Source organism: Salvia miltiorrhiza, chromosome 6, assembly GCF_028751815.1.
Source record: "Salvia miltiorrhiza cultivar Shanhuang (shh) chromosome 6, IMPLAD_Smil_shh, whole genome shotgun sequence".
Lineage (NCBI taxonomy): Eukaryota > Viridiplantae > Streptophyta > Magnoliopsida > Lamiales > Lamiaceae > Salvia > Salvia miltiorrhiza.
Window position 1 is genome coordinate 30,274,478 of NC_080392.1, and position 72,089 is coordinate 30,346,566.

At 43.4% G+C, this 72,089-nt stretch overlaps 1 long non-coding RNA gene across 2 annotated transcripts; it reads right to left on the minus strand.

The window, feature by feature from the left end:
* Window positions 1–26,554: 26,554 nt before the first annotated feature.
* Window positions 26,555–28,912, minus strand: LOC130989048 (uncharacterized). Of its 2 annotated transcripts, XR_009090424.1 has the most exons (7): window positions 28,590–28,912; window positions 28,215–28,303; window positions 27,757–27,930; window positions 27,470–27,603; window positions 27,223–27,349; window positions 26,884–27,093; window positions 26,555–26,787 (listed from the first exon to the last, which is right to left on the minus strand). It is a non-coding gene; the product is annotated as an uncharacterized LOC130989048 (long non-coding RNA). The 2 variants fall into 2 exon arrangements; XR_009090423.1 differs by lacking the exon at window positions 28,215–28,303.
* Window positions 28,913–72,089: the final 43,177 nt, after the last annotated feature.

Here is a 72,089-nt window from a genome sequence, read left to right on the forward strand (position 1 = left end):
CATCTGGCACCTATCGGGATGGACAGCCACAGCAGGGCCCTAATAATAAATTGTGTGAGTACCATAATGCTTATGGGCATTACACCAAGCACTGCGGGCACCTCAAGCACCAACTGAAGTTTTTGGTGCGTCAGGGTAACTTAGACCAATTTATAGCCAAAAGAAACGAGGACCAAGGTCAAAGGCCAGAGCAGGGAAATGAGCGGAGGCAGGATCCGGGGAATAACAGAGATCGTAGGCCAGAGGAAAATCAAATAACCGTAGAGGACCGGCAGAGGGTCGAGTACCTCCCTTCCCGTACCGAAGAGAAGTACACATGATCTTTGGAGAAAATGAGATACCAACATCCAACAGGGCCAAGAAACAAGTCGTACGAGCAGTGAAATCAGGGTATTATCCCAAGAAAGTGATGGGAATTACGGACGTAGCAGAGGAGCCAGCCATCACCTTCGGATCAGAAGATCTGAGAACGCTTATGTACCCACACGACGACGCGCTGGTGATAACAGCCGATGTAGCTGGGTGCATTGTCCATCGTGTCTTCGTAGATTCGGGTAGTGCAATGAATATTCTATATCTGGAGTGTCTCCAGAAAATGGGGGTCGAAGCCAGCATCAAACCAACGAACGCCCCGTTATTCGGGTTTGGGGAATAAATGGTTATGCCAATAGGGTTTGTGGAGTTGTTGTTAAGTCTTGGCAACGTGGATGCTAGCAAGACTAGGGTAATACGATTCTTGGTAGTGGATATGCCAAAACCATCCTACAACGTGATACTCGGACGCCCTGCTTTGACAACGTTCATAGCAGTTATTTCCATGTTCCACCTGAAGATGAAGTTCCCCATCGGAGGGGGAAGAGTGGGAGAAGTCTGGGGCGACCAGAAAATGTCAAAGGAATGCCACGTACGGATGCTTACACATTCTTCGGGGCAGAAGAGGGAAAGAATAACAGAGGGATTAGACATCCGGAAAAAAGGGAAAGTGGGCGAAATCACTGCCCCGGCAGAGGAACGCCAGCAACTGGCGGGATTGTTGAAAGATCGGGATAGTACAGAGAAATCCGCTCTGGTGTCTACAAGCGATGTGTGCAACATGATAGAGTTATTTCCAGGACGAGAGGGCTTCCAGACTAAGATCGGGTCTTCCATGAACAAGCAAACCAAAGAGGAGCTAATCAGCTGCCTCCAGAGAAATGCGGATGTGTTTGCCTTCAGCACAGCCGAGTTAAAGGGAATAGACAGAAAGTTGGCAGAACACTGCCTCAATGTGGATCCTAAGGTCAAACCAGTGAAGCAAAGAACAAGGTATTTCGGCGCCGAGAAAGATGCCACGATCAGGGAACAAGTCCAGGGGCTGCTGGACGCGGGCCATATCGAAGAAGTACAATATCTAGAGTGGATATCGAATGCCGTGATGATGGCAAAGAAAACAAATACCTGGCGTATGTGCGTGGACTACAGGGACTTAAATGCCGCTTGCCCCAAAGACCACTATCCTCTGCCAAGGATTGATCAGCTCGTGGATTCTACGTCGGGTTGTGCGCTACTATCTATGATGGACGCGTACCAGGGTTACCATCAGGTGAAGATGAACAAATGAGACATTGCTAAAACGGCTTTCGCCGTCTGCTGCGGGGTTTAGGCTGGAGGAGCATGCCGTTTGGGTTGAAAAATGCGGGGGCTACATACCAGCGAATGATGGAGAAGATTTTCAAGGAACAACTTTCAAAGAATATATCAGTCTATGTGGACGACATGCTTGTGCGCAGCATCAGAGAGAAGGACCATGTCTCTGACTTGGAAGAGGTTTTCACGGTCATCAGAAATCACCGGCTTATGCTTAATCCAGCGAAATGCACCTTTGGGGTCACCACGGGAAAATTCTTGGGATACAAAGTCACTCCTGCGGGAATCGAGGTCAATGCAGATAAAGTCCAAGCCATCATGAATATGACACCACCCCGGGGAATCAAGGAAGTACAGACATTAAACGAACTAATCATTGCTCTGAGCAGGTTCATCTCCCGATCAGCGGAACGAAGTTTGCCATTTTTCAAAATTTTGAGGAAGGGGACTAAATTTCAGTGGACAGTAGAATGCCGAACAACTTTTGAGGACCTCAAGGCCTACTTGGCGGAGCTCCCTACCCTAACCAAGCCGGTGCCAGGGGAAGTGTTATACTTATATATAGCCGTAGGAGAAGAATCAGTGAGTTCTGTGCTCATCAGAGAAGAGGGGAATCACCAGAGACCAATCTACTTCGTCAGCAGGATCATTCAGGGTCCCGAATTGAATTACTCAGAGATTGAAAAGGCTGCTCTGGCAGTCATGGTCACGGCCCGAAAGTTGAGACCCTATTTTCTATCACATCGGGTAGTGGTGCGAACTGCTTTATCTTTCAAGTAGGTGCTGGGGCGACCAGATTTATCAGGAAGAATGGTGAAGTGGGCTGTGGAACTGGGGGAATACGATGTCGAATATGAGCCAAGGATGGCTATCAAGGCACAAGCCCTTGTAGACTTTATCCAAGAAACTACTCGCCGCCCTGTGCAAGAGTTTTGGATTGCCTTTGTGGATGGGTCAGTTACAAAAGAGGGATGTGGAATTGGGGTGTACATCGTTTCCCCAGGTTCAGGCATATATCAGTTCGCCATTAAGTTCACATGCAGAATGTCCAACAACGAGGTCGAATATGAGGCCGTGGTCAGAGCAGCACACATTTTGTCCGAGCTACGGGCTGAATGTGTTATCATCAGAACCGACTCTCAGTTGGTGGCTCAACAACTCTCTGGGAGCTATCATATCAAAGAGCACAGGATGAAAGCGTACCATTGTAAGATCAACGAAATGAAGCAAAAGTTCATGGAATTCAAAATCGAGCAGATTTCCCAGGAAGAGAATACAAAAGCAGACTTACTGGCGAAAATGGCCAGCGCAGTGGAGCAGACCTGGAATGATGAGATTACGCTACTCTGCGATACCAGAGAAATGGGAACTTCACAGGTCTTTTCAGTGGAAATTCGGGATGACTGGCGGGCCCCAATTATACATTTTCTAAAGACAGGGGAACGACTGAGCAAAGAATCTAATCAGAGGGCTCGATATGAGAATTATTGCTTGATCAATGATCAACTCTACAAGCGATCTTTTAACCACCCCTTATTAAAATGCTTATCTCCCGAAGAAGCTAATTTTGCTTTAAAAGAAATTCATGCAGGTTGCTGTGGTGGGCACACGGGATTCAAGGATCTTGTACGAAAAATTATTCGGGCAGGGTTCTACTAGCCAAACATCAACAAAGATGCCAGGCAGTTCGTCCGTAAATGCGAAGCTTGCCAGAGGCATGCGGGAAGGATCAATGTCCCAGGAGAAACCATAGGAGTCATGTACGCCGCATGCCCATTTGACAAATGGGGCATAGACATCGTTGGGAAATTGCCCATGGCACCAGGGGGCAAATGTTTTCTCATCGTAGCAGTGGATTACTTCTCCAAGTGGGTGAAAGCTGAGGCTGTGGCAAAGATTGACGAAGTGACAATGGAGCGGTTCATCTGGCGAAACATATGTTGCCGATATGGAGTCCCCAGAATCATCGTATCAGATAATGGAACTCAATTCGCAGGGCAGAGGATTGCTGATTTCTGTGATCGAATGGACATAACGCAACGTTTTGTGTCAGTGGCTCATCCACAAGCAAACGGGCAAGTGGAGTTGGCGAACAGATCAATCTGCGAGGGAATCAAGAAACGGCTGAACCAGAGCAGAGAGAAGTGGGTCGAGGAGCTGGACATTGTACTTTGGGCCTACCGAACTAGCCCAAAGACAGCAACCGGAGAGGAGCCTTTTACCCTGGTATATGGGTCCAATGCAGTGATACCAGCAGAAACCAGATTGGAGTCTTATCGAATCACAACTTACAATACAGAGCAAAATTCGGAACTCCGTAGAGCAGAGCTTGACCTAGTGGAAGCACAGAGGGACGAAGCCCAAATCAGAGCAGCAAAGTACAAAAGCATCATCAAAGCGGGGTACGACAAAAGGGTCAGAGCACAGAAGCTATCCAAGGGTGACCTAGTCCTCAAGAGAGCTGATGCATTGAAGCCAGTAGGAAAGTTCGAACCTAATTGGGAAGGGCCCTTCATCATCACCGAGGTCCTAGGAGGCGGAGCGTACACCTTGTCGGATTCAGACGGCAGAGCTCTCCCCAGACCGTGGAATATCAATACTCTGAAAAAGTTCTATGTGTAATATTGCTCAACAATATAACAAATTGTAGACCGAATACTCTTTTTCCCCACAGGGGTTTTAACGAGGTTCGGGGCCATGATATCAATAAAATCGGATACGTGGTTCTAGAGAATTCCCTGGTGTTGAGTCATTTACTTTAATTTATTGCTTTTCAAGTCAAAGGAAAAACAAACATCAAGGGAAGGGCCGAGGGGAGAGCAGAGGAATCACTTGAATCGTAAGCCGCGAAAATTGGTTGCGCCCCCAAGGTCTTCCATGCTCCGTGCAAAGGGTTACTGTTCAATCGTAAGCCGCGAAAGTTGGTCGCACCCCTCGGGTCTTCCATGCTCCGCGCAGAGGGTTACTGTACAATCGTAAGCCGCGAAAGTTGATCGCATCCCCCGGGTCTTCCATGCTCCGCGTAGAGGGTTACTGTTCAATCGTAAACCACGAAAGTTGGTCGCACCCCCAGGGTCTTCCATGCTCCGCGCAGAGGGTTACTGTTCAATCGTAAGCCGCAAAAATTGGTCGCACCCCCCGGGTCTTCCAAGCTCCGTGCAGAGGGCAACTGTTCAATCGTAAGCCGCGAAAGTTGGTCGCACCCCCCGGGTCTTCCATGCTCCGCGCAGAGGACTACAAGTTAATCGTAAGCCGCGAAAGCTGGTCGCACCCCCCGGGTCTTCCATGCTCCGCACAGAGGGCTACTGTTTAATCGTAAGCCGCGAAAGTTGGTCGCACCCCCCGGGTCTTCCATGCTTCGCGCAGAGGGTTACTGTTGAATCGTAAGCCGCGAAAGTTGGTCGCACCTCCCGGGTCTTCCATGCTCCGCGCAGAGGGTTACTGTTGAATCGTAAGCCGTGAAAGTTGGTCGCACCCCCCGGGTCTTCCATGCTCCGCGCAAAGGGCTACTGTTGAATCGTGATCCGCGAAAGTTGGTTGCACCCCCCGGTCTTCCATGCTCCGCGCAGAGGGTTATTGTTAAATCGTAAACCGCGAAAGTTGGATGCATAGCCCGGATCATCCATGCTCCACGCAGAGTGTTCCAGCCTCAAAGGGAAGCAGCAATGGGACGGCTCAAAGGGAAGCAGCAAGGGGATGGCTCAAAGGGAAGCGGCAAAGGAATGGCTAGAAGGGGAAGTCAGAGAAATCCCCGGAAGGAGGAGTCAGAGAAATCCCAAAAGGAGGGGTCAGAGAGACCCTCGGAAAGAGGAGTCAGAGAAATCACTCAGAGAAACCACTCAGAGAAATCACTCAGTGAAACCACCCAGAGGAATCATTCTGAGGAACAACCAGCGGGAATTGCAAACACTTCAGCAAAAAATAAAAAAGCCTACTCTACGCGGAAGGAATAATTGCCACATCCTGAAGTTCCAAAGTACAAGTTCACACCAACACCAACAATAACAATAAAACAACACGAAAGATAAATAGATGCAGAGCCAGATTAGAAATCAAAAGAAGAAAGAAGTCACGAAACAAATTCATTAACTACTCAAAAGCAAGGAAGCTGTACATTACGATCAGAATAACATAAAGTGTTTACAAATTCAAGATTACAAAAATTTTGAAAGAAGAAGGGAGGATAAAGCGGAAGCAGTCAGGAGGGAGGAGTAGGGACAGAGGAGTCTGGAGGAGCAGGGACAGAGGAGGCCGCAGCTACAGGGGCAGAGGGATCAACGGCGGCAGGAACAACCACACCAGAGGCCTCGCCAGAGGGACCCCCTTCCTCGAACACCGTCAACGTGCCAGAGTCCTTCACCACGGGGAGACGAGCCTCCACGTCTAACAACTTTAATGCCTCTTGAGCATATATTGTCTCGTCCTTGTATAAGGCATAAAGTTGATCCACCGCTGTGGAGAAAGAGGCGGGATCCTCAAAGGCGGAGGTCTTAAAGCCAGAAGGCAGAGGAGGCTCCAGGCTGAACTGCGAGAACCCCAGGGAGCTGTCACCAGCCTGACCCCTCAGCTGGTTCACGAATTTCACCAGGGAAGCGCAGAAGGGAGGCCGATACACAGGAGCAGTGGGCGCCGGCTCAGAGCAGACCCCAAAGGCAAATTGGGGAAGGGCCTTCTCCAAAACCGGGTACCACCACCCCGACTTCTCAGGGGATTCAGCAGTGATGCCTAGCAGGCTGTTGAGATCTTCGTCCTTGATGTTGTTCATCAAGGCTTCCATATCCAGAGCAGTGGCCTGCTCCGTTGACGCTCCTACCATCTCCACCGTCTTCATCGCTGTCTGTTTTATCACATGGGTGAAGATTTGGGCGAACCCCTCCAGATAATCGGGAGTCCTCTGGAAGGCTGCCACGGTACCCTCCAGCATCATGCCCAGGAACTGCTAGCCCTGGGGAGAAAGAAAAAATTCAAGACGCTGGTCCCGGGCCCCCATCACGTAGCCTCGGTTCTGGGCCCCTTCACAGGCTCTTTTCCAGTTGCGCCTGGACTCCCGGTGCTCCTCCTCATACCTCATCCGGAAGCGGACAAGGTTGTCATAACCCTCTTTCTTGGTCCTCTCCAGCTCGGAAGCCAGAGAGCCTTCTCCACCTCCATTTGGGCAATGTGGGCCTACAGTGCAGCCATATCTGCCTCGGTCTTGCTATATCGCTCCATCATACCCGCGACCTCCTCGTCGCGAGTCGCCATCCGTTCCCTCTCTTGTTCCAGGTCCTTCTCCAGTGCATTGTAGTCATCAATACACTAGATGGCCTCTCCCACCCGGGACTCCAGCTGTAGAGAAATAAAGAAAAGAATGTCAAAGCAGAGAAATCGAGAGGTTAGTAACAAAATCATTAAAACAAGGTAAAAATGCAGGATACCTGAAGAGCCAACTGGCCGAGTTGGTTAGCCAGCGTCGTCCGTTTCAACTTTTTTGTTGCTTCCCTATCCTTAGGATGGATATGGGAAAGCAAGGTATGGATGAAGTCTCGTCCCTTCAAGGACGAGATTGGCTTGAAGCCGGGAGCCTCCGACTCCCCTGCGGGCAGGGCCAGAGCCTTGCCTCCTTCGGCATCCACGGAGATTGCCTCCGCTTCACCTGCTGACCCAGCCTCCGGGTCCACGAACTTCTTGGCCTTTTGCAAGCTCTCCTTGCGTCTCTTCTCTGCAAGGACCTGAACGGCGGCCTTTCTTTTCTTTTGGACTTGATGGGAAGCGGGAGTTGATATGTCTTGGACTTGTTGGGAAGCGGGAGCATCATCGGAAAGGTCCACCACAGGAATGGCGGACCCTCTGCTAGCTCCGCCAGAGCCAGAGCCACCAAGCCCCTGGCTTTCAGGGCTGAACAGGGACAAAACCTCCATGTCTTTCCCCTTGCCCCGAAGGAAGCGCTGGAGGGGGGTGACAGTTTCAGCAGCCTCAGACACTGTTCGGGAGGTGTCCACTGCAGAGCCCGCAGGCTGTTCCACTGGGTCGGTTCTGGAGCCATTATCTCCAGAACCTTGCCCCCCGCTACCAGCGGGATGGTCGGCCAGTAGGGTGGTCCGGCACTTTGCTCTCCACGACATTCCTGTAAATAAACAAAGTCTTGTCATCGGAGTCAGGGTAATGACAGCTTACATATCTATTAACGCATAATTTTACCTATAGACGTTCGTGGATACAGGGGAAATAGATCGCTGGCTGCCAAAGCCGAATTATTTTCAACAAGTTCTTTGCAGGGAAATGGCTTTCGGCGGTGGAGGGCGTTAAGGTTGGCTAAAACCCCCAGATCATAGTCAGAAGGGACTCCCTGGGAGGCGGGTTGATATGAAGTGCGGGAAGGATGCCATTCTAACTCATCGGCACCATACTGGCGCCAGGAGCCAGTGGTGGTTACCACATAATAATAAAAGGGCAGAAAACCCTTATCATGAGAATTTAAGGGCTTGAGGAAGGTGGCTGGGTACTTCTTACGGGAAGCAAAACTGTACAGAGGGCTGCCCTGCCATCTAAGGGATTGGGTCTGGACAAATAATTTCTTGGTGTCTTCGACACCATGGGCTTTGCACAAAATGTGAAAGCAGTATAACCTCCGAATGGCGGAGGGAGCTATTTGATAAAAGGGAATGTGGAAGTGGTTTGCAACTTCCACCAAGAGCGAAGGAGGGGGAAGCCTTAGGCCAGCGTCTATCTGGGCTCGCCAAATGGCTACTTTATTCATATGCATCTTAGGGAAGGGCTCTGAAGCCTTAGAGTAGGGCTCAAATTTTAGGCCCTCAGGACGTCTGCATTTATCAAACATCTTCTGCATAGCCGCAACGCCCAATCGGGATTCAGGAATGGTCTTGGGCGTTTTGGGAGTAGGGGGAGAGATTCAGAGGAAGCCGGGGAACCCTGAGGATCAGGAGGACTGGATAAAATCGGAGGATCTTCAGGATGAGGGAGAGAAGAAGGTGGAGTAGCCTGGGGAGAGGGAGAAGGAGAGGGAGAGAAGACAGATTGGGCACCGGAAGTAGAGGCCATAGTCGAGAAAAACTTAAAAAAAAATTATAGGGCTCGCACGCTCAATCAGAGCACCAACAAACTTACACAAAACTAGTCTACACCAAACAAGAACACCAGGAAAGGGATACGCAATTTACCTAAGTCAAGTAAGGTCACGGAGCACACGTCGGAGTAGAAGATGGGGATCGCCGGAAATCGGGAGAGCAGTTGAAAAGGTTTGGAGAGAAGAGCAAAGAAGATGAATAGTGGAAAAATAAAATTTAAACCGCCTAAGTATAATGTACGCGGGCAACTACCAACTAGCGGGATGAACGACACGTGGCACTGGGGAAATAATCGACGATCAACGATTTTTACGGAGAAACGAAAAGACGCAAAAGTTAAAAAGTAACCTCGGGATACGGGATAGTGCACTGTAAAGGGGCGGGCATTTAATGCGGATGACGTCAGTCACGCGGATGAACACTCCGACTAGATTACTCTGCAACAGAGTAAACTAGTCAGACCAGAGGGGGGAGTAGCTGATGAGGAGTAACATGTGCAGAGCAGAGGACTGACCTTTGTTGGATTTGTATACTGAAAGCAAGAACGTTTTATGCTTGTATACAATGATTCCTGTTTTCACTATTTAATCTCCTATCTGATTGGGTTCATGATTGCATATGTATGTTCTTTATCTCTATATAAGTAGATTATATGGTGTGTTGTAGATCACAGAAGACCATATAATTGGATTAACCTTAAGAGATATAATATGATCACAACCGAAATAACTCTAGGACAAGTTATTGGTTTAGGTTGCGGTATAGTTGGAAGTAGTTTGTCTTGACTACTTATCTATACTGGTACGTAATACGTATTGATAGGACCACAATGAGATATATTCTTCTATCTGACTTAAGTGAAGAATTAGAGATCTCGGTGACTTATAAGATCTTAATACCAATAAGATGTCAGATATATATGTTGATTCGCCTATCACTTTGACTTACTATGAGCGAGAGTTATATAGTAACTTGAGTACTCTGTATCTTGGGTGATAGCGGTTAATATATGATATCTGATTATCTGTATTGGTACTCGTATTCGTATAGGATAATGACATCCCTTAAGGAGCTCAATAATGTTTATTGCGCTAAACCCTGCAGGTTGATTAAGTCCAGGCGCAATAATAAGGTTTGAGTGGTACTGCTTAAGGATTACAAAGAGATTAATTAATTTACGCAGTCAGAGCTCTAATTAATTAATGGATGTCGGATATTTTAAATACGAGGATTTAATAAGTCTAAATACAAGCCCCGACTCATCACCGGTAATAAAGGTGTAAGTCAATATTGGTTTATTAGTGGAATGAACTGATATTTATAAATTAATTATGGTCTGGGCTGACCATAGATAAATTAATTTATTTGAGGCCCATCTTTATTCCTTATATCTGGTCCCTGGACTGGCCCAAAGTCTCCCAGTCCAGATAGAGCCAGCAAATGCCCCACACCCTAAAACTGGCGCCTCCCCCTATTCTGTATTATAAAATACAGCTGTCAGCTCTCAGGAAATACACACTGATAATTATTAGGGTTTGAGAACTGAGAGGAGGCGCAGGAAACGTGGGAGCTTTCTGCCTTGGGATTTCTCACAGTTCGTTGTCCATCCAACGGTGAGACTTGAGCGGGATACAGTCGAGAAGATCAGAACTGGAGTTACTCGACACGATCATCAACCACCTGTGCATCCGATTTACAAGTAAGTAATTCCTAACACCTATGTGATCACTAATTTCTTAGCAACAAAAACTGCAACTAACACAGGCAATTGTAGCAAATAATAAGCAATCGAGTATCGTATCCTCAGGGACTGACACAACGAAATAACTCTAGCTATCTCCTAAACAGACTATAACAGTAGACATGCAACAAAAAGTAGGAAGGTTTGATTAGCACTAAATTCAGATAACAACAAATAAAATAAGGTAAAAACTCAAATAATAAAAGACCCTGACCCTAAGGATGTACTTTTACTAATTAACTACATGCATTTAATCTATTGATTCAATTACCAATTTAATCCAACCCTGATGAGAGATCACAGAACTATTCACAAGCTTCTCTAACGAACACCTATGAAAGTAGATTAATTTACCCCCCTTCACATTCAAGACTCCAAGGAATAAATTAACTCCCAAGCGTACACAAAGAATAGCTCCCTATAGTTTCACCTATCCCATTCAAGTGTCAAAGCTACTTCTATAACATGCATTCCTGAATCGGCTGAACAATTATCGCATTCAATACTCAAACTGAACAGCTAGACATTTAAATTATTGGCCAAATAATTCACAAGAAATTAAGCACCAGAAATCATGAATCACAAGTTGGAGGGCAAATTGATATCAATAAATCATACACACATAATTAATCAGCTATGTACAAACCCTAGGTTCAGATTAAAGAACTAGCCAAACATACTAAAATAAATCATAAACATAATTAAAAAGAACACAATTGAAAGAACTGAATTAAATAAAACTCTGAATAAAACAATTGTAGCGGCTTGAATCTTCAATCTTGTGGAAATCCAATCCAAGCTGTAAAAACTGGAAAGCAATAATAATCTAAAGCTATGAAACTGAGAAAATAAAGTTTAGGACTGAAAAAGGAACCCTAGATAGGTTAAAAGAAGACCTATTTAAAGTATCAGGGTAAATTACAGTGTTTGGAACCCAGAAGAACTCTAAAAATCGGAAAATCTCGCAAACTCGCCAAATTCGGCGGTCGCCGAGTTGACCGCCGTTTTTGTGCTAAAAAATGACCAAATTCGGCGCCCGCCGAATTTAACACTCGCAGTGCAAATCTGAAACAGAAATTTCGGCGACCAACTCGGCGGTCGCCGTTTAGGTCGCCGAATTTCTTCTTCTAAATGCCCGTTTTCGGCGACCAACTTGACTGCTGCGCGCAATGTTTTTGTTTCGGCCATAACTTTCTCGTCCGAACTCCGATTTATGATCCGTTTGCGCTCAAGAACTCCTATCGAGACGATCTGCAACATCTATTTCAGAACATTGTTCCAAATTCGAAGTCATTAAACCTGAAATTTCCTTCAAAGTTGGAGTAAGAATCATGTTTCACAAGATAAAGCAAATTAAGCACAAAACAACTATCAAACACTCAATTTCCTATAAAATTAATATCAAAAGAACATTGAAAACCATGGAAACATGAGTGTTATCACTATGTGCAGCTGTTAAATTCATAGGAGCATGTTAGGATTAATCGTTGTATGATAAATTAATAATAACCAAGAAACGATCATCGGGCAAAGTGGAACGTTAATTCAATTTAATATTCCTTCAACCTTTACCCGAAAAACGGATGTCGTCAGAGAAACGGTTTTCACCAGAGAAATGGCCTCCGTCAGAGAAGTCATACCCACCAGAGGAATGGCTCTTGCCAGAGAAGTGGCCTTCGCCAGAGAGATCACCAAAAGAGCGGAGGAATCGCCCGCCTAGGGGCAAATTTACTGTTATGCCCTCGACCACGCGGGAAGCATGCCTTGTAGGTGAAATTACTATTTTACCCCTAACATGAATCTATAAATAGCCAGGCGCACGCACTTTGTAATATACGCTATCTTCATCTACAATATTACTGCAATCTTACTTTCGTGCTCTCAACAACTTAGCATTTCTCTCTCGCTTTTCCAATCAATACTAGGTATAATTCATAATATAGCAATAATACACCGATTAATTTCATATTTGGTCATTTACAATTCACCGCAGAAGAAATGAAGCAAGATGAGCTCGACAACCTCGCCAAAAGCATCATCTCCGGCACAGTTCCAGACAAGCACGTCATCAAGATCATCAAGTGCAGAACTGCAAAGGAGATGTGGGACATTCTTGAATGAATGTGCATAAGATCAGAGGAGATAAAGGAGAATAAGTTATCAATAGCTTGTCAAAATTTGACTCCTTCCTCATGCTAAAAAATGAATTAGTCGACGAGATGGAACTCAGATTGAATCAGATCCTGAACGAAGTTCAATCCATCTCAAAGGACAAATACACTCAACGAGAGATCAACCTATAGATTCTATGAACACTTCCACGAGGAGATTGGCAGATCTACGCAGTTGCTCATTAGAACAAGCTAGGATTCAACCAGCTCCCAACGAACAAGCTTTTCTCTGATCTCGTGGCAAATGAGTTCGACATTCAGACAAATCTTGAAACAAAGAAAGCTGGAGGATCAGACCAAGATGCTCCATCAGCCTCAAAAGAGCGGCGCTGAAAGTTTCAGCAAAAGAAAATAAGAAGCAGTAAAAGGAACCAGCGGAACTCAAACCAGAAGATTTCTTCAGTCAATATGCTCTATTGACTGAAAGATTCAACAAGATGGAATCCAAATTCTGCAAGTATAGGAAGTTCCACAAGCAGCACTACAAAAGAAAAGAAAGAGAAAGCAAGTCTAGATATTCCACTGACAGAAGCGGAGAAAGAAAATCAGCCGCTATTGATCTAAAAGATGTGGAATGTTATGGATGCAAGAAGAAATGGGCACTATCGATCTGAATGCCCTGAAGTGTCGTAGTCTGAGCGCAAAGAGATGAAAGCCAGGAGAGAACATAAATTTGCGAAGAAGAAAGCGATGGTTGCTGACGATGCAGGATCTTCTGAATATGCATCAGAATCATCTGCCTTCAACTCCACTAGCTCAGATGATGAGAGCCAAGCCCTCATGGCCAACGACACCGAAAGCGTGGCCGACAACAGCTACAACAACGAAATGAATGGGCCAGAGGTAAACTCTTACTCAAAAACTCCTTATACTGATAACTCCTTGGTGTTTACAGGAGACCACTCAGAATTTAGAGATAGCTCAGTCAATGAAACTGAAGAGTACGATCAGCTCATGACTGATAACTGTCAGTTAAGGAAAATGTTCGAAGATCTTCTCATGCAGAATCAAAAAATGGAAAAGGAGATCAATGAAAAACAAATCAAGAATCAGACGATCATCTACTTTCCAGATGAAACTTGTCTTGATGGACTGATCATGGAGAACAGTCGACTGGAAAAAAAGCTCAAAATTTCTACATCAGAATGTGACAGAGCATCTCATGAAATCAAGAGGTTCAATCACAAAATGGAGGAAACAGTCAAAGACTGTATGATGAAGTCTCCCATGATGACTAACTTTCCTTTAAAAGCTCTTGTGGAAAGCATCGGAGGAAAGGTGGCTCCTGCCGATAAAGGAAAGAATATAATGATCAAGGAAGCAACTGACACTTATGAAGACAACACTTCAGAAGAGTCTAGGGATCATGATATGAAAGAAATTCAGAAGCGAAAATTGATGGAAAGAAGAAATGTTCCTCCTCCTCAAAGCTACAGACGAGCTAAGGAAGCCCCTAACCAGTTCATCCTTCTAAGAAGATTGGAAAGCAGATTTCAGTCAAAATATGGGGAAGGAACGTCAGGACTGAAATAGAGTCTTCCTCACCAGTCTAGGGGGAAGAACAACAGAAGCAATCAGAAACTGAAACCAGTTCAGTTCCGAAGAGAACAACAACCATGGAGACAAAGCTATGATAAGTCCAGACAAGCCAAAGGTCATCCACAACAGTGTGCAACTGGACATCATAAGACTCATGCTCCACAACATCAGTCAAGTCTCCATCAGCCAAGGATGACTCACGTATCTCAAAGGAGATACTCAATGGAGCATAAGAGACCTCAATACTGCACCAGACAAAGCTTCTACAAACGCGAGGCTCCTAAAAGGAAAGCTCCACAGAAGAAAGCTCATGTGCCAACTGAAGCACCAACCACTTCAGTCAAACAACCAGCCAAGCGCAAAAGATCAGCACCAAGACCAGTTTTGAAGCAGATATGGGTTCCAAAAGGAACACGAACTAACAATGATGGACCCAAACATTGATTGGGTACCTAAATTAACTCTTCCTTGCAGGGCAAAATCAGGAAACACAAAAAGATTGAAGAAGTTAAAGCCTCGATCAGAACATGGTATCTGGATAGCGGCTGCTCAAAGCACATGACGGGCTACAAAGAATATCTCACTCAATATGTTGAGAAAGCTGGATCAAAAGTTGCATTCGGAGACAACTCAATCGGCGAAACAAAAGGCTATGGTGTACTCGACATGGGTAACGCCAGTATCAGTAACGTTGACTAAAACATAATTTGTTATCTGTGAGTCAATTTTGTGACAGCGGATTCGTAGTGAAGATCAAGAAAGATGAATTCACTGTAAGAAATAGTCAGAAGAAGGTGGTTCTGAGATGGATCAAACAAGGAAGTCTCTACGTCGTATCTTGGGAAGATAGCCCTCCTGAAACCTGTCTTATCAGCAAAAGCAGCTCAGAGCTCAACTGGCTATGGCACAGAAGACTCAACCACCTCAACTTCAAAACGATCAACAAACTTGCTAAGCATCAACTGGTAGAGGGCTTACCCTCTATTGTGTTCCAGAAGAAGCAAGAATGTGAAGCATGTCAAAGAGGAAAGCAAACTATGACGTCATTCAAGTAAAAAACAGGACACTTCTCTGGAAGAATTCTCCAACTACTTCACATGGATCTGTTTAGCCCAATCTCTCCCAGAAGTTACAACGGTAGAAAATATACCTTAGTTGTCGTTGATGACTTTTCTCGATATACTTGGGTCATATTTCTCTACAACAAGAGAGAGACACTGCTGGAATTGCCAAAGCTGCTGAAAAGACTGAGCGTTGAAAATGAAGTCAACATCATCAGTATCATATCAGATCGAGGGAATGAATTCCTCAATGCCGTCATTCGTGACTACTGCGAAGAACGAGGAATCACTTATCAAACTTCTGCAGCAAGAACTCCTCAGCAAAATGGAGTAGCAGAAAGAGGAAACAGGTCTTTGAAGGAAGCAGCAAGGACAATACTAGCCGAATCAAAACTCTCTTTTAAGTTTTGGGCCGAAGCAGTCAACAACGCTTGCTACACACAAAATCGCTCATTCCTCACTCAAAGACACGGGAAAAATCCATACGAGCTATGGAAGAACAGAAAGCCTTCAATCTCATACTTTCATGCTTTCGATTCTCGGTGTTTCATTCACAACAATGATAAAATGAAGTTAAACACATTTGATAGCAAGGCTGATCCAAAAAATTTTCTTGGATACTCTGGAACTGAACGATCCAGCAAAGCCTATCGAGTGTTTAACTCTCAAACTCTTTGTGTAGAAGAAACACCACATGTTATTTTTGACGAGTCTACTGATGATCTCAGGATACAGGAAACTGAAAGAAGTGCTGAGAATACTGAAGATTCCAGAACTGAAATGAGAAACACCGAACCTTCTACAGTTTTGGTGTGGGGAGCAGGAAAAGAAGAGAATACTAAAAAGCTTCAGTATCAGACGATCAGTCAAAGGTTTGCAGATCCGACTGGAGCTACTACAGATAGCATCAGTCAAGGGGGAACTCAGACAGTCGAATAACAAGTTGAACCTGCTGATGCAACACCAGTTCAACACTCCCCTGCTCGAGAAACTTCTGAAGGACTCAGAACCATTCTGACTGAAGAACATCCACCCTCGCCAGAAGATATCAAGAAGTATCGTAGATGGTTTGAACTCCACTCAAAGGAGAACATTATCGGAGAACCATCAGACGATGTGAAGACTCGAAGATCAATGTGCAACCTCGTCTACGACATAAACCAAAACTGCATCAATGAAGATAAGAACTTTAGCTGTTTCTTATCATCTACAGAGCCCAAGGACATTGAAAAAGCTCTGAAGTCCACTCAATGGGTCATTGCAATGCAAGAAGAACTCAATGAATTCAACCGGAATTCAGTTTGGGAACTTGTGGATCGACCAGATGATGCAAAAGTGATTGGTTTAAAATGGATTTTCAAAAACAAGAAAGACGAAGAAGGTCACTTGGTGAGAAACAAAGCAAGGCTAGTAGCCAAAGGGTACAGTCAAGAAGAAGGAATCGACTACGATGAAACCTTTGCACCCGTTGCAAGACTGGAAGCAGTCAGACTCTTCTTAGCCTTTGCCGCTCACAAAAGATTCAAAGTTCAACAAATGGATGTGAAGTGCGCATTTCTCAATGGAGTGCTCACCGATGAAGTCTATGTGGAACAACCTCCGGGTTTTGAGGTTGCTGGACCAGAAAAGGTATACAAGCTGAAGAAAGTGCTCTATGGATTGAAACAAGCTCCAAGAGCATGGTATGATACTCTTTCTGAGTATCTAGTTGAACAAGGATTCAAGAAGGGATCTGTTGACAGAACCCTGTTCACTCTGAAAGAAGGAGAAGATCTCCTACTTGTTCAAATATATGTCGATGACATAATCTTCGGATCCAAATCCGAACGCATGTGCAAGAAGTTTGCTGATATTATGACTAAGAAGTTTTAGATATCCAGCGAAGAAATACTGATTAATCAATCGAAGTACGCCAAGAAACTGATCGCCAAGTTTGGTATTCAGCACATGAAATCAGTCAAGATTCCAATGAACACAAATTGGAAGGTAGATCCAAGATCGAAAGGAAAATCTGTATCTTCAACCAAGTACAGAGAAATCATTGGGTTATTACTGTATTTGACTACTAGCAGACCAAATATCGCGTATGCAGTCGGGGTTTTTGCAAGATATCAGTTAGATCCAAATGAAGCTCATATGGATGTAGCAAAATGAATTTTGCGATTTCTCAAAGGCACACCCAACTTAAGATTATGGTATCCAACTGATGACGACTTCAAGCTCTCTGGATACTCAGACTCAGATTTTGAAGGATGCAAAATTGATCGCAAATCAACTTCGGAAACTTGTCAATAAGCAACAAACTCATCTCTTGATTTTCAAAGAAACAGACTTCAGTCGCCACTTCCACAACTGAAACTAAATATGTTGCTGCGGGAAGTTGTTGTTCACAACTCCTATGGCTAGTCTGATGTGATGATATGATCGTCGCCGGTAAATATGGAATTTCACCGGTTGGCACAAACCTCGTACCCGAACAATAACACTCCGAACGGAAAAACAAACGGAAGTATGGAATGGTGTCCCAAATGAAGTGATACTCGCCGGTGCAGATCTGAATCTTGCAGGGCTGATCTCACAAATACGCACGTAAAACTTAAAAACGAGAATTGGAATAATGATAAAGTGTGGAGTATCCCAAAACCCCTGACCTAATCTACGAAGTTTCCTAGAGAACGGATCTCTAGACCCCAACGATGTGATCGGTGCAGCAACTCGGAGACGTTGAATGACACACGGCGAGGGATGATGAACTCGTCAATTCGTCGATAGGTTGAATTTGCTTGGGCAAAATTTAGGAAGAACTCGAAGTCCTCAAGAGAGAATAATCTCACGAATTTGATTGGTAAAATATATGTTCAAAGATCACCTTTCGTTCCATACAGCAGCCATATATAGGCAAAATAAAACTCTAATTTAAAGAAGAAAATAACGTAAAAACAAGGAAACTTAAAAATAAGGAAACAAAAGAAACTTGATCAGCAAGCTTTGACAACTCGGGCGAGAACGCCAGCACTGGAAAACGCCCCTCTGGAAACGCCAGCTCTATAAACACCCGCTTTGGAAACGCCCGCTCCTCTACTCTGGGAATTTCGCTCTGCTCTGGCAATTCCGCTCCTCTGCTCTGGCAGCTTCGACTTCGCTGCTCTGGCAGCTTCGACTTCGCTGCTCGAGCAGACTTGACTTCTCTGCTCGGGCACAGTCGGCTTCTCTGCTCTGGCAGTTCGGCTTCTCTGCTCTGGCAGACTTGACTTCTCTACTCGGGGACAGTCGACTTCTCTGCTCTGGCAGTTCGGCTTCTCTGCTCTAGCAGCTTCGACTTCGCTGCTCGGGCATACTTGACTTCTCTGCTCGGGCACAGTCGACTTCTCTGCTCTGGCAGTTCAGCTTCTCTGCTCTGGCAGCTTTGACTTCGCTGCTCGGGCAGACTTGACTTCTCTGCTCGGCGACAGTCGACTTCTTTGCTCTGGCAGTTCGGCTTCTCTGCTCTGGCAGTTCGACTTCACTGCTCGGGCAGACTTGACTTCTCTGCTCGGGCACAGTCGACTTCTCTGCTCTGGCAGTTCGGCTTCTCTGCTCTGGCAGCTTCGACTTCGTTGCTCGGGCAGACTTGACTTCTCTGCTCGGGCACAGTCGACTTCTCTGCTCTGGTAGTCGGGCTTCTCTGCTCTGGCAGTTCGACTTCAGTTCTGGCATCCTTGGCTCTGGTCTGGCGCGGGATTCATCTCTGCTCTGGCGCGAGCTTGGCTCTATTCGGGCTGCATCATTCTCCTCTTCTTGAAGAGGATTTGTCCTCAAATCCAAGTCGTGAATGCCAATGCCGGGATCAAAAATCAAATCTTCGTTTATTGCAAGAAATGATTGATGGACCCTAGCTGTTCTCTCTTGTCCATCATGCATCTTGTCGGGATCAAAAACCAAATGCTTCGGCGCTAACACTGATTGTTCTTGGACCTTGAACATGACGAAGTTGTTGTTGTAAAGGCCGCCATGCTTCACTTCTTGTCCAAACAGCCATGGTGGCTTCAACCTTTTATATGTAGCGTGGGAGCTTCCGAACAGCCATGGTTGTTTCCGAACAGCCATAATTGCTTCAGCCATGGTTACTTCAACCCTCAGCGCTGCATCACAAAAGACCGCACTGTTATACTTGTCTAATTGAAACGGACCCTTCACCAACTTCCTCAGCTTGGTATCTCCAATATCATTCTGCCATTGCAGCTGTTGTTGCGTGAATAAGGTCAGTTCGAACTTATTTGCACCATCACAGCGCTGCTCCTGTTCAATACCCGTAGCTTGCCGGAAAGCCTTTGCTTCCAAAATAGATGAAGTAGACTTCTCAAGCACTTCCTCACGTGAATCCTCATCCTTGATATCCACCACAACTTCCACTGTAACCTTCATGCCTCATCTTTGATAGCAACAACCTCTTGATCGATTTCCACTGCAACCTTCATCTCTTTATGCTCGACCGGTTGCTCCGTAGACTTCACCTTATACGCCTCCTTGTGACGTTGCTGCAGTTGCACGTGATCCTCATAAATTTGTTTAGGACTAAGGGAAACAAGTGCCACCTTCTTTTTCTTATACGCGAAGGAGTACTTATTGGTGACTTCATCATGAGTAGCTCGTCTATCAACCTGCTACAGTCTACCCAACAAAATGTGGGTCGCCTGCATGGGAATAACATCGCACACAACCTCATCTTCATACTTCCCAATGCGAAAAGGCACTTTCACTTGCGTGGTAACCTCGACGACGCCGGTCTCATTCGGCCATTGCAAATGATACGGCTTGAGGTGTTGCACCTCGGTCAGCCCCGATTTCTCCACCATGTATGGTGGACGTCGTCAACCACCAAATAATTCCTGCAATAGCTAAGAATTAGTATAGTTAGAAGCAAGCAGGGTCGAACCACAGAGAACGGGTAATTGCAATCAATTTCCTAAAGATCTAAAAATTTGGTGTAGCCACCACGCCTTAATTTTAAGAGGAATTAATTAAACTAAGAATGCAAAATTAAATCAAATAAAATATGCTTGAAGTAAATCAATAAAAAGGTAATTCGGCTCAAATAAATCCACTCAAATTCAACTCTGATCCTCGACGCAATAATTAATCAATCCCTATCAACCTACCAGTTATAGGATACCGTGATACACACTGACATACCCCAATTCCTACTTACTATGTCGATAAACAGCTAGATACGCTAGTCTTGTCTATTTCCCTTATTAAAATATAACCTAGCTGGATACGCCAGTCTTAGATTTAATATTCTAACAGCATTAAGAGGAAGGAACCCAATTTAGACCAATTATCCTAGATACGCTAGTAATAATTAATCCACCAATTTATTCCTACTACAAACATTGTAGTTTTGTCACTAATTAGCCCTATTCCAACAATTACGGATTGGAGGTGCTAATTGACTATAATCCAATTGAACCTAAGTTGATCAGACTTAAATAAAATCAGAATTATCATTGAACCTAGGAATTAATCGGAATCAATAGGAATCAATTTTAAACCAATTAGGTCTCACAGATCATTAAATCAGAGTTTCATTATTCTCGCTGAATTAAAAGTTTAGCTACTCATGCTTAAATTAAGAACAAGCAAAGAAATAAAAGTAAACATAGAACAAAAGAATAAATTAAAACGCAAAGAAAATAAAATAACCAATCTGGAATGAAAAGCGTCTGCACTAAAAACTGAAGCAAAAGTATGAATGTAATCGAAGTAAACTAATAAATCAAAAGCTAAAGTTGCGGCTACCAAGGGAAAGATGATCTCCAGCAAAAACGAAAATTAGAGCAAAAGATTGTGTATCTGAAAGAAAAACTAGGCCCTATTTATAGACTTCGAATCCCTATGGATCACCATGGAAGTTACCATGCAAAGAAGAATTCTAAAGGCAATAGAATCGTGCAAAATAAGGCAACTTCCAGCTGGATGCGCGCTTCTGGAAAACACTCCTACTCTCGCCAACTTCGCAGCTCTCGCCAGAGGAATGGATGATTTCCCTGACCTCGCCAGAGAAATGGTTTGCCAGCGGAATGATGATCTCTCTGGCATTCGCCAGAGGAACGGTGAATTCTCTGCTATCGCCAGAGGAACGGCGATTTCTCTGGCTTCTCTGACTATTGAGCGCTGGACTTTACTTCTCTGATGCTGGCGCTTCTCGGCAGAGGAATAGGTGATTCCTCTGCTCTGGCTTCTCGATTCCTCTGACTAGCGACTCCTCTGACTGGTGATTCCTCTGGCGTTCGGTCTTTTGATTTCTCTGCTCCTCTGGGTGCCCACAACTAGATTAGCTAGTGGTAAGTCCAGAGTCGAATCCACAGGGAATTGAGCAGTAACTTCTCCTGCAAGGGTGTCACTAAAAAGGTTTTGTTTTCCATAGTGTTCTGACCAAAGCGTGATTATGGGCAGAACGGGTATCCAATCTAAATTGAAATAACAAAGTAGATAAATCAAATAACAAAATAATTCTGACTTGGGTTCGAATCACTAAACATGGATTGACACTCGATCATTGGTGCAAAGATTAATCACTATATTCACATACTAGTGGTTATAGGCATAAGAATTGTTGTGCCCCTATTGTCACTCGTCACGCACACAACAAACCCCCTGCCCAATCTATCCTTTCAGTTTATGATTCCTTAGAAGGGTCAGCTAATGGAAATCAACTACCCCGGACAACATCCACGCTCTCTGCGATGGCCTATCGCTAGTTGTGCTTTGCCCAGAATGCTTTAAGATCTAGATAGACCCACTTGACTCTTACGCCGATATTTCACAACAATGACGGCTCCAACACCAGTTGTACTATTTTGGAGGTCGATGGCAACTCGCCTTTTACCCAAAGTATTACTTGTGACCAAAACTCCCTAGTTAACTAGTGATCAATTAATTAACCAAGTTGTTAAAGTCTTATTGGAATCAAACCTAGTATATCGGGAATATGTTCATATAGTTATTATGCCCAAATTAGACCTCTCGAGTTTATTCATTCATGCTTAGATCATCTTACCCCAAATCAGAATATAAAACTTAGCCAAACATCACGTAAATAACACAAGCAAAAGATATGAAAGAAAACATAACTAGAATTGAAATGACTTAAATGAAAATCAAAGTACCTACGGCCGAAAGTGCCGTGCAAAACATAAAATGGTAAAGTACTAGGAAATTGCCCACAGCCTGGGCTAAGTGTCTAACTCTCAAATAATGCACAACTAGACGGAAAATCAGCACCCTTAGCTTGTGAAGCTCTTCGGGTATTTATAGGAGTCATTAGGGTTTTGAAGGCCCAGCCCATGACTTGCGGCCGGATCCATGCAAGCATGGAGATGCGTATCCTTTTTCAGACCTAATCTTCATGAAGATATGTTTCCTTTTGGATAAGGCTGTGGTTTGGCCTTATCGGTCTCTTTTGGATAGCTACCGCCTTCCGCCTTTCTCGGACTCCCACTTGCACTTCTTCCTCGCCCGTCTGTTGCACCTCTGTCTTCTCTTTCCTTCCTTCTTTCTCTCGCCTGCCAGCTCTCGTGCGGTACTTATGGACATAAGGGAAAATCCTGCTTCCATAATCCCTTTGCTTCTAGTGCATACCTCTTTCACGAGAGGTGGCAGCGCTTCCGACCCCTGGAGTGTTCTGAGGATTCTTCTGCTTGGCTGACTTGGCTGCTCTGGCATCCAGAGGAATCGCTTCCCCGCTGGCTTCCAGAGGAATCGTCTCCGCTTTGGCTTGGCAGACTCTTCTGCCCTGGCGGACTCCTCTGCCCTGGCGGACTTCTCTGGCAGAGCCGACTTCTCTGGCAGAGCCAACTCCGCTGGTGACTATGATTCCTCTGCCCTTTTCGAATCCTCTGATACTCCATTTCTCTGGCATTTTGGCTTCTTTCCCGCAAGTTGGTTCCTGTCATTGAACTATGCCCTCCCAGGCGACCAAACCACACAAACACACGGAAAAAGACTCGATCTAGACTAAAAACAAACACAAAAACAGAGCACAAACCTGGGCTCATCACACGCACACACTTTAAACACGATTGTCCTCAAGCGTGCATCCATGAATTCGCCCATGAAACAGACACGAACGAAAAAAAACACACAAAACATTAAAAAAAAAAAAACAGCATGCTAAACTCTCTCAGTCCAACAGTAAAATGAAGATCAAAAGAAACAACAAGTAGCTGGATCAAACAATCAAAATTTGCCATCAGTTGAGTCAAGATCGGGTTGTGGGCATAAGGATGTTTCCTCCCATTTCACTCTTTCTCTCAAGTGTTTAGGCTCGTGTTTTACACTCCGGACATCTTGATTGGGTTCTGACCATAAGCTTGCCTATCTTGTAATATCTTCCCCTTTAGTCAAAGGCCTAGGTGCATCTCATTAGGTCTTTCATTGGTTGTAATGTGGCTTAAGGCATAAGGTGAGGATTTTTGGTACGAGGCTAAGGTCATACTGAACTTCATTCTGGGCAACTTACTTCCCAAATTCTTTTGATCCTTGCCTATTCTTACGGGCCTAAGCACATTCTTCCCTTTATTCTTCCTCTCTTTTTTTTTCTTTTTCTCTTTCTTTTTCTTTTCATTTCTTTTTCTCTTTCTGGACTTTTCTTTGTTTTGGGATTTAGATTTCCCATTTTTCATTTTCTTTGCACTAGTCCTGCCCATAGGATCCACTACACTATCTTCCCTTCTTTTGCCCTTAAGTTCAGTTTGACCGGGACGGCTCAAATCTAGGCAAATTTATAAGTGAATTCAAATGAATTATTAAGCTCAAAAGGGTTCACAAGTGATAGATGTAGGGTTGGTCAGTTTGGCTTTGTGGGCTAAAGAAAGAAAAATGCCTAAATCATTTAATACACCTAGACTGTGTACACAGGGTTCGATCAAGAATCAAGGCAAGTTCTAGCATTCCCCTTAATCAAGATGTCAAAATTCACACAATGAAAGAAAGAATTGTTTTGGCATAAAGTAACAATTTAAAAGCTCAAATCCTCACAAGGTGTGCCCAATTCTCTATCCATCGTCCTCAACTACATACGGCATAGAGTTTGCTTAATCTCACTCACAAAATTGCACTTTCAAAGCATCACAAACTGAGAAACCTCGAATGTACAGCATGCTAGACACAAACTTTGAAACAAAAAGATACAAGGCAAAGTGTGTGAGTGGGAGGGAAGACCTGGTAAAACAAGAACAGACATCTTGGCCCCCCCCCCACTCACACACTTTGCCTTAAGGCAAAGGGTGCGAGAACAAGGATTACCTGGTAAAACAAGAACAGACATCTTGGCCCCCCCCCCACACACACTTTGCTTTGAGCAAAGTGGGTGTGTAGAAGGGGTCAAGGAAAACACAAACTAAAAACAAACGAACAAAAACAGAAACACCAACACAAACAATCAAACGCAAAACAAGAAGACGCAACAAAACAAAACAAAACAAACTAAAAACTAAACATCCTAGGGAGGGTAGAATTCAAGGAGCAGGTGCAGGTGGATACCTGAACCCCTGATGCTTGAAAAAGGCCAAGAGGGCCTTCTGGGTTGCCGCCAGTGCTATCTGGGTCTCGATTATCCTGTTCTCAATCCTATCCAGCCTATCTCCTTCCTCCTCCGATTCTGGCTCCTCCACCTTCTCTTTCCCTTTCTCCTCAACAGGTCCTTGGGCTTCGGCTGCTGAAGATTCCCTCTCATCTGGATTTATAAATTTGGGAATACCCCGATCCATTCTTACGTCCTTCATGCGGATCAGGGCTTCGATGTTCAGCTTCTCTGGCTCAACTTTGGTGTTCCCCTCTTCGATCTCAATTTCATTTACCTTGGCAAAAGCGGTGGTGAATTGAATGCAGGAAAGCCTCTGATTTGGCTTGCTGATTATGGAATCGATGTGCTCAATCAGAAAGGCCCCAAAATTTAGCCTCACCCCGCTGTGCATAGCCCACAGGATGTAGAGATCCTTCTTGGACATAGCATTTCCGCTGTCGAGCTTGCCGAAGAGGGAGTACGAGAGAATGCGATGGCAAACCCTCAGGGCTGAATCGCGAATCCTGTACCCCTTAACCTTCTGAGTTCTGAACTGGCCTCCATCTCCTATTTCTGCCCACATTTCATCCCATTCCTGTGCAGTGAATGTGGGGATTCCTCTCTTCGCCTCTTTGTAGTCCTTCTTCTGCAGATCCTTAAGACTAATCATCCCAAGATTTTGGTTGAGCTCATTCACGGACATGTCTCTGATCTCCCCATTCATGGAGAAACTCATGCCCAAAGGACCACATGCTTGGTTGATGTCCACCTGCACTGATTCAAATACTTCTCTCACCACCTCCTCGTAAGCGTGCCCTGGCCAATCCAAGAATGCCTTCCATCCGATGTTGTTGAAATACTCCTTTACCTTGTCCACTATGCCCAGAGGTTTCAGTGCGTTCATATCCGGAATCTTGGGCACAGCAATCCCTCTTTCCGCCATCTTCTTGCTCTTTGGTGTAGATGCCGGTTCTTCCTTTATCATTCGGATTGGATCTGAATTTAACACCTTCTTCTTCCTCTTCGCCGGAATTTCTTTTTGCTCCTCGCCGGACTCTCCCTGTTCTTCGCTCTCCGCCACCGAACCAGTTGGTTCGTTCCCTTCAGTGGATGATTCTTCGGTCGGCGTGGCCGATTTCTCGATCGCCGGCTTCTTCCTCTTCTGGGCAGTGGTGGCGCGCTTTTTCTTGGACGGCTCTGCCTTGTTTTCCTTTGCCTTGTCCGGTGCCGCTTTGCTTTCTCCTTTAACTACTTGCTGGTCTCCGTCTCCGAGAGTAGGAACGTTGATTTCCGCCGTGAGTTGCTCGATTGCATGTTCGTCTACCGGCGAGGGGCTCTCGGTGAACGCTAGGGTTTTGGATGAGGGAGTCACTACTACAAATTCTCTCATACTCTACAGTTTTAAACCGTAGACTATGTGCATTTCGCACTGTAGAGAAAAGTGGTGTAGAGAAAGACCCCCCACCTTTCTCTACGGTTGTAAAACCGTAGTCTATAGCTGACATAGTCTACAGTTTCCAACGTAGTTAAATTATTCCGAATTGTAGTGTATGTGTAATTTTGTCTACAATTATAATGCATAAACCGTAGTCTATGCTTTAAAATACTACAACTTCGCTGCTATACACTACACTTTAAAACCGTAGTCCTTTTAAATTGTAAATTACAATTTCAACTGTAGTTATTAACCGTAGTGTATGAGTAGATTGAACGTAGTTTATACCTATTACTACGGTTATAATAGTAGTTCACACATGTTTTAAAATTCAAGAATCAAAAACAAAATTAAAATACAATAAATTACATTGCATTCATAATTAAAATATTTTATTCGACAATCTTGTAGCAAGTATTAATACAAATTTCATACCTAAAATTACAAACTATCGAATACATATAAATATAATCAATACAATAATATCGATTCAAAATTTAAAGTACTAAGTATTGGCGTATTGCATAGCTAAAACAAAAATCTATCATACTATACGTGTTCCAGCAGCATGCTTCCCCACTCAACACGAACTCCAACAATATCCTACATATTAACAATTAAAATTTAAGTATTAACACTAGTTTATATGAAAAAAAATAAACTTAAATATGAATGAGTGAAATGAGAGAAATTTCTTACAAATAAACTTGGAGAGCTGGAAGGTGTAAAAAATGTCAAGTCCTTGTACATTTGAAGGGAAGGTGGAACTCCTAGTTCCTCCATCAAGTCATTTTCCAGTTATGATGCTTAACACCAGAAATAGCTCGTTTTGGATGGTCGCAAGCCATAAGATTCGTGGTGGAGAAAGGATCTTCGAATGGCACATTATGTATAAGGATTTAGATTTATCTGCAACATTGTTAAGGACAGTCCTAAAAACCTTGAACAAATCTACTTGTAAAAAATTGGGAGATAAATTTTAGCCAAATCTGGATATCAGAGCAGCAGCCGAATTGTTAGTAAGTGTGAAGATATTACCCCAACATATTATCTCCAATTCTCAGCAGCTAAAAGATTCTTCAATAATACTGCATAGGTGGTCAGGTCAACTTCTCCCTGTAATACAACTCTCATCGGAACCACTTTTCAACTTGAATATCTTAACCTGATTATTTTTTATAACCAGAAATAGAGTTAGTGTAGAAATATTTCTAACATTCTACTGCGACCCCCTATATAGTAACCACATGCAACAAGGAATTCAAAGTAGTCCCAATACAAGTACCTTCATCATGGTGCCAATCTTTCCTACTTTGCCATAAAAAATGAAGAAGATGGTTCAGAGTTCCAACCGAGATACGAGGAAGAGAAGTCTCTATTATTTTGATAACTTCAATTAAGGCATTTCAGTTTGGCAAGCTACAACAGAAGTTATTATGATAAGTTTCTTGGCATAGTAATAGCTCATCTCTAAACCAAGACACAACAAAAATAATTTAAACAAAAAAATAACCGCATTATGATAATGAAAACGAACCAAATAGCATTCATATTTTAGGCCCCATGACTTACATAGTACATGCAGAAACAGGGCTTTTCCTAGTTGAGATCCTCGATTGAAGGCTCGTGTAAGAGCTACTGAATCTGGCTGGACATTATTAAACTCCATTTCTTGAAACACAACAAAAGTTTCCTCTCATTGCTCTGGCAAAAAAGTTTCTTGCAAGCTGAGAAAACTTCCCTAATCTGCACTTTCAAAATTGAAGCGCTTAATTGGACTCACCAGCAGCACTATAAGCATGCAACATAGCTGTATATGCAATGACATCAGGTTGCAAACCATCTTCTTTAATCAAATTGGACATTGACACAGCTTCAGCAAGTGGGAGAGAGAGATAAGGGAGACAAGAAGAAATAAGACTTAATACCTATGATGCCCTCTAAACTCTCAACTTGCTTTTTCATTAATTCAATGCAATAAAATATCAAGTTTTTGCAATGAATTTTTATTGCATTGCTGAACAACTCACTCAAATCAAGTAGAGATAGTTTTACCTCAAAGTTGCGATCTTTTATCTTCTTTCATTCCATGAGAAGCTTCAAATCCAAAAGCCCACGTCTTCAATTAGACCAACCGAAAATAATCAGCAACAAAAATTGAAGTCTTGGAAATTACTAAGATATTGACATATCAACCGAAAATGGCTCAGATTTCAGTTTATTATTAATTACACGCATAAGCAAGAATACAAGAAAACATAAGCAAGAAGCAAAGAAACTGATTTTAAGCGAATCAATGTTTTCCACACTCTTTAAAGCAAACATAGATTTAAATATACCAACAATAACCATAGATTTCATCCATAGATAGTCAAAGAAAAGTAAAATTTTAGATTACGGATTACATGTGTGCTGTGTCGCGCCGAATTGGCGGAGGAGAATGGAGGAGTTGCTTGCTGCTGAAGGTGGAAGGCCGACTATTGGCAAGTCGCGCCGGCAAAGCAGGAATGCCGATTGAGGGGCCAAGGGCGAAAGTAGGGACGCCGCGCCGGTGGATGAAGTGAGGAGGGCTGAAAGGGCGACGCCGCGCCGGTGGAAGACGGCAGAAAGGGCGACGCCGCACTGGTGGAGGACGGTCGAATGGGGGATACCGCTGCCGGTGGAGTGTGAGGGAGGGAGGCGGCAGTAGAGGTTTAGAGAGAGAGGGAAATTTCTAGTAACCGTGACCCTCCACTAGCGGTAGAGAATGTAATTTATCTTATTTAATATTTAAATAATTATAAATAAAAATTATAATTTCTATTTATTTAAAAAACTTTACAAATTTTATCTTATTTAAATAATTCTTAAATAAAAATCATTCTTATTTTTTTTATTTATAACAAATAAATTCATAGTTGCTAAATATTTAAATGATTAATAAAAATTACTATTACAAAATAAATTCACTTTAAAATTTTACATGCAATGTAAATTTATCTTATTTAATATTTAAATGATGTAAAAAAATTATGATATACAATATAAATTAATAATTTAAAAATTTTAATTATTTTATATGCATAAATTATATCTTAATTATTATTAAAATAATTATAAATAAAAGTTATATTATTTAAAATATAGATCATTCCTTTTTTATAATAAAAAATAAATTCATTTTTATTTAATATACTACAGTCTCAAGCTAACGATAGAGAAAAATATAAACACACACGCACATACACTACAGTTTGAAGATCAATGTAGAGAAAAGTAAACTAGACACGCTCATATACTACGCTTTTGGAAGAAATCTGTAGAGAAAAATAAAAAAAAAATCCGCTCATACACTACGATTGATATCATCGTAGGCTATGCCTATGATAGACTACGCTCTTTTAAAGGATTGTAGTCTATAATCACGAAAAAAAACACATACACTACAGTTGCGGTAAAAACCGTAGTCTATTACTATAGACTACTATTATGAAAAAACACCGTAGTCTATGCATTGTAGAGAAAGACCAAATTTGTAGTAGTGAGTAGGTGTGGTGTCCATCGGAAGTGGTTCTTTATGTGGGGCTTTCCTCAGTGCTTTTGGTTTTGACGGTGAGGGATTTTCTCCGGTGAGATCGATTTCTGTTCCGTCGGGTATTCCTCGAAGTTTGTTTTTGGGTCTGGTGGACACCATGGTGGCTGATGGTGGTTTTGGTATTCGAAAGGTTGGAAAGGTGGTGGTGATTATGGGAAGTTAGTAAGTCAGGGAAATGACGTCGTGGTAGGGGTTTTTAGGGTTTTTTTTGGGGATATAAGGGGCTGACAACTGTCACTTGATGTGACGTGCGTCTGGTGGTTTCTGCCGCGTTCTGCCCTTTTGCCCATAACTCCTTCCCTGTTTCTGCAAAACACATTCACACTTCCGCGAAGGCGGGAAACTAAAACTCGCCCACAACTGTGGGCATAACCGGGTTCCTAGGCAAACAAAAAATGAAAAATGAAACAAACTAAAAGTAAAGAAAAACTAAACGGAAATACCAGGTTACCTCCTGGCCAGTGCCCTATTTATCGTCCTGGGCATGATGTGGTACCTTCCAATTAATCCAAGGTGCTTGTGGCTGGGTTGAGATCCAGTTCTTCCCCAGCATCGGGCTTATGCCCATAATAGGCCTTCAATCTTTGTCCATTCACCTTGAACACTTTCCCAGATTTTGGATTTTCGATCTCAACGGCTCCATTTGGGAATTGGGTCTTCACCATGAATGGGCCGGTCCACTTTGTACTCAGCTTGCCTTTTGTGAATTTGAATCGTGTCTGGTACAGGAGGACCTCTTGCCCATAGCTGAATTGCTTGCTTGTGATCAAGGCATCATGGCTCTTTTTCATTCTTTCCTTGTAGAGTACAACATTGTCATATGCCTCCCTCCTGATTTCTTCGAGCTCTTGGATCTCTAGCTTCCTTGCTTGCCCTGCTTTGTCCCAATCATAGTTTACTTTGTTCACTGCCCAGAACGCCTTGTGCTCCAATTCAACCGGTAAATGACACCTCTTGCCATACACCATTCGATATGGCAACATCCCGAATGGAGTCTTATATGCAGTCCGGTATGCCCATAAGGCATCTTTCAACTTGAGACTCCAGTCCTTCCCTGTTGGGCCAACGGTCTTTCGCAAAATCATTTTGATTATGCGATTTGAAAGATCGGCCTGTCCATTGGCTTGTGGGTGATAGGCTGTCGAAACTCGATGTTGGACTCCATACTTTTTGCACAAGTTTTCGACCGAGAAATTGCAAAAGTGGGATCCTTGGTCGCTGATGATTGCTCTGGGTACACCAAACCTGCAAAAAATGTTAGTCTTCAAGAAATTCACCACTACCTTTGAGTCATTCGTCGGGGATGCTTTTGCCTCCACCCACTTGGATACATAATCCACCAAAAGTAGGATGTACAAATTTCCTCTCGAGCTGGGAAGAGGTCCCATGAAATCCATTCCCCAAATGTCAAAGATCTCTACGGGCATAATGGGCATCATGGGCATTTCATTCCTCCTGGTTATGTTCCCTTCTCGCAGGCATTGTGGGCAATTCTTGCAGATGGTGTAGCTGTCCTTAAAGATTGTTGGCCAATAAAAACCACACTCCAAAACCTTAGCTGCAGTCCTCTTATGCCCAAAGTGTCCCCCACACTCCTTCGAATGGCAGAATTCTAGGATGCTTCCTTGCTCCTCTTGTGGAATACATCTCCGAAGCATTTGATCTCCGCATTGCTTCCACATGTATGGTTCGTCCCATATGTATTCTCTGCTATCTTTGGCCAATTTCTTCCTCTGGGCATAAGTGTACCCAGGGGGTACATACCCAGAGCAAAGATAATTGCTCAAATCAGCGTACCACGGATCTTCTCTTCTTCCCTGGGCATATAACAATTGTTCATCCGGGAACGTCTCCTTGATTGGTTCCCCTTCTTCCTTCCTCACGATCCTACTGAGATGATCAGCCACTTTGTTCTGTGCTCCAGCTTTGTCCTTTATCTCCACGTCGAACTCTTGTAGTAGCAGGACCCATCGAATTAGCCTGGGCTTAGATTCCTTCTTGGCCAGAAGATACTTCAGAGCTGCATGATCGGTGTAGACTGTGGTCTTTCCTCCAAGCAGGTAAGATCTGAATTTTTCAAAGGCGAACACCACTGCCAACATCTCCTTATCTGTCGTGGAATAATTTACTTGAGCTCCATTCAGTGTCTTTGAGGCATAATAGATGACGTGACTCTCCTTTCCCCGCTTCTGCCCAAGCACTGCCCCTATGGCATATCCACTGGCGTCGCACATCACTTCAAAGGGCATTCCCCAGTCAGGGGGATGTATTATGGGTGCGGAGATTAGATTGTTCTTCAAGATCTGGAACGCCTCTTTGCAATCCTCATCAAAATTCCACTCCACTTCATTTTGTAGCAGCCTTGTCATAGGTTGGGCAATTTTTGCAAAGTCCTTCACGAACCTTCTGTAGAATCCAGCATGCCCAAGGAATCCTCGTAGCTGTTTAATGTTCGTTGGATATGGTAGCTTGGCAATGATTTGAATTTTTGCTTTGTCCACCTCTATTCCTCTGCCGGATATTACATGTCCAAGCACAATTCCTTCTCTGACCATGAAGTGGCACTTCTCATAGTTCAACACCAAGCTCTTGTCCACGCACCTTTGCAGCACTTTCTCCAGATTTGCTAAGCATGAGTCGAAGGTTTGCCCATACACCGTGAAATCATCCATGAAGACTTCGATGCAATTCTCAAGGAGATCCGAGAATATGCTCATCATGCATCTTTGGAATGTGCCTGGGGCATTGCAAAGCCCAAAAGGCATCCTCCGGTAGGCAAACGTCCCAAAAGGGCAAGTGAACGTCGTTTTTCCTTGGTCCTCCTCCGCGACCCATATCTGCATGTAGCCTGAGTATCCATCTAGAAAGCAAAAATACTGATTCCCCGCAAGTCTTTCCAGCATCTCATCGATGAAGGGCAAAGGGAAGTGATCCTTCCTTGTCTTCTGGTTGAGCTTGCGGTAATCGATACACACCCTCCAGCCGGTCTGCAGCCTTGTAGCAATTAATTCTCGAAATTCATTCTCCACCACTTGTATGCCCGACTTCTTGGGCACAACGTGCACTGGGCTTACCCACCTGCTATCGGATATTGGGTATATTATGCCCAAATCCAATAGCTTGAGTATTTCTTTCATCACTACCTCCTTCATGGCTGGATTCAGTTTCCTCTGGGGATCTCTGACTAGAATTGCATCTTCCTCTAGTATTATGTGGTGCATGCATACGGTGGGGCTTATGCCCTTAATGTCGGCTAGGGTCCATCCAATTGCTTCCTTGTACTTTCCCAAGGTCATCTTGACTCTGTTCTCGTCTTCAAGTGTCAACTCTGAGTTGATGATCACGGGCAAACTGTCATCCTCGCCCAAGAAGATATACTTGAGGTGTTTGGGCAGAGACTTCAGCTCGAGCTTGGGTGCCCTTTGGATTGATGGCACCAGTCGGTCTTCCTCCTTCAAGGTAGGGATTTTCAGAGCTTCCGTGTAATTGATCTCTTCGCTCCATGCATTAAGTACCTTCACCGCCTCTTGCAATTGCTCCTCTTGCAAGTCCTCCTCTGTTATGGCATTCTGGATTATTATGTCATATGGCTCCTTGAATGCTGCTCTAGGCAAAACCTCCTCAACAACTTTCTCGATCATGTCGACACTTCTCACCATCTCTATATCAGCTGGATGCTTCATGGCATTGTATATGTCGAAGGTCACCGTTTCCCCTTCAAACTGACATGTTAGCTTCCCTGTATCACAATCTATGCGAGTCCTGGCAGTCTTTAGAAATGGTCTTCCCAAAAGCATAACTGGATCTCGTGCTTTTGACTTCCCCATGTCGAGAATGTAAAAATCCGCTGGAAAGATGAGTTCCTCCACTTTGACCAGCACGTCTTCCAATATTCCCTCTGGGTAGACACTTGATCGATCTGCAAGTTGGATTACCACTCGGGTGGGCTTCAGCGGTCCTATCTCCAGGTCCTGGTACATGGATAAGGGCATAACGTTGATGGATGCCCCTAAATCGAGCATCGCCTTTTCCACTTTCATTGTTCCTATCACACAAGGAATGTAGAACATCCCAGGATCTCCACACTTTATCGGCATATCTCTTTGTAAAACCGCGGATACAGATTCTCCCACTTGAAATTTCGCATCATCAGTGTATTTGACTTTCCTAGTGCAGAGTTCTTTTAGAAATTTCGCACATCTGGGCATAGAGCGTAATGCGACCAAAAGGGGCATATTGACTTCCACCTTCTTGAAGATTTTTAGCAGTTCGGTGAGCTCTTCCTTTTCTTGTTCCTTGGCTGCTCTGCCTGGGAAAGGGAGTATGGGCTCGGTCTGGTTTGATTTCTCTTTTCCCTTCCCAATCGCCTTCAGCTTTGCCTCTTTCTCTCTGGCAAATTCTTCCTCATCTGCTGATCCCATTCCGACTTGCTCGTTGACCTCTGATTCTTCTCGTTTTTTCTCTGTCACCACTTCGGGTAGTTCCTTTCCTCCTCTGAGCGTCATGACATTCACCTTCTTCACCTCCACTTGGGACGGGAGTGTTCCTTGTTTGCTTTCAGAGGGTTCCTTTTGCTTGTCCTCAAGCAAAATCCATATGAATCATAGGAAGAGATTGATTTCAACAATGCTAATTTCCAATCCAAACATTCACAAGTCAATTCCAGATTTTACAATCAACACACATTTTCTCGACCATGCAAGTAATTCAAAGTTTAAGAAGCAACAAAAGAGTAATGCAAGTAATTCGATCAGACCCAATTCTCCGCTAGAAGTGAATTCCCTAATGTGATCGCCTTTATAATCAATATCACCATTTTTTACACTTTTTGTGCTTAAGATTTTCGACAGTTGAGCCATAATTCATGAAATAAAACCATTTGGATGTAATTCAAAGTCTTTTCACGTGGTTTCCCATGCTCATAGTTGAACTAGAGGAGCAGAGACTCAGAGCTGTCACATTTTCAGAGCAGGCCAGATGTTTCAGAGCTGGCAATTTCCAAAGTTGGCAATTCGTCCAACATTTTCACAAATAAGATACGATCGTAGGTAATCACAATGACAACACTCCTTCTAGCATCTACCGGACAAATCACGTTTTACTAACTTACAAAAATGTTGCAACAAAACTCATAATTCTTTGCACAATCAAGAAACATATATCGAAGGTAAAACAAGAATAACTACCATTCATTCACATACCCAAAACGTGCATCGAAAATCATCTACTCTTCCACAAATTCATAAAAATTAGCAAGATTCGAGACCAAAAACTAAGCATAGGAAGACTAATCTTGCCCAATTGAAAGCATAATCACAATAAAACACCCCCCCACACTTAAAGCATGCCATGTCCTCAGGGCATAAAAGAAATAAGGAGAGTTTAGAGAACGTCCCTGATTATCGGCAATGAAAAACTGAAGCATCGTGAGAGGTGGTGAAGAGTGGAGAGTGGCAGCGCTGGCAGGGCAGAGGAGAGAGTGGTTCCGCTGGCAACCGAACTTAAGACAAAGAACAAAACACCAACTAAAAACAAAACAAGAACAACAAAAACAAATACTAAAAACAAACCATCGGTGGGTTGCCTCCCACCAAGCGCTAGAGTTAAAGTCTCCAGCCCGACTGCTCGTGTGCTCAAAAAGTGCCCGAAATCAACAACGAAACAGACTCCGCTGGAACTAACGAGGAGGCATCATAGAACGGCTTCAAACGTTGTCCATTCACGGTGAATGTCTTCGCCGTATCCAGGCTGCGTATCTCAAACGCCCCATTTGGGCAGACAGACTGAATCACGAACGGACCAACCCATTTTGTCTTCAGCTTTCCGGGCATTAAACACAGCTTCGATTGGAACAAGAGTACCTTTTGCCCGACCTTCAAGGATTTCCCTCGTAGATTCTTGTCATGCCACATCTTAGTGCGCTCTTTATACCACATGGCTACATCATATGCTTCAAGACGAATCTCCTCCAATTCTTGAAGTTGAAACTTCCTTTCCTTGGCACACTTAGGCAACTGCTTATTCACTTCTTTCACGGCCCAATATGCGCGATGCTCCAACTCAACCGGCAGGTGGCACATCTTCCCAAAGATTAGACGATAAGGTGACATACCTATTGGGGTTTTGTAGGCAGTTCTGTACGCCCAGAGTGCGTCATCTAGCCTCAAGCTCCAATCCTTTCGAGACGGGTTCACCGTTTTCTCTAGAATTTGCTTCACTTCTCGGTTGGAAACTTCGGCTTGGCCGTTGGTTTGAGGATGGTAAGGAGTAGCCAATCGATGATGCACACCATATTTCTTCATCAATGCTTCGATGGTGCGGTTGCAGAAGTGCATCCCCTGATCGCTAATCACTGCCCGAGGTACTCCATACCTAGTAAAGATGTGGGACTTCAAAAACGCGGCAACCACCTTGGTATCATTCGTTTTCGTGGCCTTTGCTTCTATCCATTTCGGCACGTAGTCAACGGCGAGCAAGATGTAGAGATTGCCGTATGAGCTTGGGAATGGTCCCATGAAATCCATCCCCCACACATCAAAGATCTCACAAAAAATCATCGGGATTTGGGGCATCTCATCTCGCTTGGAGATATTTCCGGTTAGTTGACAACGATCACAACTTTTACAAAATAGATAAGCATCTTTATGCAATGTGGTCCAAAAGAAACCGGAATCAAGTACCTTCCTCACTGTACGTTTCGGACCAAAATGACCGCCACAAGCTAGAGAATGGCAGTGTACAAGAATGGCTCGTTGCTCTGCTTCGGGAACGCAACGTCGGATAATCTGATCAGCTCCAACCTTCCACAAATAAGGTTCATCCCAAAAATAATACTTGCACTCACTTCGAAGCTTCATTCGCTGTGCCTTTTTGAACAAAGGTGGGAATATTCCAGAAGTCAAATAATTGACGATGTCGGTGAACCATGGCTCGGATCCACCTTTGTCCTCGACTGAATATGCTGCTGATATCTCCGGAGCAGAACAAATGCGCCAGAGCGGAAGGTCATTTCTCTGGCGTGACAGAGAAATCGCCATTTCTTTGGCGGGAGTCCATTTCTCTGGTATGGCTTGTTTCCGCTGCTCTGACTCGGAGAAAAAATCCTGTCTGGGCAAACTAACGGCTGAACATGTCTGGATATCATAAAGATGTTCTTCTGGGAAGGCTTCATTGATAGGAGTAACATCCTCATCTTTCTGGACCAACCGACTCAAATGATCAGCAACATGATTTTCAGCTCCCTTCTTGTCTCGAATCTCCCAATCGAACTCTTGCAACAAAAGAATCCACCTTATCAAGCGCGGTTTTGACTCCTTCTTCGATAGCAGAAACTTTAATGCTGCATGGTCCGTGTAAACAATTATTTTTGCCCCCAAAAGATATGAGTGGAATTTTTCAAAAGCAAAAATAATTGCTAACATCTCCTTCTCGGTTGTTGCATAATTGCATTGGGCTGGATTCAACGTCTTTGAGGCATAATATATCACGTGGCTCTCCTTCCCTAGTTTCTGTCCCAGAACCGCGCCTACGGCATGGTCACTAGCATCACACATAAGCTCAAAGGGGAGCTTCCAGTCAGGCGGTTGCATGATCGGGGTCATTGTCAACTGGGTTTTCAACAAGTCAAACGCCTGCTTGCACTCATCTGTTAGGGCGAACGGAACATCGTGCTGCAGCAGACGTGTCAACGGTTGCGCGATCTTTGCAAAATCTTTGATGAATCTCCTGTAAAATCCAGCGTGTCCGAGAAAACCTCTGATCTCGTTAACATCCCTCGGGTATGGCAGCTTGGCTATCAACTCCACCTTGGCCTTGTCGACTTGAATCCCTTTTTCTGAGACAACATGGCCTAGAACAATACCCTCGTTCATCATAAAGTGACACTTTTCAAAGTTCAAGATCAGATTTTTCTCCACACAACGAGTCAAAACCTTATCCAAATTGTGGAGGCAGCCCTCAAATGATGTCCCATAGACTGTGAAATCATCCATGAAGATCTCTATGCACTTTTCGATCAAGTCAGAGAAGATGCTCATCATGCATCGTTGAAAAGTGCCGGGTGCATTGCACAATCCAAACGGCATTCTTTTGCATGCGAAGGTTCCAAACGGGCACGTGAAAGTAGTCTTCTCTTGATCCTCTTGGTTGACATAAATTTGAAAATACCCACTATAACCATCCAAGAAGCAGAAAAATGCTTGTCCAGCTAAGCGCTCCAACATCTGATCAATAAATGGAAGCGGGAAATGATCCTTGCGAGTAGCAGCGTTCAGCTTCCGGTAATCGATACACATGCGCCATCCAGTAACAAGACGCATCGGCACCAACTCATTCTTCTCATTCTCAACCACTTGCAATCCAGACTTCTTCGGAACCATGTGAATTGGACTCACCCACTTGCTGTCAGAGCTGCTGCTGAAATAGAAATTTTATTGAAGAAAAACAAAACCCTTGAGAGCACAGGCGCAAACAAGGAAAGACCGGAAAAAACAAAAACCAAAAAAAGATAAAAGACCCAAGCGAAAAAGAAAGAAAAAACAAGAACGAACAAGAGACGGGACCGCAAAGGGTCACAACCGAGGCCAAGCAAAGTCCACGCCAGAGCCGTCCCGGGTAGAGCACAAAAACATAAGAATGTTCGCCAGAGAAACCAAGCGCCAAATGAACCAAGCGCCAGAGGGATCAAGCGCCAGAGGAATCAAGCGCCAGAATAAACAAGCGCCAGAGGGAACAAGCGCCAGAGGAACCATGCGCCAGAGGAGTCAAGCGCCAGAGGAATCATGCGCCAGAGGAATCAAGCGCCAGAGAGATCAAGCGCCAGAGAGATCAAGCGCCAGAGGGATCAAGCGCCAGAGGAACCAAGCGCCAGAGGAACTAAGTGCCAGAGGAATCATGTGCCAGAGGAGTCGAGCGCCAGAGGGATCAAGCGCCAGCGGAATCAAGCGCCAGCGGAACCAAGCGCCAGAGGGATCAAGCGCCAGAGGAAGTAAGCACCAGAGGAAGTAAGCGCCAGAGGGATCAAGCGCCAGAGGAATCAAGCGCCAGAGGGATCAAGCGCCAGAGAGATCAATCGCCAAAGAGATCAAGCGCCAAAGAAGTTAAGCGCCAGAGAGATCAAGCGCCAGAGAAAGCAAGCGCCAGAGGAATCAAGCGCCAGAGGGATCAAGCGCCAGAGGAATCAAGCAACCTTTTCCAAGAATTCCGCAGGTTCCGGGGAACAGCCCCGCCGCGCTGTCATCAAAGGCTTGTTACCCCCTTTCTTCCCAGGGGGGTCAATAGAAACTCCACCTGTCAGGGAGGAACTGCGAAAAGAAACATAGCAAAAACGTCCCGAGTCGGCCGTGGACGGGGTCCACCCACCTCTCCCCCCACGACCCTGGGGAAGAGGGGGACGAGCTGCCAGAACTTTCTTCGGATGGGGGGAGGATGGACCCAAGGGACGCTGCGACCCGGACGCCAAAGCACCAGTGACCGCCAACTGCACCGATTGCGCGTTCTTCGTCAGGGGAGAAGAACCCTCCAACGGGTCTGAGCCAGAGAGATCCGCCTCCGCCGATACTACCTCAATGCTCTTACTCAAGGAGCGCACGACAGCCGAGGAGCCTTTCACATGATTCGCAGCAGAGTCCTTGATGATACTCATATCGTCTGGTCCTTTCCCAACCTCCGTCTCCAGCCCCTCCTCAAGAGCCTCGAACATATTATACGTGGAGATACCCGAGGAAACAGCCACTGGGGTGCGAGGAGAGTCCTCCGAAGGAACCTCCTGAGACAAGGAAGTAGTCTCCTTAGTAGCCGGCAAAGCAGTTGGCTGATCCTTCGTTACCTCCCTGTCTTCCGGCGGATCCGAAGACAGCGCCTGGACAATATTTCTGCTCCTGGCGCGTCTCCGCCTAGATCGAGCCCGGCGCCGTCTGCCACGTCGACCTCCATTTTGCCCTGCCGGCTGAGTCGGGGAAGACGGCTCACCATCTGTCTCCGAGGGGAGTTTCCTGCAATTCTCAGTAGAGTGGCCAACAGTAGAGCAAAGACAGCAAAAAGAAGGCAACTCCTCATATTTAAACTCAATTTCAAAAATGTCCCCATCGCACTGCACATCAAGAGAATCAGGTATGGACAGCGCTAAATTCATTTCAACAAGAACTCTAGCAAAATAACCCACTGACGCCCTTGCCGACAAGCCATCCACAAGGAGTGGAGTGCCCACATGCTTAGCAATACCAACCAAGACTTCCGGATGCCAAAATTCATGGGGTAAATTAAAAATACGAACCCAAACCTGTGCCGTGGAAGACTCCAGCTTATTAGGGTTGAAATTTGGAGTCCAGGCTTGCAATAAGAGAATTCCAACACGAAGAAGCCAAGCAGATTTCGCAAAAGCAACTTCAAAGTCCGCTGGAGAAGTGAACTTCAGAGTGAAGTAGCCCTTTCCCAAAGGAATAACCTCCCATGCCGAACTAGGTTGCCAGACAGCAGAGAGCTCGGCGAAAAGATCCGCAGCAAAACGAGGCGCTTCCCCTTTTTTGAGAAACATCCTACCATGGAGAGAAAATTGGAAAGTTTTTATCTGTCTTTGCCGGAAAGCCGAAGAAAGCGACAAGCAAGGGCGGTCCGCAAGCATGCCCGGTTTCAGGACAGTAAAGTTATGAGCAGGGACATCAGCGGGACGCCCCGAGCCAGCTTTAAGAGTCTCAGCAAAAGACATCCCTTTGGGAAGGTGATCACGGTCCTTTCCCAGCAGTTCCGAAGAGGGAACAGGCTGCACTTCCACGGTGCTGGAACTAGAGTTCGTCGATCCCACCATCGAGGCGACAGCATAGTCGGCTGGGAACCTAACAGTAACCGGCGGCGTTGAAGATCCGAACTGGGTCGGATCAGAAAAGAAAACCCTATTATTGCAAACCTGAAAGCCATGGGAGAGAGACGGCTCCGCCTTGAATTCGCCGAGGGGCGTTTCCAAGGCCCTTGTGGCCGAAGACTGCCAGAGAGGGTCATGGCCGGAGCTTCCTTCCCTTGGGGCCCGAAGAGCGGTCGGAGCCTTAGACCAGGATTGTTCCTTTTCCAACAACGGCGGCGGAGCCCTACCCTTAGCGAAGGCCGAACAACTGTCAGAGATAGGATAAATAATTCCTAAAGCTAGAAGCTTTAGAACCTCCTTAAGCACGATCTTCCTCATGTTTGGATTCAACTTCCTCTGCGGATTTGTAACAGGCTTAGCATCCGTCTCCATCAAGATGTAGTGTTGGCACACGTCAGGACTTATACCGGTGATGTCCGCCAATGTCCACCCAATAGCCTTCTTGTGCCTCATAAGCACGGTGATCAACTGCTGCTCCTGGGTTGCGGTCAGATCGCTGCTAATGATGACTGGAAGAGTATCGGCATCCCCTAAATAGACATACTCCAGATTCGGAGGAAGAGGTTTGAGCTCCAGTTCAGGCGGCTTTTCATCGGATCTCAGCGGTCTGTCGTATGGCGTCTGTTTGGGCAAACAGAACTGGCTTCCCGAACTGACCACCTCCGGTTGTGCATAAAGAGACATGATGGCCTCCTTGACCTCTGCATCGTTCATCCCTTGAGCATCAAAATCTGTCCAACTCTTAATCATAGTGAGCTCCAACTTATCCTGCATGAATTCGGTCTCAAGAAATTATTGGACAAGAGGGTCAATCACATCGATAGAATAAGCATTTTCAGCATCATTAGGAGTTTTCATGGCATCATCCATACTAAAAGTGTATTTCTCCCCATGATAATCCAGACAAATTGTGCCATTACTAACATCTATGATTGACTTTGCAGTTCTTAGGAACGGACGTCCTAAGAGGACTCCCGTTGAACCCTTAGCTTGCACTCCACTCATCCTCACCACATAGAAATCAGCAGGATAAACAAAGTTATTGACACTCACTAGAACATTCTCAAGCAAACCTTCGGGATAAACACAAGACCTATCGGCTAACTGAATGACTACTCTAGTATCCACCAACTCTACACCCGACAAACTATTATAAACAGCAAGAGGCATAACATTGATAGACGCTCCTAAGTCACACATAGCATGCTCGATCCTAGTATCACCAATGTAAATAGGAAGAGAAAACATACCTGGATCCTTGCACTTAGCCGGTAATTCCTTCTTGATTGCTGCTGAAACATTCTCTCCCGTCATAATCTTTCCAGTTGCCTTGGACTTTCCAGCTATGAAATCCTTCACAAATTTCCCAAATGGGGGAATTTTCAATGCTTGAAGAAAGGGGAGATTCACTTCAAGTTTACCGAAGATCTTCACAAAATCAATGAGCTCCTTCTCCGGCTTCTTCTTCGCCAATCTTCCTGGAAAGGGAACTGATATTGCAACCTTAGGATCAGGTAGGCTCGAAGGGGTAGAGATCTTGGTCTGTTCCTTCTTGGTAGAGTCAACTGCTACTTCCTTCTGTTTCTGCATATTTGTCGAACCTCTGCTCTGGCCAGAGAAGTCACCAATTCTCTGGCTATCGGCTCCTCTGCTCTGGCCAGCCAAACCAGACTGTTCTGTTGATTGAATGAATGGATCCGTCGTACCAACAGAATGCTCGAATTCCTCCACACAAAACTCGACTCCAAAATCTACCTGCGGATCATTTTGAGAATTCTTGGGTGTTGGTCCGTCCAACTCAGTACCACTCCTCAATGTGATTTTGTTGACATTATCCTTGGGATTCACATGAACTTGAGATGGTAAAGCTCCATTATGTCCCTTAAGTTGATTCATGGATGTGGCGAGCTGAGACATCTGACGGGATAGTCCTTCGATTTGCACCTTCTGCTCGGCTTGAGATTGTTGAAGCTGTTGCACATTACCTTGCAGAAACTGTTGGTTACCAATCAAATCCGCCATCATCTCCTCAAGTGACTTGCTTTGCTTCTCGGGAGGATGTTGCTGAGCTTGTGGAGCTTGATATCCCGTCCTTTGATGTGGAGGTCGGTAGTTTTGCTGCTGCGGCGGTTGCATTGCTGGTGGCTGCTGTTGTTGCCTCTGCTCCGGATCCCTCCAACGAAAATTTGGATGGTTTCTCCATGGTGCATTGTGATTGTTCGTGTACGGGTCCCGTTTGGGCAAAGGTGGTAATGGCGCGTCGCAGCTGTAAAAATTGTGGGAAGAGTTCGCATGGGCTTGATACTCTTCCTCATCCCCTGTGCATTGCAAGCTCATGTGGCTTGTATTACCACATGCGCCACGTGGTTTCTCTGTCGGTTGTCCAGTAGTTGCGACCTTCTCCACCACAGTTCTCAACATTCTCTCCAATTTCCCCATCCTTGCTTCGAATTTGTCCTCAAAATCCGATGAACTAGTGTGAGCTGCTTTCTTGAGCATTTGAATGCGTGGTTCATCATACTCCCTCGTTGCATCTACCAAGTGTTGAATTAATCGTTTGGCTTCACTCACAGTATTCTGGGAAAATCCTCCTCCACTCGATGAATTCACAAGGTTTTTAGTATCCACGGTCATCCCCTGATAGGAGTACTGCAGCAGATCTCCTTCAGAGAATTTGTGGTTTGGACAGCTGTCCACCAATCTCCTGAACCTGGTCCAATATGTAACAACCCAACTTCCCAAACAAAAGAAATAAGAAAATAATGTGATATGAGCATATCAATTATGAAGATTTACCCGAAATATTAGGTATCTGTGTTTCGAAGAGATTAATAAAATAAAGATAAAACAAAATAAATGAATGGGCATTGAGCGACATAATCGATTAACAACATTCAACTTTCCAGGAGCGCATAAGTTTAGTTTCGTGACTCTGATCATAATCAACGATGGCTTCATTAATAGAAATACGAGTTAAGAGTCTAAGCTCAACAAGATAATACTGCATCATATGACGGAAGTTCTTAGTTTAGAGAATTGAAAGACAAGATAGCAGGCTAGTCGTTAGCGGAAGCAAAAGACGAAGCGGAACCCTAGCCTCAGCTCAACCCCGTCCGCATCAACCGATCAACCTGAAAACATTTAAAAATATTTTGGGCTGAGCACTAGTGTACTCAGTGAACAGGAGTTTACAAGATATTTTATGAAATAATTAAATAGAGCAGTTTATCCAATATCATAATCATAACTCAGAAGGTTTTAAAACAGAAATCCACTTCTAAGCATGACAAAGCTTTTCTCATTAAGTGGCGCGCCATGTAACGTTCGATTGTTACTCGCTGCTTATGATCCCGGACCTCTAGCCACCGACGGATCGCTTTCTTTTCTCCCATTTATCAATCTCGGGACGCACCCGGTCAGATCAATAATCATATCTGTGCTTCGGAACACATCCAGACAAGCACCCTTATAACGCCTGCTTAGCTTCGTTAGTGCCCAAATGGCGATCAACCCATTGAGCAACTAACCTTGTGTACACAATCCTCATCTAACGTGTTAGGTCAAATGAGAATCTCGATCGATGCTTATGCGAGCATTAAACAATACAGAACGCACATAAAAACATTTATATTGGATAAACAAATAACTTTCATGAAATATCAGAGTTTATATAACTCAAGATACATTTGTAAAATAAAGCCCACCTGGATAGGCAAAGCCTGAAGATCATACACATATAAACCTGTCTTGGGAAAGCAGCGCTAACCCACTTGATCACAAAGCCTACAAGAAATTATATTCTTAATAGGTCTCGAGGTATCATTCTAATTTCTAAGTAAATGGAATCGCAAACTATTGATACACTTTGCCCATTTTAATAAACTCCTTGAGTGAATTCATAAACTTTTAATACATAATTAATAACTTAATAAATTTAAAACTTATAAAATAATTAATAATTTAAAAATATAAATCCTTAACCTTGAAAGAAAATTAATAAAATTTATTAAAACATTTATAGGCCCAAAATAATAATTAAAGATTGTATCAAAATATAAGAACATAAACTTATAGAGAAATAATAAGACTAGTGAACATACTTGCAGATCCAATTAAAAGAAATGCAGCCCATCTTCAAAATAATGAAGCCCAAGAAGAATAGAATAAACAAGTCCAATTCCAAAGCCCAAATGAGCCCCTTTCTCTCTCCCTTTAACCAATCGGACCTCTCTCTCTTCTACTCACTCTCGATCTCTCCAGAACACGCTCAACACATACGCGGCGCTTAGCGTCGCCGCCTCTTCCTTTTTCCCCGGCGAAGGGCGCCGCCTTCGGCTCCGTCACCCCTCTCTTTCTCTCCTTTCCTCCCTTCACTCTCTCCTTTCTAACTCACCGTCCTTCCCCCTCTCTCATCCAGTCACGCCGCTACCCCTCTTCCCGATGAGATCGTCGCCGGCCACCACCCTTCCCTCGCTCGTCGTTCTCCCTCTCTCACCATTCTCCCATCTGCCTCTCCCTTTCTCGTGCCCGTGTCTGAAGGCAGATGGCCATGGAGGAAACGCCACCGCCGTCGCTCGTCTGCCTCGGCCGAGTTCAGCGGCGTCGGGTGCCGCCTCGCACCGTCCTGCCTCGAACCGCGCCGCCTCCCCTGCCTTCACCGTGAGCAGCGACGGGCTGCCACCACCCATGCGGCGCCGGCCGCTGCAGCATCGCCCAGCATCGGGCCTCCGACAACCGTCCCCTCTCTTCCTCACTCATTCCCAAATCCAAAGGCAGCAAAAAGAAATTCTCAGATTTGTAAAGTTTTGATTTTTGGTGCATTGGTCAAGGTATTTCTTTAATAGAAACAGTTGGGTATTTGGATTTCGTGTGTTAATCTTTTGTGATAATCCAGCTGGAATCTTGATTGAGAAATAGAAAGAGTTACTATGTTGATTGCTTCATACTGCTGCTTGAGGAAGTGATTCTGGCGGTGGAAGAGCATAAGAAAAGTTGGGGTAATTTATGAAGCTGGAACGATTGACGTGGTTGAAACAAAGCCAAAGTTTTTGGGAATAGAATATCAAATTGTGAAAAATATCTTGCACAGTTAAACTTGGAGAGAAAGGAAAATATTTCAGTTTCTTACAATCACACACACGCATGTTTCGATTCCTCACATTGATCTCCAAATTTTGGGCCAGGGTTGATCTCACAAATTTTTGGGCTGGAGGCCCAAGAAAATTTTAATAACTCACAAATAAATATTATTAGGCTTGAGGCCCAATAAAAATAAATAAATAGCCAAATAATTAAATAAAATATATGTATATACTTGTGAAAATATTTTTCATATACCTTAATAACGGGCTCAAGGTCTTTGATCAATAAAATAATAGTAATGAACTTCAATTTATAAAAATCCCTTTGAAATAATATAATTTATTAAATGTCGGGCGTGTATCAATAGTATTCTAATTTTAATGGTCTTCTATATTTCTTATGAAAAGGACGGGATGTCACATACCTCCATCCTTAAAAAAAAATTTCGTCCCCGAAATTTACATACCTTGGTAATTCAGTTCGGGGTATTGAGCTTTCATTTTCTCTTCTAATTCTCATGTTGCTTCTTCTATCCAATGGTGGTGCCAAAGCACTTTAACCAGAGGGATTTGCTTGTTTCTTAGAACTTGAACCTTTCGGTCAAGTATTTGTACGGGCTTTTCCTCATAGCTCAAGTCTTAGACTAGAACTACTTCATCATTCTTTATTACGTGTTTTGGACCAAACACGTACTTTTGTAATTGCAAAACGTGAAACACATTGTGCACATTCCCAATGCTAGGTGGTATTGCCAACCTATAGGCTGCATTCTCATTCTATCTAGAATCTCAAAAGGTCATATATAGCAGGGTCACAATTCACCACTACTTTCAAAACGAATAACTCATTTTGTAGGGAAAATTTTGAGAAATAGTCAATCCCCAACATTGAATTCTAGTTCAGTTCTTCGTGTATCAGTATATGATTGTTATCTATCTTGTGCTTCTTTGATCTTCTGCTTAATCTGGTCAACTTTTTCGATCATCTGCTAAACTAGTTTTGGTCCTAACAGCTTCGTTCGCCTCCTTCATCCCAGTAAAGTGACGATCTGTATTTTCGCCCATATAGTGCCTCGTAAGGGGCCATTCTAATTGTTGTCTGGTAGCTGTTGTTGTAGGCAAATTCTACGAGAGGTAGTAGGTCCTCCCAATCTCCACATTTGTCTGCAACAATTGCTCGAAGTATGTCTTCTAATATCTGAATTGTTCGCTCAGATTGGCCGTCTGTTTGGGGGTGGTATGTTGTGCTGAATTTTAGTTTGGTGCCCATTACCTCCTGCAAACTTTTCCAGAATCTTAATGTGAATCTGGAGTCACGATCAGATGTGATTGATACTGGTACACCGTAAAGGCGCACAATTTCTTTGACATATAACTTTGCAAGCTTTTCCATCCCAAAGGTCATTTGCATGGGAAGGAAATGCGTTGTCTTCAACAGGCGATCTACAATTACCCAAATGGCATTGTTTTCCACGCGCTAATTGTGGTAAGCTTATCACAAAATCCATGTCGATATGTTCCCACTTCCATTCGGGAATTGGTAGTGGTTGCAATGTCCCATATGGTTTCCGGTCTAGTGCTTTGACTTGTTGGCATGCAAGGCACCGTTCTACGAATAGTGCTATATCTTTCTTCATTTGCTTGGTAGCAATGACTCAATTGTGAGAGCTCCGCTCAGTGTTTGTGCATAAGTGAGACCTCCCTGACTTGTTAAGGAAATCGATATCTCATGACGAAATCTGTTCCTAAACTTTTCCGCGCATTTCTCGTCAGTATCCAATAGGAGTTGAGCATATCGTAGCAGTTGGTTGAAAGTCCTGCCATACTCAGTCGTCATTCCAGCCCTCTGCCCCAGGTTCCAGAACTCATCTGTTTCTCTGTCGGTAATATTCTAGTATGTATTTCTCATATAACTCTGCCTTAAAGTCATTCTCGGTGAAATTCTCCTATTGCTTTGATTTACTTCTCGGCATCTATAGGATCACCTAAACCGTCTGGTGCTACTTGTGGTGCAGGCTCATCAGGGACAATTACTCGTCGTCGTCCACGTCTTCTTATTGTCGTATCCATGATGTGGTTTAAAGGTTCAATTGGTTAATAGGGCTTAACAATCATATGTGAATCAATCATGAGACTATGCGTGCTACGTGAAAGAAAATTTGAACAACACGCATAAAGTATGAATAAATTATTGATATATATGCCTCAAGAGAGGACTTTCATAATATTCAAAATAATAGTGCCCCTCAAAAAGGTTCTTTTAGTTAATAAGATTGAACAACTTCAGATGTAAACTAACCATAATAAATAAGCGTGTTACGGGAAGAAAAGTTTGAATAACACGCGTTAAAGCATGATCAAAACACTTATGTATCATATGCCTAAAAAAAAAGACTTTCAGTATAATGAATATAATAGAGTACTCCAAGTGTTTAGGTAGTACGAGAATTTATTAAATGAATTGGGGTGTCTAGGCAAGGTATAGGTAGGTTGTGGACGAGTTCAACCTTGCAGTCAAAAAGTGAGGTGTTCTTATCAAAAGTAAGGTTATTCTAAACAACTGTCGCCACTACTAAACTAATAATGTATGCAGGCAATTGCTCTCTCATGAATCTCTTGTGATAGCTTCCTCAATATTGTTCTTAGGACCCTCTCCTGATGTCAATGGCCTTGGCTTGGTGCTCTTAGTCAGCTGCGGAAAATCGTAAATCACTAATCTTGCGCATATGTTGGTTGTCCCTGTTTTTCATTCATTAGAGAAAGGTGTTGCACGAGTCTTATTGATGATTTGATGTCTAATACTCTTCCCTTGCATGCATTCATCCTGTGTGTCGTGATTCTACTACGAAATCCCTCAGAAAATTCTATAGCTTCCCGATTTAGCTATGGAGCTTCTCTTCATACTGTTCTTGCAAGTACGTTGGGGTCCAATGCTTGCGAAATTTCTCGCCTGTTTTGTCCATCTATAAAGAAGAACCAATATCATTCAACCCGAAATAGCGCAAGGCTAAATCTAACTAAGTTTCTCTGTTCTATGGGCATCATAGGTATTCTGAAAGCATTTTATGTTCTTCAAGATTCTATACCTCATCATTCTAAAGTTCTCTAGACAAAAGTCTAGTTCATATGGATCGAAATCCTGTCATAGCATTAGCTAATGCACCTCTAACTATGAGGTAAATCATACTCTTATAAGCTCATAGCTTTAGTTGACTGAGTCAACCTACTCATAACTGTCAAGTCAAAAAGGTCATAAATAACCTAAGTTGACAAATAGTGTCATTTATGCCATCTGAAATATTTCTTAACATGCACGAAGTAAAAAAAATCATAACATATCTTTAATCATAAATGATTCATAGAATCAATCATAAACAACAAATCTTTTCTCTTTCAACATGCTTATGTGAGCTCAAAGAGACTCATCATAATATTCTTCTTCTGAAAATAGATCACGTGGGCTCGGAGAGTCCCATCATGACTACATACTTTGCTTCTTGTAAGGACTCATTGGTCCAAAAAATGATACTCTTCTTTCTTGGCATAAACATTAACTCTTTGCATTTGTGAATCCTTCAAGCATTTCACAAGGTAATCTTTTTGCGCGCCCTTTCTTGGAATAAAATAATTTACTTGAAAAAATTTAAAACGTACCTTTGTTGATCAGGCAGTGAGACGGTGAGCTGAGGGTTACATAAATGCTTAGAAGTCTAGAGGTACTATTCTAGACTCGAAATAATTTAACTAGCGGTAGTCAGAGGCACGAAAGAAAACTTGTGCTCTGATACCACTTGTAACAACCCAACTTCCCAAACAAAAGAAATAAGAAAATAATGTGATATGAGCATATCAATTATGAAGATTTACCCGAAATATTAGGTATCTGTGTTTCGAAGAGATTAATAAAATAAAGATAAAACAAAATAAATGAATGGGCATTGAGCGACATAATCGATTAACAACATTCAACTTTCCAGGAGCGCATAAGTTTAGTTTCGTGACTCTGATCATAATCAACGATGGCTTCATTAATAGAAATACGAGTTAAGAGTCTAAGCTCAACAAGATAATACTGCATCATATGACGGAAGTTCTTAGTTTAGAGAATTGAAAGACAAGATAGCAGGCTAGTCGTTAGCGGAAGCAAAAGACGAAGCGGAACCCTAGCCTCAGCTCAACCCCGTCCGCATCAACCGATCAACCTGAAAACATTTAAAAATATTTTGGGCTGAGCACTAGTGTACTCAGTGAACAGGAGTTTACAAGATATTTTATGAAATAATTAAATAGAGCAGTTTATCCAATATCATAATCATAACTCAGAAGGTTTTAAAACAGAAATCCACTTCTAAGCATGACAAAGCTTTTCTCATTAAGTGGCGCGCCATGTAACGTTCGATTGTTACTCGCTGCTTATGATCCCGGACCTCTAGCCACCGACGGATCGCTTTCTTTTCTCCCATTTATCAATCTCGGGACGCACCCGGTCAGATCAATAATCATATCTGTGCTTCGGAACACATCCAGACAAGCACCCTTATAACGCCTGCTTAGCTTCGTTAGTGCCCAAATGGCGATCAACCCATTGAGCAACTAACCTTGTGTACACAATCCTCATCTAACGTGTTAGGTCAAATGAGAATCTCGATCGATGCTTATGCGAGCATTAAACAATACAGAACGCACATAAAAACATTTATATTGGATAAACAAATAACTTTCATGAAATATCAGAGTTTATATAACTCAAGATACATTTGTAAAATAAAGCCCACCTGGATAGGCAAAGCCTGAAGATCATACACATATAAACCTGTCTTGGGAAAGCAGCGCTAACCCACTTGATCACAAAGCCTACAAGAAATTATATTCTTAATAGGTCTCGAGGTATCATTCTAATTTCTAAGTAAATGGAATCGCAAACTATTGATACACTTTGCCCATTTTAATAAACTCCTTGAGTGAATTCATAAACTTTTAATACATAATTAATAACTTAATAAATTTAAAACTTATAAAATAATTAATAATTTAAAAATATAAATCCTTAACCTTGAAAGAAAATTAATAAAATTTATTAAAACATTTATAGGCCCAAAATAATAATTAAAGATTGTATCAAAATATAAGAACATAAACTTATAGAGAAATAATAAGACTAGTGAACATACTTGCAGATCCAATTAAAAGAAATGCAGCCCATCTTCAAAATAATGAAGCCCAAGAAGAATAGAATAAACAAGTCCAATTCCAAAGCCCAAATGAGCCCCTTTCTCTCTCCCTTTAACCAATCGGACCTCTCTCTCTTCTACTCACTCTCGATCTCTCCAGAACACGCTCAACACATACGCGGCGCTTAGCGTCGCCGCCTCTTCCTTTTTCCCCGGCGAAGGGCGCCGCCTTCGGCTCCGTCACCCCTCTCTTTCTCTCCTTTCCTCCCTTCACTCTCTCCTTTCTAACTCACCGTCCTTCCCCCTCTCTCATCCAGTCACGCCGCTACCCCTCTTCCCGATGAGATCGTCGCCGGCCACCACCCTTCCCTCGCTCGTCGTTCTCCCTCTCTCACCATTCTCCCATCTGCCTCTCCCTTTCTCGTGCCCGTGTCTGAAGGCAGATGGCCATGGAGGAAACGCCACCGCCGTCGCTCGTCTGCCTCGGCCGAGTTCAGCGGCGTCGGGTGCCGCCTCGCACCGTCCTGCCTCGAACCGCGCCGCCTCCCCTGCCTTCACCGTGAGCAGCGACGGGCTGCCACCACCCATGCGGCGCCGGCCGCTGCAGCATCGCCCAGCATCGGGCCTCCGACAACCGTCCCCTCTCTTCCTCACTCATTCCCAAATCCAAAGGCAGCAAAAAGAAATTCTCAGATTTGTAAAGTTTTGATTTTTGGTGCATTGGTCAAGGTATTTCTTTAATAGAAACAGTTGGGTATTTGGATTTCGTGTGTTAATCTTTTGTGATAATCCAGCTGGAATCTTGATTGAGAAATAGAAAGAGTTACTATGTTGATTGCTTCATACTGCTGCTTGAGGAAGTGATTCTGGCGGTGGAAGAGCATAAGAAAAGTTGGGGTAATTTATGAAGCTGGAACGATTGACGTGGTTGAAACAAAGCCAAAGTTTTTGGGAATAGAATATCAAATTGTGAAAAATATCTTGCACAGTTAAACTTGGAGAGAAAGGAAAATATTTCAGTTTCTTACAATCACACACACGCATGTTTCGATTCCTCACATTGATCTCCAAATTTTGGGCCAGGGTTGATCTCACAAATTTTTGGGCTGGAGGCCCAAGAAAATTTTAATAACTCACAAATAAATATTATTAGGCTTGAGGCCCAATAAAAATAAATAAATAGCCAAATAATTAAATAAAATATATGTATATACTTGTGAAAATATTTTTCATATACCTTAATAACGGGCTCAAGGTCTTTGATCAATAAAATAATAGTAATGAACTTCAATTTATAAAAATCCCTTTGAAATAATATAATTTATTAAATGTCGGGCGTGTATCAATAGTATTCTAATTTTAATGGTCTTCTATATTTCTTATGAAAAGGACGGGATGTCACACAATAAGTGCTTAAGGACTCATCATACTCTTGCTTTGCACCACTGATTTCCTTCTTTAGCGCATTTGTTTTGGTAGGAGGGAAAAAGTGCTCCAGGAATAGCCTCTTCATCTCCGCCCACATAGCGATAGAATAAGGTGGGAGACTCGCGAACCAAGAGTTCGCCTCTGCTGTCAGGGTGAAGGGAAAAGCAGCTAATCTGAAGTGTTCCTCCGTAACTCCAGTAGGGCGCTTCTGTACTTTGCAGATCTTGATGAATTCGCTCAAGAAATTGTACGGATCTTCTCCCTTCTTGCCATAGTACTTCGGGAGAACATTAAGCAGTCCAAGCTTAATCTCAATACCGGTGGCAGCTGCCGGCATACGAATTGGGGTTGGGGGGTCATCAACTTCGTGGCTAGAGAGATCACACAGTCTAGGATCGTCAGCCATGTCGTCTCCGGTGCTCTCGTCGGAATTTGACTTAACTTCCTCCTCACAATCAGTTGCTGCCTCTGATTCACAGTCTGTTTGGGCAAACAGAGTCTCCTCAGCAGCAGCACTGGGTTCTGCCTCAATGAACTGTTCCGTGTTGGTTGACAGGTCAAGTTGCGAATCCAGCAATTCCAGCAATTTCCTTGCCTTAGCCTCCTTTCTTAGTTTCTTTTCGGTCTTCTCGGTTTCACTATCGAAGAGGAGGTTTGGTTTGGACGATATGCTCATAAACAAGGAAAAAAAAAATAGACAAAGGGAAAAGAATTAATTAACACCGCTCCCCGGCAACGGCGCCAATTTGGTGGACGTCGTCAACCACCAAATAATTCCTGCAATAGCTAAGAATTAGTATAGTTAGTAGCAAGCAGGGTCGAACCACAGAGAACGGGTAATTGCAATCAATTTCCTAAAGATCTAAAAATTTGGTGTAGCCACCACGCCTTAATTTTAAGAGGAATTAATTAAACTAAGAATGCAAAATTTAATCAAATAAAACATGCTTGAAGTAAATCAATAAAAAGGTAATTCGGCTCAAATAAATCCACTCTAATTCAACTCTGATCATCGACGCAATAATTAATCAATCCCTATCAACCAACCAGTTATAGGATACCGTGATACGCACTGACATACCCCAATTCCTACTTACTATGTCGATAAACAGCTAGATACGCTAGTCTTGCTATTTCCCTTATTAAAATATAACCTAGCTGGATACGCCAGTCTTAGATTTAATATTCTAACAGCATTAAGAGGAAGGAACCCAATTTAGACCAATTATCCTAGATACGCTAGTAATAATTAATCCACCAATTTATTCCTACTACAAACATGGTAGTTTTGTCACTAATCAGCCCTATTCCAACAATTACGGATTGGAGGTGCTAATTGACTATAATCCAATTGAACCTAAGTTGATCAGACTTAAAATAAAATCAGAATTATCATTGAACCTAGGAATTAATCAGAATCAATAGGAATCAATTTTAAACCAATTAGGTCTCACAGATCATTAAATCAGAGTTTCATTATTCTCGCCGAATTAAAAGTTTAGCTACTCATGCTTAAATTAAGAACAAGCAAAGAAATAAAAGTAAACATAGAACAAAAGAATAAATTAAAACGCAAAGAAAATAAAATAACCAATCTGGAATGAAAAGCGTCTGCACTAAAAAATGAAGCAAAAGTGTGAATGTAATCGAAGTAAACTAATAAATCAAAAGCTAAAGTTGCGGCTGCCAAGGGAAAGATGATCTCCATCAAAAACGAAAATTAGAGCAAAAGATTGTGTGTCTGAAAGAAAAACTAGGCCCTATTTATAGACTTCGAATCCCTATGGATCACCATGGAAGTTGCCATGCAAAGAAGAATTCTAAATGCAATAGAATCGTGCAAAATAAGGCAACTTCCAGCTGGATGCGCGCTTCTGGAAAACACTCCTACTCTCGCCAACTTTGCAGCTCTCACCAGAGAAATGGATGATTTCCCTGACCTCGCCAGAGAAATGGTTTGCCAGCGGAATGATGATCTTTCTGGCATTCGCCAGAGGAACGGTGAATTCTCTGCTATCGCCAGAGGAACGACGATTTCTCTGGCTTCTCTGACTATTGAGCGCTGGACTTTACTTCTCTGATGCTGGTGCTTCTCGGCAGAGGAATAGGTGATTCCTCTGCTCTGGCATCTCGATTCCTCTGACTAGCGACTCATCTGACTGGTGATTCCTCTGGCGTTCGGTCTTTTGATTTCTCTGCTCCTCTGGCGATTGGTTCCGCTGCTCTGGCTGGTGATTTCGCTGCTCCGGGTCTTCGGCTGACTTCTCTGGTCTGGCTACAGAGTTATGCTAAAAACACCCTCTTTAGCCCCGAAATCTCCAAAATTATATTCTTCCATCTAAAAACCTAATTCTTCTGCGAAGCATCAAACAAGCCATAAAACGCACCAATTTCCAGAAGATTCTCTTAAAATAAAGCTTATATAAACCCCAAAATTTAGCACAATTAAGCATAAATCAATGTACCTACTCGCCACATTCGTGCAACTTTCTCCATCAATGATCACACTGCACAACTTGTCGTGGATAAGACATCTCGTGTGAAAGAAATGCTCCCACTGCTCGCTTTCATTGGATCCGAACGCTTGACACGTACGACACTTCTTATCTCGATTGCAACCATAAAAAATTGTCGGAGTGCCCTGATGTGCTGAACTCACACCCTCTGTTCGATGCTGCTTGTCTACACTTGGCGGCGCCTCCTTTTTCCTGGAATCCATAAGCCTTTCAATTGCTAACTGCAAAGCCTCCATTGTGAAGGTCGTGTTTGGATCCATGGCAGATGGATCCACTCCATGCGAATAGATGTGCATGGGCAGAGAAAAATCTCACACGAACAGATATGGAAACACGAAACCCTAGAAATTTCGACCCTTGAATGAAGATAGAACAAAACCTGGATAATTTCGACCCGTACGAAACCTGGAGCTCTGATACCAGATGATGTGATGATATGATCGTCGTCGGTAAATATGGAATTTCACCGGTTGGCACAAACCTCATACCCGAACAATAACACTCCGAACGGAAAAACAAACGGAAGTATGGAATGGTGTCCCAAATGATGTGATACTCGCCGATGCAGATCTAAATCTTGCAGGGCTGATCTCACAAATACGCACGGAAGACTTAAAAACGAGAACTGGAATAAAGATAAAGTGTGGAGTATCCCAAAACCCCTGATCTAATCTACGAAGTTTCCTAGAGAACGGATCTCTAGACCCCAACGATGTGATCCGTGCAGCAACTCGGAGACGTTGAATGACACACGGCGAGGGATGATGAACTCGTCAATTCGTCGATAGGTTGAATTTGCTTGGGCAAAATTCAGGAAGAACTCGAAGTCCTCAAGAGAAAATAATCTCACGAATTTGATTGGTAAAATATATGTTCAAAATTTAGCCATATATAGGCAAAATAAAACCCTAATTTAAAGAAGGAAATAACGTAAAAACAAGGAAACTTAAAAACAAGAAAACAAAAGAATCTTGATCAGCAAGCTTTGACAACTCGGGCGAGAACGCCAGCACTGGAAAATGCCCCTCTGGAAACGCCAGCTCTGTAAACGCCCGCTCTGGAAACGCCCGCTCATCTACTCTGGGAATTCCGCTCTGCTCTGGCAATTTTGCTCCTCTGCTCTAGCAGCTTCGACTTCGCTGCTCGGGCAGACTTGACTTCTCTGCTCGGGCACAGTCGACTTCTCTGCTCTGGCAGTTCGGCTTCTCTGCTCTGGCAGCTTCGACTTCGCTGCTCGGGCAGACTTGACTTCTCTGCTCGGGGACAGTCGACTTCTCTGCTCTGGCAGTTCGGCTTCTCTGCTCTGGCAGTTCGAATTCGCTGCTCGGGCAGACTTGACTTCTCTGCTCGGGCACAGTCGACTTCTCTGCTCTGGCAGTTCGGCTTCTCTGCTCTAGCAGCTTCGACTTCGCTGCTCGCGCAGACTTGACTTCTCTGCTCGGGCACAGTCGACTTCTCTGCTCTGGCAGTCGGGCTTCTCTGCTCTGGCAGTTCGACTTCAGTTCTGGCATCCTTGGCTCTGGTCTGGCGCGGGATTCATCTCTGCTCTGGCGCGAGCTTGGCTCTGTTCGGGCTGCATCATAGTCCAACAATTGAAGGACTATGGGATCGAAGAAAAGGAAGTCCCAATTTATTGCGACAGCTCCAGTGCTATTGCAATCTCACAGAATCCAGTTCATCACATAAGAGTCAAGCATATTGCAATCCGACATCACTTTATTCGTGATCATGTGGAAAAGAAGAATGTCTCTGTTGAATGAATTCCGACCGCAGTTCAGAGAGCAGACTTGCTGACCAAAGCTCTTCCTAAAGATAAGTTGAACAATCTTTATGGAAGGATCGGCCTCATCAACCCTGAAAAATGATGCTGTGTTTGAAGAACTCAACTGCAGTCACGATGACTGTTGCTAAGCCAACTGGTGCTCCTCAACTGCTGACGGGGAAATCAAAGAAGATGAGTCTACATCTGACGGGGAACTTATTCTTAAAAGACTGAAGACTGAAGACTGAAGAACGAAGGATTGAAGACTGAAGACTGAAGATGCCGACTGATGTAACGATTAAGGCAAAGTCAAATACTGATATTTGACCTATCAGTCGAAGGATCAGTTTCAACTGATTACTTAATGCGCGCCAAGTGGATTCAGCGGACTGATAGTAAAGTCAAGTATCAGTTAAACATTCTTCCTCGAACTGAACCTCCAACATGCAAAGGAAGCCACGCACTCCAGAAGTACAGCCGCATTAAATGCAGAGATTTTAGGATCATCATTTCTCTGCAGAGGCTATTCCTTTTCAGTGATTACCTTTTCAGAGATGTCGCATCTCCTGATCTTCAAAGTAGCTATTCTCACCAAACAAGTAACCAAGAAGATTGAAGCCTTAGCCCAAGTTCAAATTACTCTCTAACGGAAGAAATCTTGAAGACCATCTCCACCAACGGATCTATTCCAGACGTCTTCAATAAATAGCGCTCAAGGATCACTTCAATCCACACCGATTCAACATAAAAATCAGTTACCACTGATTACATACTTTCTCTTAGACTGATGCAGCCCAAGGTTTGTTAGTACAAGATCCAGTGCACGTGCCTGTTGGTCCAGTCACAAGAGCCCGAGCCAAGAAGTTTAAGGAGAGTTTGATGGTATTAGTCCAAGAGATTTGCAATCAAGAGTTGATGAAGAAACCAATTGGAGATAGAAGAATTGACGATTTGGACAGCGCACTTTTGATTACTCTTGTTAGCTGCAAAGGGGTCCAAGATTGAAGACTTTTATTTATGTGGAAGGCATATTATTAATTTCGAATTTAATCTTTTAGTTTTCAGTATTTATTAGTTCGAAAACAAGGGCCTTGTTTGGATGCCTTGTGATTTTCGAAATTAGGGTTTCTTTACCTCTTAATCAAGTTGTTTCCTTAATAGATTAGGTTTAAGTTTTGCCTATAAATAGGCCTCTATGTGATGGACGAAATTCAGCCTACTTTTATCAATAAACTTGTGAGTTTTTATTTATCTCTTCCGAATTCCTCTTAATTATTCCAAGACGAATTCAAGTATCGACATAACGGCGAGTCAACCAACCCTCGTCGGGTGTCATTCAGCGTCCCCGAGTTGCTGCGTCAACTTCACGTTGGGGTTTAGGGATTCGTTCGCCTAAATCATTTCGTGGGTTAGATTCAGAGGTTTTGGGATTCCATCTTCTGTTCGTTTTTCAAGTTTTTCGTTTGCGTGGTGTTCGATTGGTCGGCAAGGATCGTATCATTTGGCACCAGAGCCGCGTTTCGTATCCAGGTTTCATTTTTTTTTCGTTTCTGTGTCAAGGGTAGAATTTTAGGATTTCCGTTTTCTGCGTTTTAGGGTTCTCTACGTCCGAGTTTTCTGTTCCGCTTTCTGCGGTAGTTTTAATTCCTAGGGTTTCGATTTTACCTAGGTCTGCGTCTGATTTTGTTCTGCTGTGATTTCAATATCATAATATCCTTCGAATTAAGATATCTGCGTGGTCTGAATTACTCATAAACATACACGCTTATACACATCTATCATCATACGACTTACACACATCCATATAAATCCATACGTCATAATTTCGTTTGGTTCTTGACTTTTTTTTCAGAACCTATAGTCCGTTAGGGTTCCAAAAAAAAGTATAGAATTTCCAAAAATTTTCTTGCAGCATCTTGTTCCTACAGTTCACTGGCGTCGTATAGAGCCTTTTGGGGCCGTTTCTGCGTACATTTTTTATTCCGGTTTTTGATTATTTCTCGTTGTGTTTTCTGGAGTCCTTGGGTAGTATAGACCCTTTCGGGGCAGTTTCAGCGTACACTTTTTCCGATTTTCGATTACTTCTCGTTGTGTTTCTGGAATCCTTGGGCAGTATAGAGCGTTTTGAGCCTATTTCTATGCAGTACTTTTTGGGTTGTTCAGTCTGCGTTTTTGGTTGTCTTCGATTTCGTTTGGGGGTTTCCCACCTTTTCGTGTCCGTTTAGTGTTGTTGGTGTTGTCTCTTGTGGGACGTTTCGTTGAGTGCTCTCGTTGAGACAGTTTGGCAATCTCGTTGGTGCAGTTGGTTTTTGAGTTCAGTTGGTAGATTGAGGGAATTTGATTCCTTGAGAGAGAAATTGAGCGGAAAAAGGCAAGAGTGGTGAGACTATTAGAGGGAAAAAGCCGTGAATTGTGTGTGATACACGAGCGCTGAGTGATTTCATCTTGAGTGATACACGAGTGTTTGTGAGGTGGTGAGGTCCTTTTATTTTGTTTCACTAACCGTTTCTTATTTTCTGTCTGTGTCACTATGTCTAAGAAAGATGAACAGGGTGCGGATTTGTGCGATAGCCCTGTTATGGATCCAAAGTTTAAACTCGTGATGGAGGCACTTCGCTCAGAATTTGGCAAGATGCTACACTCAGAAATCGAGGGAGTGTACGACAAGATCGAACAGATGGAGCAGTCTCATTCTCGAGAGATCAATTTCACACGAGGAGGCCGAGGCGGGCGAGGAGGTCGATTCCACCGTCCGTATGATGAGCATGTAGATGATACAGGATTTGAGGAAGAGGACGATGGCGGCAGAACGTGGCAAGATAACAATCTGGGCAACATCAAGATGAACATTCCTTCCTTCCAAGGGAAGAATGACCCCGAATTGTATCTTGATTGGGAGAGAAAGGTGGAGCTTATGTTCGATTGCCACAACTATTCAGAGATCAAGAAGGTGAAGTTGGCAGCGATTGAGTTCTCAGATTATGCACTTGTTTGGTGGGATCAGATGGTGACGAGTAGGAGGAGAAACAGTGAGCCACCTATTCAGACTTGGCAGGAGATGAAGGCTGTGATGAGGAAGCGTTTTATGCCGAATCATTACTAGCGCGAGCTTTTCAACAAGTTGCAGACTTTGAGGCAAGACAGTCGGAGTGTAGATGAGTATTATAAGGAGATGGAGGTTGCCATGATTCGAGCCAATGTGGTGGAGGAGCGAGAGGCGACCATGGCGAGATTCTTAGCCGGTTTGCATTGGGATATTCGTGATAAGGTGGAGTTGCAGCACTACGTTGAGTTGGAGGACATGGTTCACATGGCCATAAAGATCGAGAATCAACTCAAGAGGAAGGGCAACAACAGCAGCAACCAGCGCCAGAATCAGGGCAATTGGAGGCAATCGCAACCAGTTTCTAGTGGTTCCTCGTCAAAAGGGAATCAATGGAAAAAGGAGGCACCGCCGAGAGAGGAGAAGAAGCAGTTTGTTAGGTCCCGACATGAGGGATCCGGTGCAGAAAATCAGGGCATTTCGGCCGTTTCCGATGGTCAAAATCGAGATAAGAAGTGCTTCACGTGCCAAGGTTTCGGGCATATTATGAGTGACTGCCCGAACAGGAGAATTATGATCATGAGAGATGACGGCGAAGTCGTGACGGATGGTGATGAGACCGATCCTGATATGCTGAAATTGGAGGATGTAGATGGTGCCGATGATGAGGATGAGTGTGAGGAGATTTTCGCGCCCAATGGACAACTTTTGGTAGCTAGGAGAGCCTTGAGTGTCCAAACTTAACCCAATGAGCGAGAGCTGCGGGAGAACCTCTTTCACACGAGATGTCTTGTTCAAGACAAGGTATGTAGTGTGATCATTGATGGCGGGAGTTGCACGAATGTGGCTAGTAGAGCCATGGTTGAGAGATTGGGGCTGACCACGGAGAAGCATCCCAAGCCGTATCGTTTGCAGTGGCTGAATGAGACAGGCGTCATCAAAGTGACGAAGCAAGTGAAGGTTCCGTTTCGCATTGGGAAGTATGAGGATGAGGTTGTGTGTAATGTGATCCCTATGCAAGCGAGCAACATCCTGTTGGGGCGACCGTGGCAGTTTGATCGCCGTGCTATTCATGTTGGCTTCACCAACAAATATTCATTTGAATACAAGCAGAAAAAGGTGTCGCTTGTTCCTCTTACTCCTAAACAAGTTTATGAGGATCAAGTGCAATTGCAAAAGGAGGCGGACAAGGTAAAGTCAAAGGAGAAGCCCATGGAGAAGTAGGAGAATGGGTTGATTCATAAGTCCTTTCTTGCTAGGGCTAGTGATCTGAAGTGGTGTGTACAGGAGGAGAGGCCGATCATGCTGTTCTCTAACGATCATAAGTCCTTTCGATATCAGGAGAACTTGGTTATTACTAACGATCTCTCTTCTCTACCCCCTTCTATTCGTTCTATTTTGCAAGAGTTTGATGATATTTTTCCTGAAGACACACCTGCCGGTTTACCACCAATTCGAGGGATTGAGCATCAGATTGACTTTGTGCCCGACGCTACACTGCCGAATCGACCAGCTTACCGAACAAATCCGGAGGAGACAAAGGAGTTGGAGAGGCAAATTGGTGAGTTATTGGCCAAAGGGCATGTGAGGGAGAGTTTGAGTCCTTGTTGTAACACCCCGCATTTTTTTCCTCATAATAAATATTTTGAGATGTATTTTTTTTAGAGCATTGAGAAATAAAAATAAGCTTATGATGAGATGAGATATCCAAATAGATTGAGTTACTATATTTTCGATGTTGGAACTAGAGAATGAAATACTTTGAGAAAATAAGGATGTATAGAGATGTTGGTTGAACATTGATGTAGTTAAAATTTTCTTTTCTTTCATTAGTTGGTGGCAGCTGATTTATGCCTAATTGTTCTAATTTTAGGGGTTTGCATGTGCTTATTTTAAGTTAAATCTTCTGGAAATTGGTGCGTTTTATGGTCTATTTTATGCTTTGCAGAAGATTTAGGTTTTCAAGATGAATAGTGCAAATTGTGGAGAGTTTTGGGCTAAGAATAGTGTTTTTGTGCATACTCTGGCATGTCAGAGAAGCGAAGCCCCGCTTGCCAGAGCAGCGAAATGGGAAGCCAGAGAAATGCCCCAGAATCAAAGCGCCAGAGGAATCATAAGCACCAGCAGAGTCACCAGTCAGAGAAGTCGCTAGTCAGAGAAGTCGCTAGTCAGAAGAGTAGCTAGTCAGAGAAATCAAAAGTCAGAGGAATCGAGAAGCCAGAGCAGAGGAATCACCTATTCCTCTGCCGAGAAGCGCCAGCATCAGAGAAGTAAAGTCCAGCGCTCAATAGTCAGAGAAGCCAGAGAAATCGCCGTTCCTCTGGCGATAGCAGAGAATTCACCGTTCCTCTGGCGAATGCCAGAGAGGAAGCGATTCCGCTGGAGACCCATTCCTCTGGCGAATGCCAGAGCGGAAGCCATTCCGCTGGCGAGAGCCCCGAATTCGGCCGGAGTAGGAGTGTTCCCAGAGCGCGCATTGCAGCTGGAAGTTGCCTTATTTTGCACGATTTTATTGCCTTTAGAATTCTTCTTTGCATGGCAACTTCCATGGTGATCCATAGGGAATTGAAGTCTATAAATAGGGCCATACTTTTCATTGTAATAATCAATCTTTTGCCCTAGTTTTAGACGCCATCTTTGAGATCTGTTGGCATCCGAAGCTTAGGATTTACTTGCTTTCATAGTTTTTCATAGTTTCGAGTTTCATTGTTTTAAGTTAGATTTCAATTCAGTTTTTAGTTTATTCTTGGATTGTGATTGAGTGACACAATTACACGTTCAAGACAATTACGGTATTTCGTATTTAAATTCAATTTCTTTCGTTTAATCATGTTTATGCTTTTCGTTTATGTTTATGCTTTCTTTTCAATTATGCAATTTAAATTATGCACTTTAGTTTCATGCCTAGATTAGAAGTCTTTAAATTTACAAGTATTTAATTTCTTAAGTAGGTTTAATTTAAGTTCTTTAAAATCTTGCCTAGGGTTTAATAGTTCAATTCGCCTAGTTTAATTTTAAGTTCGGTTTTTACTTAAGTTTTTAATTCTAAGTTTTAGTTTAATAATCAATCCCTTTATTGCTTTTTCCTACGATACTACTAAAAGCCCTTAAAGACTTTCCTTGAGAGATGACACTGGGTCAACTTACCATCACTAGAATGTCCTTGCAAGTCAAACTAGAGGTGTTCTAGGTTGAGTCAAATTTTGGCGCCGTTGCCGGGGAAAGTTTTAGGCGTTTTAGTTGTGTCGTTTTACTTGCTTTATTTAATTTTCAGTTTTTACGTTTTTATTTTTACTTTTATTTTCTTTCCACCCGGTGCGTTTCACCCGTGTGTTAAGTGTTGTGTATGCAGGGACGCCGTAGTCTGAAAAGAAAACTAACGTCCCCGCTGGATAACACTCGGACACATACTAGAGCAGACGCTTTATACTCTGACTCTGATTCCGAGGACGGCGCTGCAAGCCTCGCCAATTCCAGCTCTGACTCCGATCTTGACGTTCCAGAGCAAACCGTAGTAGAGGAGGCAGCCAGCTCTGACCAGCCAGAGCAGACCACAGCCACAACAGAACACACTAAGGAGGAAAAGGCCAGCTCCGCCAATTTTCACACTGAGCAGGATTTACACGAGGAGAAAGAAGTCATGGCTCAAAACATGGAGTACATGGGAGACTTCACCAGGCCGGTGATTGGAGATGCCAACACGTCGGCAATCGTGATCCCCACTGCTGTGAGAAACTACAATCTCAAACCTAATGATTCGAGTTTACTGCCGGTGTTTCATGGGATGCCAAGCGAGGATGCTCTGCAATTCATCCGAGATTTTTGCACACAAGTGCAAACGATTCCCTTGCTTACTCTCACAGAGGACCAACTCAAGCTCAAGTGTTTCCCCTATGCACTTAAAGACCGGGCGAGGACGCGGATACTATCTCTGCCGCCCAACTCTATCAGTACGTGGGGAGATGCTTGTGAAAAATTCATGCTGAAATACTACCCAAGTCACAAGACACAGGAGCTGAGAACAAAAATAATGGAGTTCACCCAAGGAGCGGACGAGCCTTTGCACGAAGCTTGGGAGAGATATGAAGAACTCCTCCGCCAATGTCCTCAACATCAATTCACTAATGTGATGTTGATGCAGTTTTTCTACGATGGGTTAGTAGAAACTGCCCAATTTATGGTAGATAGCACGGCAGGAGGAAACATAGCTCGGAAGACAGCTGCAGACCTGAAAGAGATTTTCAAGACTTTGGTCGAAAGCTCCCAACAGAAATCTGTCCGTGGAAGAAGAGTTGATGCCAGCGCAGTGACAAATCAGTTTGAACTGCAGAAGCAAGTAGCCGATCTTGTGAGACAGGTGGAGCATCTTAAAATGGGCAAGATGGAAACTCCTTCCGTCCCCCAGCAGTACGTTGAGCCTTGTGGTATATGTGGAGATTTCAGCCATGGAGCCAATGAGTGCCATAGAGTGGGAGAGTTTACTCCGGAAGGACAAGCTGAAGTCTATGCGGCACAAGGATTTCAAAGCTATAATCAAAGGCCAAGCAGACCATATGGGCAGAACATGAATCAAGGTCAATAGAATGTCATTGGAGGATGGAGAAGTCAGCCGAATGCTGGATGGGGAAATCAAAATCTCGGGGGGAATCAATACCGTCGACCACCCCAAATGGGATATCAACAGCAGCAACAATACTTCCCACCGCAGCCGAGCATTCCACAACAATACCCACAGCAATATCAACCGCCCCCAATGCAGCAAGGGAACTTTCAACCTCAACAATTGCAGAATGCGCAGCAGTTTCAAAAGCAAGTTCCACCGCAGAGGCCGTCTTTGGAGGAGACTATGCAGTCCTTCATGGAGATCAGCAAGCAGAACATGGAGATGACTAAGCAAAACTTTGAGTCTCAATCCGCCACAATAAAAAGACTTGAGACTACCGTGGGGCAATTGTCGGGCACTTTGAACCAAATTCAACAGCAGCAGCAGCCCGGGAAATTTCATGGCCAACCCCTGCAAACTCACCAGGCTCAAGCTGTCACTGTTCTTCGCAGCGGCAAAATGGTGGACAACAACGTGAAGGATCCGGAGCAGACCAGAAATTCAGAGCTGCCGAAGTCACCTCTGGCGAAGCCAGCTCTGCCGAGTCCAGAGATGCCGAAGTCACCTCTGGCGAAGTCACCTCTGCAGAATTCCGCCGCACAAGGTTCAGTTCTGCCAAGTTCCACTCTGACGAGCCCTTATGAAGAAGAAGGACCAGAGCAGAAGAAAAAGGAAGGAGAGAAGGAAGATCAGCCAAAAGACGGAGTGATGGAGGAAGGAAAAGAGGCCAAACTACACAAATCCACTACACCTTATCGGCCACCAATTCCTTTTCCAGGCAGATTGCGGAATGAAAAGATGGATAAACAGTTCGCCGACTTCTACAACATGCTTGCCAAGGTGAACGTGAATCTGCCCCTCCTTGATGTGATCAGAAGAGTCCCGGCGTATGTGAAGTTTTTCAAGGAGTTAGTCTCCAACAAGCGGAAGTTCGAGGACAATGAGAAGGTTTTGGTCTCAGAAATTGCGAACTCGATCATACAGCAGCCTCTGCCACCAAAGCAACGCGACCCATGTAGCTTCGTGATTAAAATTGCTTTAGGAAATGGTAAGGAAGCTACGGGAATGTTAGATTTGGGTGCTGGAATTAACCTTATGCCTTACTCTATTTTTAAACAATTAGAGTTAGGTGATTTGAAACCCACTCGCATGTGTCTACAACTCGCCGATAGATCCGTTAGATACCCCTGTGGGATCGTAGAGGATGTTTTGGTGAATGTTGGGGGCTTGATTATTCCCGTAGATTTTGTGGTTCTCGAGATTGGGGAGGTGCATGAAAATGGTGTCGAGCACACACTACTGTTAGGAAGACCGTTTATGGCAACCACTAACACCTTAATTGATGTTAAGGATGGAAATATTAAAATGACCGTGTTAGGGGAGTCAGTGTCTTTCTCTGTGCATGATAGTCGTGCTATGCCTTCTGCAAATTTTATCAACGAATGCTCCTTTATAGATCCTATTGATGGCTTGGTTGATAAGGTATTTTTACAGGAGCAGGAGTGTGTGGAAGTCTGTGCTGGATCGGCAGACATGGAAGAGCTAGCTCGGGAAGCTGAAGAGTTCAGCTCTGCACTCGCCAGCTCTGCCCCCTTCAGCACTGCAACCTTTAGCTCTCCACTGCCCAGCGCTGCACCCTTCAGCCCAGCTCTGCCGAGCTCAGTGCTGCCCAACTCTGCCCAACCCGCTATGCCGAGCTCTGTGCTGCCCAGCTCTGCCCAGCCAGTTATGCCGAGCTCAGCCATGTCCAGTCCAGCTCTGCCGAGCTCAGCGCTGCCCTGCCATACGGAGCTGCCCATTGATGAACAAATGAGAACCAAGAGGCCAGCGCTGGCACTGAAGGAACTCCCAGCGAATCTCAAGAACGTATTCTTAGAAGAGAAAAAGGAGAAGCCGAGGTTCAGATCGGTAGCGTTGTCCCTAAATAAAGAAGGTGTGTTACCAAAGGACGTGTTTGACCCTGGTGCAACTCCTTCTAAGGAAAATTTCAGAGGAGACGGACATCGCATAAAAACCGATTATGGGCAGTTGAATACTTCGATGGTGGCGGAGTCTCACACTCTGCACGATCCTCATTGATGAATCAAAACTGAAGTCGGGCTGGCGACTTTAAATCTAGCGCTTGGTGGGAGGCAACCCACCGTTGGTTTGTTTTTAGTTTTTGTTTTTCTTGTTTTCTGTTGTTTGTGTCTTTCCTAAGTTTTGGTTGCTTGCGCGGATACTTTGATGTGGTGTTCATGTTTTGACTTCAGCGCTGCCTTTCTCCCCGCTGCATTTTTCCGCGCTGCACTTTTCCGCGCTGCTCTGCCAGCGTTGACCTAATTCAGTGTGGCCACTTTCTACTCTGCAGCGCTGCAACTCTCCACTCTGCCACAGACCGCGAATTCCCCTCTTCACCACCTCGCACGATGCTTCAGTTTCTCAATGCCGATAATCAGGAACGTATTCTCCACTCTTTTTATTTCTTTTGTGCCCTGAGGACATGGCATGCTTTAAGTGTGGGGGGGGGTGTTTTATTGAGATTATGATTGTGATTATGCTTTCAATTGGGCGAAATTGATTTTTCTATGCTTAGTTTTTGGTCTTGAATCTTGCTAATTTTTATGAATTTGTGGAAGAGTAAATGGTTTTCGATGCGAATTTCGGGTTTGTGAATGAATGGTGGTTATTCTTGTTTTACTCTTGATATATGTTTCTTGATTGTGCAAAGAATTAAGAGTTTTGTTACAACACGATTGTAAGTTAGTAAAACGTGATTTGTCCGGTAGATGCTAGAAGGAGTGTTGTCATTGTGATTGCCTACGATCGTATCTTATCTGTGAAATGTGAAAAATGTTGGACGAATTGCCAACTTTAAAATTGCCAGCTCTGAAACATCTGGCCTGTTCTGAAATGTGATAGCTCTGAGTCTCTGCTCCTCTAGTCTAACTATGAGCATGGGAAACCACGTGAAAAGACTTTGGATTACATCCAAATGATGTTTATTTCATGAATTATGGCTCAACTATCGAAAATCTTAAAATAAGTGTGAAAAATGGTGATATTGATTATATAGGCGATCACATTAGGGAATTCACTTCTAGCGGAGAATTGGGTCTGATCGAATTACTTACATTACTCTTTTGTTGTGTCTTAAACTTTGAGTTACTTGCATGATCGAGAGATGTGCTTTGATTGTAAAACTTTGAATTCACTTTGAGAATGTTTGGATGGAAATTAGCATTGTTGAAATCAATCTCTTCCTAGGATTCATATGGATTTTGCTTGAGGACAAGCAAAAGGCTAAGTGTGGGGGGGGTTGATTTATGCCTAATTGTCCTAATTTTAGGGGTTTGCATGTGCTTATTTTAAGTTAAATCTTCTGGAAATTGGTGCGTTTTATGGTCTATTTTATGCTTTGCAGAAGATTTAGGTTTTCAAGATGAATAGTGCAAATTGTGGAGAGCTTTGGGCTAAGAATAGTGTTTTTGTGCATACTCTGGCATGTCAGAGAAGCGAAGCCCCGCTTGCCAGAGCAGCGAAATGGGAAGCCAGAGAAATGCCCCAGAATCAAAGCGCCAGAGGAATCATAAGCGCCAGCGGAGTTACCAGTCAGAGAAGTCGCTAGTCAGAGAAGTCGCTAGTCAGAAGAGTCGCTAGTCAGAGAAATCAAAAGTCAGAGGAATCGAGAAGCCAGAGCAGAGGAATCACCTATTCCTCTGCCGAGAAGCGCCAGCATCAGAGAAGTAAAGTCCAGCGCTCAATAGTCAGAGAAGCCAGAGAAATCGCCGTTCCTCTGGCGATAGCAGAGAATTCACCGTTCCTCTGGCGAATGCCAGAGAGGAAGCGATTCCGCTGGAGACCCATTCCTCTGGCGAATGCCAGAGCGGAAGCCATTCCGCTGGCGAGAGCCCCGAATTCGGCCGGAGTAGGAGTGTTCCCAGAGCGCGCATTGCAGCTGGAAGTTGCCTTATTTTGCACGATTTTATTGCCTTTAGAATTCTTCTTTGCATGGCAACTTCCATGGTGATCCATAGGGAATTGAAGTCTATAAATAGGGCCATACTTTTCATTGTAATAATCAATCTTTTGCCCTAGTTTTAGACGCCATCTTTGAGATCTGTTGGCATCCGAAGCTTAGGATTTACTTGCTTTCATAGTTTTTCATAGTTTCGAGTTTCATTGTTTTAAGTTAGATTTCAATTCAGTTTTTAGTTTATTCTTGGATTGTGATTGAGTGACACAATTACACGTTCAAGACAATTACGGTATTTCGTATTTAAATTCAATTTCTTTCGTTTAATCATGTTTATGCTTTTCGTTTATGTTTATGCTTTCTTTTCAATTATGCAATTTAAATTATGCACTTTAGTTTCACGCCTAGATTAGAAGTCTTTAAATTTACAAGTATTTAATTTCTTAAGTAGGTTTAATTTAAGTTCTTTAAGATCTTGCCTAGGGTTTAATGGTTCAATTCGCCTAGTTTAATTTTAAGTTCGGTTTTTACTTAAGTTTTTAATTCTAAGTTTTAGTTTAATAATCAATCCCTTTATTGCTTTCTTTTATTGCTTTTTCCTACGATACTACTAAAAGCCCTTAAAGACTTTCCTTGAGAGATGACACTGGGTCAACTTACCATCACTAGAATGTCCTTGTCCTATTGCAAGTCAAACTAGAGGTGTTCTAGGTTGAGTCAGCAGCTCTGGCGAGCCGAGCTCTGGCGAATCCGAGCTCTGCTCTGGCAGCAGAGCTAAATCCGAGCTCTGCTCTGGCAGTAGAGCTAAAAACCGAGCTCTGCTCTGGAAGCAGAGCAGAAGTTGAGCCGAGCTCTGCTCTGGCAGCAGAGCTGAAATCAAGCTCTGCTCTGGAGGCAGAGCTGAAGTCGAGCTCTGCTCTAGAGGCAGAGCTGAATCGAGCTCTGCCTTGGAGGCAGAGCTGAGTCGAGCTCTGCTCTGCCAGAGGCAGAGCTGAGTCGAGCTCTGCTCTGCCAGAGGCAGAGCTGAATCGAGCTCTGCTCTGGAGGCAGAGCTGAAGTTGAGCTCTGCTCTGGAGGCAGAGCTGAAGATGAGCTCTGCTCTGATGGCAGAGCTGAAAGCTGAGCTCTGCTCTGCTCTGAGTGGCAGAGCTGAAGTCGAGCTCTGCTCTGGTGGTCGAGATGTGCTCTGCTCTGGTGCGGAACTGACTTTAGAAAGGGGAGTCGAAGCAAGTGGATAACTAAGCAAAAGGGATAAGATATTTTATGCAAGTGGATAAATAACAAGTGGATAAATAAGCACGTGTTATTTATCCAATACTTGATGGCTAAGTAAATGGGATTAAATAAAACACCTTATTCCTCTTTCATCCCACATAGCAGCCGTCCCATGCCTCTCTCTTCTCTCTCTTTTTCCATCAACACCTTCCATTGTTGGGCATAACCAAAGCTCCATAGATCAATTCTACACCATAGAAAGCTCTTAAATCAAGCACAAAACATCATTATCTCCATAAATCAAAAGCTAGAGTGTGATTGAAAGCTTGGTTTCAAGAAGGAGGAGCTATACTTTTCTCTTCAAAAATCATAGAGTAAGCTTCTAAAAACATGAATCTATTTATATTTAAGCTTGATAAACATGTAAATGGAGGATCAAAGCATGAAAACATCACCTCATCTTTTCTTTAATATTTTCGAAAATTACTAGGGTTGGAAGTCTTCTAAAATATTGTCATCTTCTAACCTTAAGTGGAGAGTATATACACGCTATTAAGATGTTATTTTTTGTCTTTTGAATGAAAAGCATGGATTTATTTTAAGATATGGATTATTGAAGGTGTTAGTTTGTGTGATGTTGGAAATTTGAAGTTCATGAAGTAAGTAAGGATTTGAGTATAAAAATGAGCCTATGAGATTGTAGCTATGATAGTTGATGGATTAAAATGATGATTAGAGATGATTGATAAAGATTATGATGAATTGGTTTGATGGGAAATAAGGTAAACTTGGCTATATGCTTAAGATTGGCTAATTGATGAGTTAAATTGGCTAGCTTACCAAGCTACTGACTTGATTGAATTCGACAGGGTTATAGATACCCAAAAATCTTGAAAATTTTATGGTAAATATATATAAGTGTTAGCAACGCTCATGAAAAATTTTAAGTCATTTGGACATCGTTTGATACGCTTTTAAATTATAAAAATCCAACTGCAACTTTCTACCAAAAGTTTGGAAGAAACAGGTACTAGAGTCACCTTTTCAGTAGCTTCCCTTGAGTTTTTGGTTTCCAAATTTTTATAGGAATAATATGAACATGTTATTTAGCTACCTATAAAAGTTCAAGTCATTTTGACAAGATCTACTAGTTTTCAAAAATCAAAACTTACAGTTGCACAAAACTGCCGAACATGGTAGGCTGTAGGAAAATGGTCATATCTCCTGAACCACTTATATTTTTTCGACCAACTTTTTTTTAAATGAAACTAGACTTCAAGAGGTTTCAAATGGTATGAGTCCCAAACCCAGAAGAGTTCCGAGGTGAAACAGTTTATTCCTCGAAGTTAAAACAGAGGGTATGAGGTCAAGTATGGTCTTTCACAACACACCCACTTTTGATTTATTATAAGTTCATGTGTTAATAGCGATAACTATACACCGTATTAATTCGTAAAAAAAATGCTAATGGAGTATATATATATTTTTATATATATATATATAGACATAAAACTTTTTCCGAGTTTAATCTACTTATCTGAATTAGGTTTTTATTGAAATATTTAATCACATAATGGTGTCATATAGTATTATGGATTTATCGTGAATGTATTAAAGAATGTGTTATAATACCATAACTTTTGTATGTGATTGATAGATGTTATCTGGGTTTGAGTATTTAGGAGTTTGTTCCTTAATGGACAGATTAGACTTAGAAATTTGGTGATGAGTTGAGAGTGGAAACGATGAATATTTAGGAAGTATTATTATAAGAGTGATTAATTACAAGGAACCGATGAGAAACAAAGACTAGTACTAAGATGAGAATAGTGAACCTAGTGAGGAATTGTCTGATCGACGTTTATTTTATTACATGAACCGTCTACGCCAATGATGATATCTGAAGATATGAGTCGAGGAAGCAATTGAGATCACGCCAAAATACGAGAACCAAAGCTAGAATTTTAAGGTGGGCATTATTTTGATTTTTTTTATTGTATGAGCTTTCAAAATAACGATGATGATATGACTTGATAAATGTTTTGAGATGATTTATGATTTCCACCTTTGACTTGCCAAATTATTTCAATGATGAGCTTGTTTGATACCCTCTACTGATGGGACGAATTCGGTCCCGCCTCAAGCGGGATTTGTGCACAGAGGTGACTGTGAGCCGTCTATCGGGTCGGCCAGTCACGGTACTCGAGAGGGAGGCCTACTTCTCGGTACCTTTGATGATGAATTGTAGATGTGGTACTTACATGTTGAGTATTTTGATTGCGCAATCGTTCATTTGATATTTATGATGCTTTTGTTTGAAATTAAGCTTTCACAGGTTTATTCATACTAAAACCTCTGTGATCTGCTTAAAACTGTGGCAAGTTCAATCTATAGCTCTAAGAGTGAGACTGTTTATTGTTCGGCTTATGTCCACTGAGTATTTTATACTCAGCCCTGCATGTATTTCTAAATGTGCAGGATGAGCAAGGAGAGAGATTGAAGGGCTGCTGGAGGGTTTGTTGTTTCATATGACTTTTGAGTACCGTATTCTGCTCGTATACGGTAGTGTGAGTAGTTGAAGACTATGTCCTTTGAACTTAATTAAGATTGTCACTCTCAGCTATATGTCTTCATACATATAGTCTGATCACGTTTTGATGTGCTACCCTGAACAATAAGAATCCTTGTAAATATTTAGC